Here is a 72089-nt window from a genome sequence, read left to right as displayed (position 1 = left end):
TTAATTAGACTAAGATCTCACCTCACATACATATTCAGCAAGATAAAATTTCTTTACCTATTTTCCCATAATTTCCCCCTTATTGTTACATGCTCATGTTTCACTTTTTGTCATTTTTTTTATCCCATGTGCATTGTTTTTATTTTGCATTGGGGAATTTCTTTTGTATCCCCTTTTATTTAAATGCTGAAAAAAATTTAACTTTTTTTTTTAATGCACATGATAATTGAATCATTTTGAATTTCTTATGAGCATGCTTCCCAAATTTTATTTTATTCCCTTTTTCTTCTCTACCTTTTGTTTCTATCATCCATGTTCCCAAAAGGTTTCCCACTTTTAACTCTATTTATAATTTTCTATCTTAAGCTAACTAAGGATTCACTTGGAATTTTCCTTTGTTTTTCTGCTTAAGGCTAGTAATTTGGCTAAATAGAATAAAGGGGTTTTGAAAGGCTCAAGGGGACTAACAAGGGTAATGTAAAAGGTAGGCTAATTTGGGGTGAGTGAGCTAAAATTAAATGATGGCCTCAATCATTCTCTTGGTATGTATCTATCCTATATTCTATAATTGGACATATAGATTAAAGCAAAGTAAAGAACATCAGAATAAAAAGAAATGTGACACACAGAAATGAAATTATGGTTTGAATGCAACCATACAATTTAAGCTCAAGACTCACAGGCTGTGTGTTCTCTAACTCAAGCATCATATATCATTTATATATTGTATGCAGGTTTAGTTAAAAATTCCCATTATTCTCTTGAAAAAAATTATTTAGGGTAGCTTTTAAAGTTTTAATGTTCCTCCTTGATGAAATTTTGTCAACTAACATGTAATGCTATATATACAAGGTGTGGGTTATTTTGATTCTGTTAAAGTTTCTAGTTTACTTCCTTTTTATATTTTTCTATTTAAACTATACTATCTTATGCTAAAAAGGGTAAACTATACTAATTAATCCACTAATAAATCAGAATTGTAAACTAAACTAAATAACCAAACTAAACTAAGTAACTAAAATATGAACAAAAAAATGCAAAATGCAGAAAATAGAGTAAAATACACAAGTAGCAATGTATAAGTACTCAGAAAATAACAATAAAAGAAAGAGAGAAAAAATACAGAAAAAATATCCAAACTAAAAGAAAAAGTATGTAGTAGTTCACCAAAATAAACGCCAGAGATGGCGACCTCCCCACACTTAAAACGAAGCATTGTCCTCGATGCTCAATCAAGCCTGGTGTGAAGGAGTGTCATCAATGGTAGGGATGGTAGCTGGGGTCTCCGTGGCGGTGGTGGGCTAAGTGTCTGGCTGCTGTGGAGGTGGGACGGACTGGAGCGGGATCTCCGGATCAGCAGCCTCTATCTGGGGCATAACCTCCTGATGCGAGGCAGCCTGCTCTGTGGTTGCCTGCTGATGAGGCTCCGCTTGGGAATGAGGCTTCTCCTCGTGCTCATCCTCCTCCTCGTGCTCATCCTCTGATGGCTCTGAAGGGGTGTCGGGCTCGGAGGGGACGTCGGCGCCCTGTCTGATCATCAGCTTCAGATGGGAATAGCGTCGCCTGCTGCGGCGCTCTAATTTCTCATATCGGCGCCTGTTACGGCGCTCCATCTGATCAAGCTGGCGGAATAGACGGTACACAAGGCGATAGACTGGCTCAGAGGCGGGTGGAGGTGCAGTGGTGGCAGCAGGGGCAGCTGGGACAGCTGTGGATAAAGAGGGTCCAGCAGACGGAGGGGCTGTCTCATCAGTAGTAGTGACAGGTGGTGGTCTGTAGCCCAAAGCAAGGAAGTTCCTGCTGTGTGGGATGATCTTCCTGCAGTCCGCTGCTGGGGGTCTCTCATCGGCATCCTCCCAAGGCACATCAGCCTGACGGCCTAGCCGTGTAACCAGGTAAGGAAAGGGGAGAGTGCCTCGTACGTGGGCCCTGGCCATATAATGCCGGATAAAATGAGGTAAGTATATGTCCTTACCCTCCAGCACACACCAAAGGAGGGTGATCATGGTAGCCGGGATCTCCATCTCGTGAGTACTCAGCATCACAAAATTACTCAAGATCTGATGCCATAGCCGAGCCTCATCGTTCAAGTACACTCTCTTGATACCTCTAGGCATAGTGGTGTTTTGACCCATCTCCCAAGGAACAGCAGGGTCGAGAGCTATCCGTGCCTTTACGGCATCCCAGTCAAACTGCATCTGGCCCATGTCCTCCTCAGCCTGTGCAAAATCATCTGGCTGATCGGACTTGGCTGGGAGTTGGAGAATGGTCTCTATGGCCTCCTCAGTGACCAGAATTTGCTTTCCCCTCAGGTTCACTGCATTAAGGGTAGTAAGGTAGTAGATGCAATAGAATTCCCGGAACCAAGATGCATTGACCTTTGTCAGTGGTCACTCCAGAAAGAACCAGCCCCTTTGCTTGATTTGCTTAATAGTGTACTGCTGGAGGGCCTCTGGAATCTTCAAGGTACGTTCCAGGTATAGGTTTCTGGAGTTCGCAAAAGCCGGGTACTTCAGTTCACAGTACCGGTTTGCAAATTTTATAGGATCATCCGCAGGAAGCAGCTGGTTGGCTTTCTCCTGTGGTGTGAAGTTCTTCTCCCGCCATTAGGTATTGTGCATTAGAGAAATGATGGACTGGGAGGAATCTCCTCTCTTGCACTTGCCAGTAGCCTTACCTTTGCCTTTCCTTTGTGAGGCAAACATCCTGAAAAATAGAAAATCAGGAATGGATAAAAAAAATAGGAAAGCAAATAGGCAATTAAACAAAGGAAACTCAAAGCGGTAAGGGAGAAATAGAATAAGGAAAATGAGTAATTGAATTGTGATTCAATGAATGTTAAATGGAAAGAAAATAAGCAATATGCCATGGTTAGAAAGTTAGAGGAAAGTGAAAATAATTAGAAAAAAGACCAAAAGGGAGTAGTATGGTTAGGATTTGAAAAAGAAATTAGTAAATTAAAAACAGTGAGTTAGTAAAGTGCGGGTTAAAGTAAGTGGCATAGAGAAAAAACCATATAACAAGGATTCATAGGTAAGAATAGAAGTACTCATAATTGAACAAGCAGTTTATGAACCAGGAAATAAAAAAGGGTGAGAAGGTCTGCCATAGCATTCATGTAATAGTTTGGGTAAAGCAGAGTAAAACAGATTTCAGAAATGCCAAACCAAAACATGAATGAAAACAAATTTAAAAAAAATTGGGCAGCATTCCGGCTAAAATTGGATTGTCCCGGAAAATAAACAGCAATTTAATCAGTTCATATGAATTAAAAAAAATCAAGCTGCATGTACATAAATATAAAATAAACATAAAAAACTCAATGTAAACAGCAGCAACATACAAGAAAGCAGCATATGAATAATGATTATAGTAGCAACAGAATTGCACATAGGATAAAACAGAAGTAAGAACAGTGCAAGTAAACAGACCTAGATCCACTAACCACAGCCTAAGCTACCTAACAACCTAAAAATCCACTACAACATGCAAGTCTAACTATCCTAATTATGAACATAAACGGAATAAAAAAATACAAAAAAGTTACGAACAGATAAAAAAATGGTTGCATGTTGCGGAACCTGGTAAGCAGAAGGGGTGGAACAGGGAAGAAGGTGGCTGCGGCGGCGTCCGGCGCGGTGGTGGTGCACGGCGACGCGGTGGTGGCAGCGGAGGGGGTTGGTGTCGGAGAAAGGGTTTAGGTGGTGGGTGGTGGTTGGAGGGAGAGGATAGAGGTGGGAGGTTGTGGTTGGGGTTGCTGGCTGAAGGGGTGGGCGTGGTGGATGGCCGACGGTGGTAGGCGGTTGTGGCAGCGAGCAGCGGTGGAAAGGGGAGGAGAGAGGAAGAAGGAAGCAGAGAGAAGGGGAGGGGGTGGTACGGCGGCGGCGGCGGGTCGGCGGCGGCGTCTGGGTGATGGTGTGGTGGCGGCTAGAAGGTGGTGGGTGGTGGTTGGAGGGAGAGGAGGCAGAGAAGGGGAAGAGGGTTGGGGGTGAGGGTTGCGCGACTGATAGGGTTCGCGGGCTGGGGGGTTAAATGACGAGTGAATTAAATGGCAAGTAAAAATAAATAATAACTGTAAAACAACTTTTGGCAAGATAAGGGAAGTTAGAAGTCCAACTTAGTTATCCTTCTCAACAATAATGAAAATTGTATCTTAATTCCACTTGGTCAACCTTTACTAAAGCAAAGGAAAGTTAAGGGACTAATTAAATTGAGCTTTGAATCCTAATTATTTCCTAAGAAAAGGTTGGGATTAATTAAGTTCAACTCAATTAGCAAAGTAACGATTATCAATTATGTTGAGTTTAATAACTGTTGAGTTACTGAATTCTTAACCAAAACTAAAAGGAGAAAAAGTAAATTGCTAAAACAATAAAAGTGTCGTTAGATGGGAAGCAATGGCAACTTAAATCAAAGAGCATAATCATAAACTGAAAATACCTCAATTTGTCATTAATTCAATTAGAAATCTGTAACATGGAATAATTCGTAAATTATAATAATCAATTCAAATGTTGGAATAAATAAATAAAAGTAAAACTAAAAGAACATTAAACCTGGGATCCAGAGTTACTCTAAAACCAAGAAGTAGTCCTAAATCCTAAAAAAGAGAGAGAGAAGATCTCCCTCTCAACTAAATCTAAATCATTGATAGGTGAATATATGCGAGCTCTCTTGAACGGAAGTATTCCCACACTTTATAACCTCTGGTCTATGCTGTCTGTGCTTGGATCTGGGCCAAAAAGGGCTTCAGAATTCGCTGGGGGCGTATTTTGTAATTTCTGGTGCGTGGTCTCTATCACGCGTCCGCGTGGGTCACGCAGTCGCGTCATTCGGAGCTTTTCCTTGCCACGCTGTCGCGTCAGTCATGCGACCGCATCATGTGTATTCTGCTTGAGGCGCGCGGTCGCGTCAGTCATGCGGCCGCGTCGCTGCTGATTCGTGCTTGGCACGCGATCGCGTCATCCATGCGATCGCATGGATACTAGTTTCCTTAAAGCTCCGTTTTGCTTCTTCCTTCCATTCTAGTATGTTTCCTTTTTCATCCTTTAAGTCATTCTGCCTTAGAAAATCTGAAACTACTCAACACACTAATCACGGCATTGAATGGAAATAAAGGTAATTAAAATAATTAATTTTTAAAGCTTAGAAAACATGTTTTTCATTATATGACATAATAAGGAAGGGAAAGTAAAACTATGCAATTAATGTGAATAAGTAGGTGAAGAGTTGAATAAATCACTCTAATTAAGCACAAAAGAACTCATGAAATATGGGTTTATCAGCTATCATCTTGATCAGTGGACAGGTGGCAAGTACGGAAGCACAAGTTAATGGGGAGCCAGTTGAAAAGGAAGCTCCAGACGAGAAGAAGGGAGAAGTAGAGCACGTCCCTCCAAAGCGTGCGGACAACCCATTGCCGGAGTCTCTTGACACTTATCCTACATTGCCAAAGGCTCCTAAGTACAAGCCTAAAATGCCATATCCTTAGAGACTTCAAAAGGAGACCAAGGACAAGCAGTTTTCAAAGTTCTTAGAAGTCTTTAGAAAGTTGCAAATCAATATTCCTTTTGTTGAAGTTTTGGAGCAAATGCCTCTCTATGTCAAATTCATGAAGGAGTTGTTGTCAAAGAAGAAACCTTTAAAGGGAGATGAGACAGTGGTCCTAACTAAGGAATGTAGTGCCATCATTTAGAATAACTTGCCAAGGAAGATGCCAGATCTAGGGAGCTTTCAAATTCCATGCACCATTGGAAGCACAACCTTTGAGAAAGCATTATGTGATCTGGGAGCAAGCATCAATTTAATGCCCTTGTATGTGATGAAGAAGCTGCAAATCCAAGAGGCATAACCCACAAAGATAGCATTACAGATGGCAGACAAATCTCTAAAGCTTGCATATGGACTAGTGGAGAATATCTTGGGCAAAGTGGGTAAGTTCTTCCTCCCAGCAGATTTTGTGATTCTTGACACAGGGGAGGATGAGAATGCCTCTATAATTCTAGGAAGACCCTTCCTAGCCACTGGGAGAGCTCTAATTGATATAGAAGTGAGTGAATTAGTGCTTAGAGTGTATAATGAGCAACTAGTCTTTCACATCTTCAAAGATATACATTCAGCAGGTGAAGAAGAGAGGTGCATGCAGACTGAGCTTATTGATCCAAACTTTCAAGAACCCCCTGATAATGCACATCAGAAATTGCAGCTCAAACCTCCTTTAGGGACAACCAATAAAATTCCTCCTGACATCAAACCTAAGTTTGGTGTTGGGAATGCATCATCCGACAGGGCGGAGATTCCTAAAAAGAAGAAAGTATATAGGGAATGGAGAAACAAAAAGATTCCCACTGAAGACTTCTCCCCAGGAATGAATGTGGTGTTGACTAGCAATCCAGTGTTCACTTATATAGTAAACAGAATCCTCTCTCTGGAGCATATTGAACTACTTTACGAGGACACAGGGAGAAGATTCACAGTGAGGGGAGAAGAGCTAAGCCCCTATGATCCTCCTCCTTAGAGGAGCTGACCGTCAAGCTAGTGATGGTAAAGAAGCGCTTGTCAGGAGACAACCCAATAATTTTGTATCCTTAGCTATTTTTCCGTTGCGTTAATTATCTTATTTGTTTGATTTTTATTGAGTTTTTATTGTTTTCCTTTGTTTTACGTATGCTTAATCATGCAAATTTTTTAGAACAGGTACAAGAGCAATTAAGAAGAATTTTTGACACCCTGTTTTCAGCTTTTCTTTGCTTGAGGACAAGCAAGCTTTTAATAGCACCAAAGGCTTTGAGCACCACTGTCTAGGAGTAACTAAAAGAAAAATCAGAACTTAAAGCGAGTTCCCCAGTCAAGTGCTTGTGGTGTTTTTGTGTCAAGTGAAGCTTGAGACAAAATATTTAAAGTCACGGCTAGACTCAAGGTGCAAAGCACCAATTCGTTAAGAAGTAAAGGATGCATGCTGTGTTCAAGGATTAAACTGGAGTACAAAGAGCAGAGAATTGATAATATGATCTGGATTCTAATTACGAATGATAATGACATTCCTCTGATTCAAAGGAGAGTGAGATGGCAAAACTTGTTCAAAGGAGAATTAAATTATCTTATTCAAAGGAGTCAAGAAAAGAAACAAATGAGCTTGATGAAGTCCTCTAATTAAATGCTTGTGGTGCTTATGTATCAAGTGGTAATACTTGAAAATAAAGCATTTAGAGTTGTAGCTTTGTTATCAACTCACGGGGAAAAGCACCCAAAAGGAGAAGCTAATAAGAAAATAAAAAGCTTGTTTCAAGGAAGAAATATATGGAAAAGATTTCATAAAATGAGCTAGATAGAAGCATCAATCATTTACATTTCTTTTGTGATTGTAGCATGCTTAGAAAACTAGCCTACCATGAACATTGAGTTGCTATTTTTCTTACCTTGGATTGTCAATCTTTATTGCATGATTCTTTTCTTGCTTGGGGACAAGCAAGGTTTAAGTTTGGTGTTGTGATGATATGTCATCATCTCATGTTTTTCTATGCTTTTTCGTACAAGAAATTAATAATTAGTGCTTATATTGCATTCTTTTGTGCTTAAATGGTATATTTCCTTGATCTTTTGATTTTATAAATTTTGTAGGAAATAAGAAGAAAAAGAAGCAAAAGAGCACAAAATAAGCTAAAAAGAAGAAAAGAGGAATTTTGGGCACGCTTTGAAGATTGAGCACGTTTTGGAATTTTAGGCCACGCTTTTAAAGCGTGGCCCATGACCATAAAGCCGTGGCATTTAGTTAATGCCTTATGAATGCATTACCATTGATAAATTAAAGCATGCATGCATTTAATCATTAATGGCATCATGAACCATGCATTGTTAAAGCATTTGCATTACTAATAAAATGAATGAATCCAATGCTACGTACTTGGGATTATCATGAATTAATAAAGCCAATGAAATGTATGCATGAAGCATTTAATTATTAATGCCAATGAAATGAGTGAATGAACGCTAATGTTAGCTAAATGGAATTAATAATTAAATAAAATGAAAGCTTGCAATTGGCTTCAGCGTTCATCAAAGCTCTATGCATTATTAAAATAAATCAAATCATGCATACATTAAAGCTAAGCCAATGAAAGCAAAGGCAGCAAGCATTCATGAAGGCATGTAAAGTTATTTGAGTTAACGGAGCGCTCATACAAGGAACTAAAGAAACAAAGCAAAGAAACATAGCGCTCGGTTAAATTAGTTAACCTTTTCGGGCTTCCACCAAAAGAAATTCAAGGTGCAACATTTGGTAGAGGCTTCACCAAGTTTCGAACCAAGCACTTGAGGGACAAGGGAAGCACTACTACAAGGCTTGGGCAAAGAAAAATAAGCCAAAATGGCTAAGCAAGGAGTCGAACAAGGGAGTTCCATGAAGAGCAAGGAGGAGGCGCTACAAGGAACGAAGGAAATTGGCACCGAATTGATACCCACCAAGATTCGAACTTGGAGCCTCACCTTGCAAGCAAAGAGATGCTACGCTCCTTCACTTAACTGAGCGCTACCTTTATGTGTTGCCAAGGAAATGAGCACCAATTTGGCAAGGCCAAGGCTCGAAAGGGAGCCTCATTCCTGCACAAGGGAACGCTGCGCTCTCTCTTTCAACCGAGCGCTATGAAAGCACCAAAGGGAGCTTGTCACGAACCACAATTGAGCCAAGGAAACAAGCATTGATGCTCGATTGCCTTAGTTAACCGAGCATGGCCCTGGGAGGTGGCCTTGGTTCAATTTCAACTAAAAACCAATTGGTAGCCAATTCTTCACCAATTTGAAAAGGCCAAATCCAAATCAATCCACTCTTTTTCAAATCCAAAGTAAGCAAAGACCAATTGACATCACTCAAAGGCACAAGGATCAGTTTGACTAGGATTTTCATTTTGAATTTTAATTTGTTTTCAATTTCATTTTTATTTTCACTTTGTAAAGCCTATTGGTGCACGAAATTGTGATGTCCAGGTTCGAACAATCCCTGGTAATAGCTCCAAAGCTTGGTGCTCTGATCTTAATTCATAATTGTCACAACTTCGATACAACTAACCAGCAAGTGCACTGGGTCGTCCAAGTAATACCTTACGTGAGTAAGGGTCGAATCCCACGGAGATTGTTGGTATGAAGCAAGCTATGGTCACCTTGCAAATCTCAGTCAGGCGGATTTAAACATGATATTTTATTAGATTCAAATAAACAATAAAAGGGATAGAGATACTTATGTAAATCATTGGTAGGAATTTCAGATAAGCGAATGGAGATTCTTTTCGTTCCTCTGAACCTCTGCTTTCCTGCTATCTTCATCCAATCAGTCTTACTCCTTTCCATGGCTGGCTTTATGTGATACATCACCACTGTCAACGGCTACTTTCGGTCATCTCACGGGAAAATGATCCAATGCCCTGTCACGGCACGGCTAATCGTCTGGAGGCATCACCCTTGTCAATGGCTTCATCTTATCCTCTCAGTGAATAATATGCTCACGCACCCTGTCACGGCACGGCTATTCATCTGTCGGTTCTCGATCATGCTGGAATAGGATTTACTATCCTTTTGCGTCTGTCACTAACGCCCTGCAATCGTGAGTTAGGAGCTCGTCACAGTCATTCAATCATTGAATCCTACTCGGAATACCACAGACAAGGTTTAGACCTTCCGGATTCTCTTGAATGCCGCCATCATTCTAGCTTACGCCACGAAGATTCTGGTTAGGAGATCTAAGAGATACTCATTCTAGCTTAATTCATGTAGAACGGAAGTGTTTGTCAGGCACGCGTTCATAGGGGAGATGATGATGAGCGTCACACATAATCATCACCTTCTTCACGTTCTTGGGTGCGAATGGATATCTTAGAAGCGAAATAAGATGAATTGAATAGAAAATAGTAGTACTTTGCATTAATCTTTGAGGAACAGCAGAGCTCCACACCTTAATCTATGGAGTGTAGAAACTCTATCGTTAAAAATACATAAGTGAAGGTCCAGGCATGGCCGAGATGGCCAGCCCCCTAAAACGTGATCAATAGTCTCCTAAGATGAATAATGGAATAAAACTGAGACCAAAGATGTCTAATACAATAGTAAAAGGTCCTATTTATAATAAACTAGCTACTAGGGTTTACATGAGTAAGTAATTGATGCATAAATCCACTTCCGGGGCCCACTTGGTGTGTGTTTGGGCTGAGCCTGAGTGTTGCACGTGCAGAGGCCATTTGTGGAGTTGAACGCCAGTTTCAGTGCCAGTTTGGGCGTTCAACTCTGGTTTTGGATTCTTTTCTGGCGCTGGACGCCAGATTTGGGCAGAAGGCTGGCGTTGAACGCCAGTTTACGTCGTCAATTCTTGGCCAAAGTATGGACTATTATATATTGCTGGAAAGCCCTGGATGTCTACTTTTCAACGCAATTGGAAGCGCGCCATTTCGAGTTCTGTAGCTCTAGAAAATCCACTTTGAGTGCAGGGAGGTCAGAATCCAACAGCATCAGCAGTCCTTTTTCACTCTCTGAATCTGATTTCTGCTCAAGTCCCTCAATTTCAGCCAGAAAATACCTGAAATCACAGAAAAACACACAAACTCATAGTAAAGTCCAGAAATGTGAATTTAACATAAAAACTAATGAAAACATCCCTAAAAGTAACTAGATCCTACTAAAAACATACTAAAAACAATGCCAAAAAGCGTATAAATTATCCGCTCATCACCTATATAAGGCATCATCTTCATTTTTGTAAGGGGGCTAGCTCTACTAGAGAGCACTAGGGGTAGTGTAGAGAGCTCTCTTTTAATTTTTCTATTTGCATTTTAGAATTGAGATTGGATCTGAGTCTTGCTCTCTAGTTTTCATTTTATTTTTTGCTGCAACTTGTTCTTGGAATTTGAATTGAGATTGAAGAGCTTCATTGATTCTAAGTTTGAGAATCATCTTTTACCTCTCTTCTTGATTGTTCTAAGAATTGGATTCGAGTTTAGTTTTCTGTTCTCATTTTCTTGCTTCAAGCAACTTCTACTCTTTGTTTTGAATCTTGGATTGAGAAATGAAGGAATTTTGTTTCATTCTTGATCTGAGATCTCTCTTTGTTTACTTTCTGTATAATTTCAAGGAATTGTGATTTGGATCTAAGTTTTCTTTACTGTTTTCATTTACATTTTCTTCTGCAATTTCTCTTCTGTTTGATCAAGGGTGTAATTGAGATCTAGATCTGTGTTTTATTCTCATTGCTCCTCTTAGATCTTCATTTTTCTTTTAGATTTCATAATTGAGCTAAGTTTTCTTTCTGTTTATTTCTTCAAGTAATTTTTCATTTCTGTTTAGATCTTCTGCAACTTCACTTTACCTCTACTTCTCTAATTGATTGCACTTTACATTTTCTTGTTGAATTTTAATTCCCAACACCCAATTCCTTTTACTTTTCATGCAATTTAATTCTTCTGCAATTGTTCTAAGTTCTGCTTACTGCTTCCTTTAAATTCCCTGCACCCAATCCCCTTTACATTTGTTGCAATTTACATTTCTTGTCATTTAAGATTCTATCAATTTACATTTCTTGCTCTTTAAGTTTTCTGCCTATTTACATTCTGTCATTTACAATTCTTGTCAATTTACTTTTTGTTGGATACATTTCATCCAATTTCACTTCAATGTTAGCTTGACTAAACTAATAACCCACTAAAGTTGCTTGATCCATCAATCCCTGTGAGATCGACCTCACTCTAAGTGAGTTATTACTAGTTGATCCATCAATGTTAGCCCGGCATTTGTCTGGATTTGCCTCAATTCCTCTTTGTGTGAGCATGAAACCTAAGAATTTGCCAGCTTCTACTCCGAAGGTGGATTTTGCAGGGTTAAGTCGCATGCCATGCCTTCTTATAGTATCGAATACTTGGGTAAGGTCGAACAGTAATGACTCCTCGCTTTGTGTCTTTACTAACATGTCATCCACGTATTCTTCCATGACATTGCCAATATGGTCTATGAAGACTTTATTCATTAATCTTTGGTGAGTGGCTCCTGCGTTTTTGAGTCCGAATGGCATGACGACGTAACAGTAGTTTACTTTTGGGGTTAAGAATGAGGTTTTTTCTTGATCAGGTGGGTACATTAGGATTTGATTGTATCTCGAATAGGCGTCTATAAATGAGAGGTATTTGTATTCGGAGGAAGCAACCACCAGAGCGTCGATACTTGGGAGTGGATAAGGATCTTTTGGGCAAGCTTTATTGAGATCGGTGTAGTCAGTGCACATCCGCCACTTCCCATTTGATTTTTCACTAAGACGACGTTAGCTAGCCATAGTGGGTACTTGACTTCTCTTATGAATCCTACCTCTAGTAGAGCTTGTATCTGCTTTTCCACAGCTTGGGATTATTCTGGCCCGAGCTTTTTACGTCTCTACTGTACTGGCCGAGCTCCTGGATATACTGCCAGCTTATGGCACATTAGCTTGGGGTCTATGCCCGGCATGTCTGCGGCCTTCCATACGAAGAGGTCGACATTATCTATTAAAAACTGTACGAGGGACTCCTTTACGTCTCCTTTTAAGATTGTGCCGATATTGGTTGTTTTATTGGGGACATCTCCGATCTGGACTTTTTCTGTCTCACCTTCAGGTTGTGGACGGAGTTCTTCCCACCCTAGAACTCTCCCATGTTCAATGGTGTGGATTTCTTCTCCTTTGCCTCTGAGGTTCAGACTTTCGTTATAACAGCGGCGCGCTGTCTTTTGATATGCTTTTATTGTAGCGATCCCTTCTGTGGTTGGGAATTTCATGCACAGATGTGGAGTCGAGTCTACTGCGCTGAGCTGATTTAGCGTTGTCCGACCTATTAGGGCGTTGTAAGTTGTACTCACGTCAACCACGATGTAGTCTATGTTGAGTGTCCTTGACCGGTTTCCTTTTCTAAAGGTTGTGTGTAGTGAGATGTATCCAAGTGGTTGGATTGGAGTGTCCCCTAGCCCGAATAGGCTGTTCGGATATGCCCTGAGTTCTTTTTCCTCTAGGCTGAGCTGAGTTTGTCGAAGACCGTTTTGAATATGTCAGCCGAGCTTCTCTGGTCTACCAGTGTGCGGTGGAGATTAGCGTTGGCCAATATGATAGTGATGACCATGGGATCATCATGTCCCAAGATGACGCCAACTGCATCCTCTTTAGTGAAAGTGATAGTAGGGAGGTCGGGTGCTCCTTCTCCTCACTCGACATGATATACTTCTTTAAGATGTCTTTTGCAAGATGATTTGGAGATTTCTCCTCCCGCAAATCCTCCGTGTATCATGTGGACATGTCTTTTTGGGGTACGAAGTGGTCGTTCAGTTCGTCCGACCTCTTCGTCCCTTCTTCTTTTTCTTGGCTCATCTGTTTTGTTGGCTAAGTAACGATCTAGTCTCCCCTCTCTTACCAATTTTTCTATGACATTCTTCAAATAGAAGCACTCGTTGGTGGGATGTCCATAGATTCGATGGTAGTCACAGTATTCCATCTGATTTCCTCCTCCCTTCTTGCTTTTGAGTGGGCGAGGCGGAGGTATTTTTTCAGTATGTGATGCACGGAAACTGGTCTCTCAACAAATCTCCCTCGGCAAGTATACCGAATTGTCGTCAAGTAAAAACTCACAATAGAGTGAGGTCGTATCCCACAGGGATTGATTGGTCAAGCAACTTTAATTAGAGGAATGTTCTAGTTGAGCTAAGCAAAAATTGAGTTGAGGAATTGCAGAAAATTAAATGGCAGAAAAGTAAATAACAGAAAATGTAAATGCCAGAAATAATGGCAGAAAGTAAATTGCAGAATCTTAAATGGGGATGGGGAGATGAGCATAAAAGTAAATGGCAGAAATTAAAGAGAATGGGTAAGATTAGAAATGGGGAATTCATTTGGCTTAGGAGATGCTGCATTCTCCGGATCAAATTCATTCTCATCTCTTCCTCAATCAATGCATTCATTGATCTCCTTGGCAATCTTAAGTGATTGGATCCCAATTCCTTGGCAACCCAATCTCTCTAAGCTTGAACAATTGTCCAATTCCTTGATTTAATTGCTCATGGAAAGAGATGAAGTATGGTCACTGATTATACCACATGTATTTCCAAATCAAAGTATTGGTAGGATTATATGTCACAATATCCATCCAAACCCCAATTTGGTCCAACATGAGAAAGCATTTCTAGCATGATCTCCTCATTCCTCTTCCAAGGTTCCGAGGAGATCCAAGTATGAATAGCCTCTTTTCCAAGACAACTACCTAATTGGATGAAGATTGAAAGCTTTCTAGTAAAATCAAGAGAAAAGAAAGAAGAAGAATAATGAAAACTATTATTGATCCATCAAATTACAACAGAGCTCCCTAACCCAATGAAAAGGGGTTTAGTTGTTCATAGCTCTAGAAATGGAAATCAAAAATGAAAAGTGGATTCTAACTATCAAACTAGAAGTTGCAGAAAAATTAAATTATACAGAGTGTAATTCTCAAGTTCCAAATCCCTTTTTAATTCAAAACTATCCCTATATATACTACTCTTCAGATCTTCTAGTTAGCTCTTCAAGTCTTGGATATGGATCCTTGATCTTTAGTTGAAGCAGTTACAGTCTTTAGTGGGCTCAGCTTTGCTTGCAAAGAAAGTATGAATTAGGCATGATGGGAGGTTAGTTAGGACGTTAGTGGTGTTAACGTTAAGTGTAAAATTGGGGTCGAAAGCGTTAGTGACGATAACTTTGTTACTAACGTTCCCAACCAATTGATCCACGTTAACTTCAACGTTAGTGATACTAACGTAACGACCAATGTAGCCTCTTAGCCCTTCGCAAACGTTATTGGCATTCACCTTTACCAATAACATTGCTCTTTGTCCCTTTGTTCCACGTTAATGGTCCACGTTAGTGTAACTAACGTGGCCTTTAACGTGGGCATGCCCAAGCTTCGAGAGCGTTAGTGACACTTATCTTTGTCACTAACGCTTCAAAACGCCCCTTCCTTCCACGTTAGTGCTTCACGTTAATGGCATTAAGGTGACCACTAATGTGGGTGTATTAGCCATCTCCAACGTTAGTGACAAAGGTGATTGTCACTAACATTGGCTTATCATTCATTGCTCCAAGTTACCTTTCATGTTGGTGGTCTTAACGTGACCACTAACGTAGGCAATTTAGGCTTGGTCTAGCGTTAGTGACAAAAGTGAGTGTCACTAACGCTTGCGACTTCCTCTTTACTCCACGTTAGAGTCCACGTTAATATGATTAACGTGGCTCTTAACGTGGCTTAGTGTGGCATTTCGGAACGTTAGTGGTGATCACTTTTACAACTAACGTTGGAGCTCCCCCTTTCTTCCACGTTAGTGTAACTAACGTGGCAACTAACGTGGGTTAAGATGGCATTCGAAGGCGTTATTGGTGGTAACTTTACCACTAATGTTGCAAGCTCGCTCCCATTCCACGTTAGTGGTCACGTTAGTGAAGCTAACATGGCTGCTAACGTGGTTCTTCTTTGCTTCCTTTGTCCTGAAATCAAACAAACAAGGTGCATCAAAGCTTTGTTTCAAGTCATGAGATCATGCATCATCCATATTATCATTCAATTCATGCAAAATTCTCATGAAATCATGTAAAGTTCAGAATGTTTGCTTAAATCAAGATGTAAGTGTATATTCACCCAAAACTTGCTTATTTACTAAGAAAATGCATGAAACTAACCTAAAAAAGTAAAGAAAAAGGTCAGTGAAACTGGCCAAAATGCCCTGGCATCAGTATGGCATACTTCTCGATAGACATCTACAAGAGATACCCGAAGAAGGGTGTAATTGTGGTATTTCTTGATCTTTTCTCCATGCTGATCTTCTTTTTTCTTGGACTCTTTATCCTTATCTTGGGAGGAGTAGGAGATTCCAGACTTTGAGGTTTCTCCTAGTCGAGAGTTTTCCTCCATGTTGATGTATTTTTTTGCTCGTTCTTGCACTTCATTCAAAGATGTGGGATGTTTTTTCGATATGGAGTGACTAAAAGGTCCCTCTCGTAGGCCATTGATGATACCCATAATGGCTGCTTCTGTTGGTAGACTTTGTATGTCCAGACATGCTTTGTTGAATCTTTCCATGTAGCTGCGAAGACTTTTCCGATCTCCTTGCTTGATCCCTAATAGGCTTGGGGCGTGTTTAGTTTTGTCCTTCTGGATGGAGAATCTAGCTAGAAACTTCATGGCTAAGTCGCCAAAGCTTGAGATGGACGTAGGGGGCAGATTGTCGAACCATTTAATTGCTGTCTTCATCAAGGTAGTCGGGAAGACCTTGCATCGAATTACATCTGATGCATCGGTGAGATACATTCTACTTCTGAAATTACTGAGATGATGGCTGGGATCTGATGTGCCATCGTACGGAGTCATATCAGGTAGTTTGAAGTCTTTCGGGATTTTTGCCTTCATGATCTCTTTGGTGAATAGGTCTTGGTCCTTACGGGGACTATCTTTGTGGCTGGATTGAGTATTTTTAGCTTTGAGATCGGCTTCAAGCTTTAGGAGCTTGTCTTCTAATTCTCGGCGTCACCTAGCTTCCCTTCGTAGGTCTCTCTCGGCTTCCCGTTGATATTCGACCTCTTTTTCGAGTTGTTTTAAGCGATCTTGAAGTGCCTCCATGACTCATGTGCTTGGTGGATTCTTATCTTTGTTAGGTTGAGAAGTATCATCTAGTGTGACATCCGCATTTTTATGTGGCGTTCTGTTCTCTAGATCAGAATTGTGGTCGTTGTCAAGGTTGTCCGCCATGGTGATGGGATGACTTCCAGGTTCCCCGACAACGGCGCCAATGTTCCGAGGGTTACCTGAAACTATAGGTCGATCTCGGACAAGATCTTCTGTGCTGGTCGGAGATGACGTGTCCGGCTTGTGGGTGGTGGCTGGAGCTGTTGTGTCTGACTTGTTGGACTGGCAATGTTGTTGATCCTTTGTCACTGGAGGGTGGTAGTACCTGAAAGGGACTCCGATGCTTAAGTTAGCAAGGGTATTAAGCAGTTATTTTGTAGAATCAGAGTATGAGTTATACCTGGGTGCTCCAGTGTATTTATAATATTGTAGAGTGACCCTTCTGGAGATAAGATAGTTATCTTATCTTATCTTTGAGTGAAGTCATCTTATCTTCAAGGGAACCGCCCTTATCTCTCTAGGCTTGGGCTGCCTTTGGATTTGGGTCGTGTTCCTCTGTTTGGGCCCTTTTTTGGGATTTCGTGGTGGTTTGGCCGAGCTCTTTGAGAAGAGGTCGGGTAATCCTGACCCAAAAAAGTCGGTTGATTCAGCCCGAGTCGGATAACTCGACCCAGGGTATGAACAAGATCAGATCTACATTTTTCCTTTCTGTTTTGCTTTCTATTTTCTGCAATTCTTACTTCCTGCTTTGAGTCTTTGTATTTCGGATTGGAGAATTCTACTGAATTCCTTCATCTCCTTTATTTTTCCTTTTTAGAATTGAAGATTTGATCATAGTTAACCTCTTGTTTTACTTTTTTTACAAATTCCTTTTTTTGTTTTGTTAAGAGAGCATTTGATATCTAAATTTTCTTTCTGTTTTGTTGTTCTACTGAAATTGTCAATTTCTCTCTCACGATTCTCAAGTTGATTTGAGTTCTCGTTTTGCTCTAATTCCTCTGCAAATATCACTTTCCTATTTTGATCCTAAATTTCTTATTTAAATTCTGTTATCTGAGAATCCTTTAGTTTACTGCAATTTACATTTTTAAGTTCCATTCTGAATCCCAGTTCCCAGATCCCTTTACTATTCATGCAATTTAAGTTCCCTTGCACTTTAGATTTAGCAATTTAAATTTCTTGTACTTTAAGTTTCAGTTATTTACCTTTCTTGCAATTTAAGTTTCAGCTCTTTTAATTTCTGGCACTTTAAATTTCTGCAATTTACTTCTTCTGCACTTTAAGATTCGGCTAATTTCAATTCTGCACTTTAGTTTTCTTGCAATTTGACTTCTGTCAATCAAATTTCACCGAATTCATCAAATATTCGCTTGACTAAATTCATCACCAAACTAAAGTTGCTCAATCTATCAATTTCTGTGGGATCGACCTCAGTTTTGTGAGTTATTACTACTTGATGCGACCCGGTACACTTGCCAGTGAGTTTGTGTGGAATCGTCTTTCCCTCATCAAGTTTTTGGCGCCGTTGCCAGGGATTGATCTAGATTGACAATGATTAAGTAGGTGATAATCTAGATTAGGCACTTTTTTCCCTTTGTTTTTGTTAAGCATTTTAACTGTTTGAGATTTTGTTTCAATTAACCTTAACCACACTCTATCAGTAGAGTGTTTTATTTTAGTTTTCTGGTTTTGTTTGTGTTGCATGCCAGGAGGAAGAAGAGGTGCATCCACCTCTTTTGATTTTGAGCCGGAGAGGATATTTCTAAGATTGAGAAGAGAAGCGAGAGGGAAGGGAGTTATTGGAGAGAGAGAATCAGAAGAAGAGGATCAAGAAATGGAGGATAACCCACCAAATCCATTTGAGGATGTGGCTAAGAACAATGGCCAACCTCAGAAACGAGTTCTAGCCTCTTATACTATCCCCAACCCAAGGAATTGTGGGAGTAGTATCCTAACCCCCAATGTCCATGCTAATAACTTCGAACTCAAACCTCAATTGATTACCCTGGTTCAGAATAATTGTCAATATGGAGGAAGTGCTGCTGAAGATCCAAACCAACACCTCTCTATATTTTTGAGAATTGTGACACTGTCAAAACCAATGGAGTCCACCCTGACATCTATAAACTCTTGTTATTCCCATTTTCACTGAGAGACAAAGCCACACATTGGTTAGAAACCATCCCTAAAGAAAGCATCACCAACTGGGATGATTTGGTTAGCAAATTTCTGGCTGAATTCTATCCACCTCAAAGAGTCATTAAGCTAAAAACTGATGTGCAAACCTTCAGACAACTGGAAGGAGAATCATTGTATGAAGCCTAGGAGAGGTATAAAGCTCTGATCAGAAGGTGTCCAGAAGGAATGTTCAGTGAATGCATGAAGTTGCAGTATTTCTATGAAGGCTTGCCTTACCTTCAAGGAAAGCTTTGGATTATTCATCAGGAGGATCTTTGCAAATGATGAAAACTGCTCCAGAGGCACATGATCTCATAGACATGGTGGGCAACAATGAGTACTTCTACTCCTCTGAAAGGCAAGTAGCTCCAAAGAAAGGTGTATTTGAGCTTGAAGGGGTTGATACAATATTAGCCCAGAATAAACTCATGCACCATTGACGTGGTGGAAATTGGCGAGTATGAATCCCAGGTCGTCTCCCAACGAGTTGCAGAAAGGTGTGCTATTTTATTAATCAGATGTTTTCTAAAATGGTTTGAGTTGATAAACAGAAAATTAAATCAGAGAAATTATGTAATTTTAATAAAAATATTGACTGGGAGTAAATTAGTTGGAAGCCCTATTCTTGTTGGAGTACTCTCAAGATTAATTGATAATTGAAGATTATTCTGCTTAGTTATCCCTTACTAGGTAGAGGAAAGTCAAGCAAGTTGGAAAGCTATTTCTATTCACAAGTTCCAATCCTCCCCCTTGGAAGGGATTAGTGTCAGTGACTAGAGGACAATCCAACAATAAACCCAATTACAATTTTTCTCTTGAGCATTCCAACTCAAGCTCCTCCTTTCAATCAACCCCCAATCAAGTTATGGAACTACTCGCTCATTATGAATGTAAACTTCACAACATAAGAAAGGGAATTAAAGAAAGATATGATAAATAATAATCAAAAAGATCAATTAAAAATAAAAGTAGTTCTTGTATTAATAAATTCTAAAAATAATCCAATAGTAATTCTGAATAAATTGAAGACATGGAAGAGTAAGAGACAAGTAAGGAAACAAACTAGAATGATGAAGTTCTGACGGAGGTAATAACTCTTCTCAATATCCCAATCCAAAAAGCAATAAAATCAAAATCCTAAGAACTATGAATGTGTAGAAAAAAAAACCTAGAGGAGGAGTAAAATCAGATCTAAAAACTAAAATTATGCAATGAATGTTGTGTTTTGTCTCTGCATGTTCCCTGGCTTTAATCTGCTTTCGTCGGCCGAGAACTGGGTCAAAACACGGCTCAATTTCGCCCCCAGCGAATTCTGCAGAATCTGCAAATCGCGCACGTCACGCGATCGCGTCATCCACGCGTTCACGTCATCCAGCGTCCTGCCTTGCCACGCGTGCGCGTCGTCCATGCCTTCGCGTCAGTTGTGCAGTTTCCAATCCGCGCGGTCGCGTGAGCCATGCGTCCGCATCACTGCAATTTCCTCTATGTCGTGCGGTCGTGTGAGCCATGCGTCCGCGTCACTTCTCGCTGGTCATCTCCTTAATTTCTTGTGTTCCTTCCATTTTTGCAAGCTTCCTTTCTAATCTCCAAGTCATTCATGCCCTATAAAGCCTGAAATACTCAACACACAAATCACGGTATTGAATGGAATAAAGGAGAATTAAAATACAAAGTTAAAAGTCTGTAGGAAGCAAGTTTTGAACCATAAAGTATTTTTAGGAATGGATTATAAATGCATGCTTATTTAATGAATAAGTGGGTAAAGATTTGATAAAACCACACAATTAAACACTATGTAAACCATAAAATAATGGTTTATCAACCATCAACTTCAACAGCAAATTGAAACAATGTCAAAGAGGATGGATGGACTACAACTTGCAGCAGAGAGCACAACTAATCAACCACCAGTGGTGTGGGGACAGCAAGAGGGAAGCTATGAAGAGCAAAAGCCTGAACAAGTACAGTACATGCACAATCAAGGCTCTGGAAAAAATGATTTCCACGGAGACACTTACAACTCATGTTGGAGAAACCACCCCAATCTAAAATGGGGAGAAAACCAGAACCAGCAACCTTGGCAAAGAAACTCAATCCAAAATAACTTCCGCAACACAAACCACCAAAACCACCAAAACACTAACCAAAATCCATACGAAAACAACAAAACAATCAACCTCAATCCAACTTCTATCCACCCAATAACCCATCAACTAACAAAAACAACTTTCACTCCCCATCCACATCCCACACTCAACCAACAGCACCCCAAGAGTCCTAAAGGATCTCCAATTTGGAGATGATGATGGAGAAAATGATCAAACATCAAGAATTAGCAAACAAGAACCATGAAGCTTCATTAAGGAATTTCGAGAGACAAATTGGACAATTGTCCAAGCAAACAGCAATTAAAAGGCCAACCAATGCACTGCCAAGTGACACTATTCCCAACCTCAAGGAAGAATGCAAGGCCATTCAAATTAGGAGTGGAAGGACATTGGAGAATAACAAAGAAGTGATGCGGGTGGACACTGTCTCTCAACAAATTTCCTTCGGCAGGTGTACCGAATTTGTCGTCAAGTAAAAGCTCACAATAGAGTGAGGTCGAATCCCACAGGGATTGATTGATCAAGCAACTTTAATTAGAAGAATGTTCTAGTTGAGCAAATCCAGAATTTGGGTTAAGAGTTGCAGAAAATAAAATAGCGAGAATGTAAATAACAAAGAAATAAATGCTAGAATTAAAAGATTGTAAGTAAATGACTGAAAGTAAACTGCAGAATTGTAAATGGGAATGGGGAATTTGCTCATAAAAGTAAATGGCAGAAATTAAAGAGAATAGGTAAGATCAGAGATGGGAAGTTCATTGGGCTCAGGAGATGTTGCAATTCTCCGGATCAAGTTCATTTTCATCTCTTCCTCAATCAATGCACTTATTGATCTCCTTGGCAATCTTAATTGATTGAATTACAATTTCTTGCAATTCAATCTCTCAAATCTTGATCAATAGCCAATTCCTTGGTCAATTGCTCATGAGAAGAGATGAAGCATGGTCACTGATTATACCACATGCATTTCCCAAATCAAGTATTGAGAGGGTTATAGTCACATACCCATCCAAACCCAATTTGGTCCAGCATGAGAAAGCATTTCTAGCTTGATCTCTTCATTCCTCTTTCAAGGTTCAGAAGAGATCCAAGTTTGAATAGCTTCTTTTCCAAGATAACTACCCAATTGGATGAAGATCGAAAGCTTTCAAGTAAAATCAAGAGAAAAGATAGAAGAAGAATAATGAAAATTAGTATTGATCCATCAAATTACAACAGAGCTCCCTAACCCAATGAAAGGGGTTTAGTTGTTCATAGCTCTAGAAAATGAAAACAAAGATAGAGAATACATCATAAAACTAGAAAATGCAGTAAAATACAGAGAGTAGTTCTCTTTTCCAACCCCCCGTAGTACTCCTAAACAATTCAAAGCTACTCCTATATATACTACTTTTCTCAGCTTCTAGTTGGCTCTTCAAGTCTTGGGCCTATGGATCTTGAGTTTGAAGCAGTTCTCTTCTTCATTTGGGCTTGGCTTTACTTGCAGAAAGAAAATGTGAAGTGGGCAGAGACTTTAGCTCAGGACGTTAGGGGTGTTAACGTTTAGTGAAAATATGAGTTCGAGAACGTTGGTGACAATCAACTTTCTCACTAACGTCCCTAAGTAAAAGCCACGTTAACATCAACGTTAGTGGCACAAACGTTGCCACTAACGTTGCCTCTAAGTCCTTCGCACACGTTATTGAGACTTAACATTCCCAATAACTTTGAAAAGCCCCCTTTGTTCCCACGTTAGAGGCCACGTTAACTTAGTTAACGTGGCTCTTTAACGTGGGCTTGCCATCCTTCGAGAACGTTAGTGACACTCAACATTGTCGCTAACCTTCCAAGGTGCCCCTATGTCTCACGTTAGAGTCCACGTTAACTAGGTTAACGTGGCTTCTAACGTGGCCATGCTTAGCCATCCCCAACGTTAGTGACAATGTTGAGTGTCACTAACGTTGGCCATTCTTTCACTCATCAACGTTAGCTTCCACGTTAACTAAGTTAACGTGAAAATTAACGTGGCTCCTTGGGGGGTTGTGTGGTTGCTTCCAACGTTAGTGACAATGTTGGGTGTCACTAACATTGTCGACCACTCTTTCTTCTTACGTTAGCTCCCACGTTAACCAAGTTAACGTGGTATGTTTCTCCTTAGGCCAACGTTAGTGACAATGTTGAATGTCACTAACGTCGGCGTTTCTCCCCCTTTCTAACGTTAGAGGCCACGTTAACTAAGTTAACATGGACTCTAACGTGGCCACTTATGAGCATTTGCCAACGTTAGTGACAAAGTTAAGTGTCACTAACGTTGGCTCAACTTCCCCTCTCCATGTTAGAGTTCACGTTAACTTAGTTAACGTGACTCTTAACATGGTCAATGATGGCTTTGAGAGCGTTATTGGCAATCACTTTTCTCATTAACTTTGCAAGTTACCTCCCATTCCTTGCTTCCTTTGGTCCTGAAATCAAGCAATAGAAAGCATCAAAGTTCTAGTCTAAGTCATGGGCAATGCAGCATACAATTTGTCACTAAACTCATGCAAAATCCTCATGAAATAATGTAAAATGCACAATGTATGCTTGAATCAAGGTGTAAGTGAATATCTACCTAAAACTAGCTTATTTCCTAAGAGAATGCATGAAACTAACCTAAAAATAGTAAAGAAAAGGTCAGTGAAACTGGCCAAGATGCCCTGGCATCAAGAAGCTAACAAGAAGCCAGCTGAGGATGATAAGGCTGACAGTGAGAAGAAAGTGGCAATTGATGAAAAGAACCAGGAAGAGCTCAAAGAGAAGGATGAGGAACCATAAGCTTCAAAGAAGGGGAAGCAAACTATTGAGGAACACTCACAAGAACAGAGGAAAGAAGTGAAACCTTACATTCACTACAAGAAAAATACCCATTCAGCCACACTTTTTTTAAGCTACATTTGAAAAGCGTAGCCTATTCATAGAATAGGCTACGTTTTTCTCCGTGTTGCCTTTTTATAAGAGAAAATGATACACAAATGCGGCATCATTTAAAAAGCGTAGCCTTAGGTATTATAGAAATCACTTACAAAACGTAGCCGTAGGTTGATATCTATAGGTTCACTTTTCGTATCAAAGGAGACGCTTTTAAAGAATAGCCTATTTGTTAAGTTTTGGGTGCGTTTTAAAAGTGATGCCTAATGTATTTAGAGGCAAAAACTTGACAATTGATAACCCTCTTTTTTCCCGAAAGAAAACTTACACTTAGTGAATTTTTTTTAATTCCCTCCAAAGTTCATCACTCACCTCGTGAAGAAACCCTCTCACCACTCACCATCGCCACTGACCACTCACCATCGCGCCGAAACCCTCTCACCATCACGAAGAAACCCACTTATCACCACCCACTACTGACCGTCGTCACTCCTGTTCGCCCTCATCTATGCGCTTCTCACCTTCGCCAACCTTGTCGCACACAACCCTCACCTTCGCCATTCTCACCGTCGTTGATGACCATTGCTGTTGTTGCGCTGACCATCACTCTTCTTCTCGGTTCTACCCTAATCGTCTTCTCCGTGTCCTAATCGCTGATGACGGTCGCTGTTCTGATCATTGCTGTTGCTGCGCCACCGTCACCATCATCATCTCCGTGCTTCTCATCATCGTCTTCACTGTGCTCACATCGTTGAATATGTATGTATTGATTTCTATTTGGTTTTAAAATTTCAGAGGTTTAAGGTTCCGATTTTAGGGGTTTTAATTTGGGAGTTTTAATCTGTGAAACTATAGGATTATGATTTAATTGGAGGTCAATTTTTTCTTCTTCAAGCTCTTAATGATTTACAATAGTAGTTATTATTTGTTTATTTATTTATTGTTTGATGATGATTGTACCTTGCAGATTGAAGCAGCAATAACCAAGGATGAGCTTCAGCACCTCGCTTTGCTGTTCAAATCTGAATTTGATTCAATTGGTCAAATCACTGCTGGAGTTTTGCGGCTGCTTAAGCTGGAAGGTTCTGTTGGTCAGGCTGTAATAGATCAACTTGGTAACCTAGGTATGCTTTCCAATTTCTAATGTTTCTGAATTAATTTTCATCGGACATATCTTTTTCTTTTAATTTCTATTTATTGTTGTTATGTTATAGTCTTCATTAAACTCAATATATAGGTAATGGATAGTGATGTGAAGCAAGGTTTCATGAATCCAAGGGATTGGTTCATTGATGACAACTAGTGATCATGTCATGTATGATACTTAGAATTTTACAGATAGAGAAAGAACAGAATATTTCCTGGCCTCACTTTTAGGAGTACAAGAAAATACAAGAATTTTCTATCTTGGAGGAAAATACAAGAATTTCCTGGCCTCACTTTTAGGAGTACAAAAAAAATACAAGAATTTCCTGGCCTCAATATTTTTGTTAATGATATACTAGCTGTGTGGGGTTCAGCAACAAAATCTTGAGGCAAGTTCTAGCTGTGTGATCCCCCAAGAAGTCAGTGCTTACTCCCTCACCCCCAAGAAAGATGTTTAACATAATTATTATATTCTTGTTTTTGAATTGAAGCTTAGTCTAATTATTGCTGAATAATGAAAAATAATGCTATACAGTTACCGAGAACCTTGTGTTTATTTATTTATTTTTTGCTTGACCAACTTGAGCATTGATTGATTAATTTAAATTATTTAATTATTTCTTTTCTTGTGTTTTAAATTAAATCTGAATAATTATTGTTTTGTTCAGGCTACCTTCAACGAGTAATGTGAAGTCATTGCTTTGTGAAATAGCCTACATGAACAACTCTGGAACATTAGTTTAATTTGCAACCTCTCTTTCTCCAGAGAAATTGAGCAAATTGAGATCTTAAGGTACATACTTTTCTCATTTTCTGTGCAGAAAATTCTTAAATTTTAGCTTCTTTCTTTCTTAGAATTTGAAGAAAAAAGAAGGTTTCTTGAATCCAGTTTTCGTTAGCTTGAATTTTTAAGACCTCTGGTTAGGATGTTTGTTTGGGGGGGGGAGAAAAAGTACAAAAATTAGACAAGAAATCACGTGGTGTATTGAGAGTAAAGCAAAGCTGAATAAGGTAGGGTGTAACTTTAACCATGATTCTATTTTATTTTACTTATTAATTTATTTTGGCTTTACTCAATGCCAGCTAGGAAGTTAAGTGAAAGTTTGGTACACTTAAGATGTTCTGTTTTAGGATTTGAACTAGTATTCTATGCTGAAACTAGAAGTTGATATCGACACAGCAGAGTTGTGGTGGTTTCTTTGGCTTCTCTGATTTCTTTCGTGCTTCATTTTGTTGCCTTCCATTTTATTCTTGATTTGGCCAGGGACAATGGATTTCCTTGGGTTTGCTGTAGGTTTATTTTAGAGTAAAGTTCTTTTATATAATATATATCAAGTTGCTTATACTCCATTAACAATGGATAATGGCTTATATCAAGTTGCTTATATTCCATTATTAACAATGGATAATGGCTTATCCTCTGCTAGCTATTAGGCTAAACTGAATGGCTTAAAATTATTAAAGGATAATATTTAGTTCTCTAATAGTTTTACTTCAATACACTGCTCTAGGATGTATAATACTGATGATTATATGATGATTTCAGAGATTTGTTGTTGTTAATTGAATTTGTCATACAATGCTGTTTAGCTATTTGATTAGATGCTTAAGGATTATCGGACTTCTTTTCATTCTAGTATGCCTCGTGAATCCCAAGCTTGTGAAAATTTCACATATGGTATATATGATGAGTACTACTGACATAAAACAAATATACTTGGTTTATGAATGATAGAAATAGTATATAGACATTGCGTTGAGTGATGTTTGAAGTTGTTCTTCTCTTGCATTCATGAACTATTTAAAGCAATCCATTCATGCTTATCATTGTGAATGTTTTAAACTTATAATCAAGTACCATGGCTCCATTATCGTCAATTCCTTGTTTTCCTTCTCTAGTTAAAGTGCTTCAAACGTAGCTCTTGAACTAGATGCATACTTTTAGTGTTAGTCTTTTGAGTGCTTCTTTCATTTTTTAAAAATAAAATATCCTATACATCGGGAGTGGTATAGACCCATGCATTTATTAAAGCAGAAAAGATAATACTACCCGAAGATAAAAGCAAAAGGAAAAGAATTCACGAAGGAAAAAAATCAGGTAACATCCTCCATTTGACACACTATTATATATTTTCATAACTCTACTTTATTTTCCTTTTCTGATATGAAAAAAAGGTTGCTAAGGACAGGGCTAGCTGTGTGCAGTTGTGTCATTATATGGAAAAAGTTTGTTGACTATGACAGGAAATTTAGATGCAGAATTCAATGATAAATTAATCACAGTAGAACATAGCAGCTGTGCACTAAAATATTGGAGATTTTTTTGGTCTGGACTAATATATAGATTTCTGACCTGTTTTTATCACTACTATTACCAAATGATAAACTATCAAAATGATTGAATCTTCTCAAATGCAGATTATAGTTTACAGAATAATAAAGAGTAGTAACATTAAAAGTCTAACTTGTCTAAATTTTGATTAACTACAAATCTTCATTCTTATTTCTTCTTCTTATTGTTCCGGCTATTGTTGTTAACAGTTAAGTGGTGTATTATCCAATCTGTGAGCAGGTAAATTTTGATGTGCAAGTGGATCAATCATATCATCAAGAAAAAAAGAGCTATATAGACAAAAGGCTTTCACTAAAAAACAAAAAAGGAACAGGGGGTCTAACTCCAGCATCAGCACTAAAGCTGGACAAGCTTCTCCATGATTAGGTGCTAGTCCTAATCATGTTCTATATGTTGCTGCTGCATGTAGTAGTAGTAGTTGGAGGAGTAATAATTCAAGATTGGCTTGTGTAGGAGAGTTCAACTTTTCAAATGTGAATAGAATAGAGAAACTTTGTGGCAACAGTTCTGATTTTGGCATTGTGGTGGGAGGTAGGGAATTTTTATCTAGCGGCTAGGGTGATGATTTTTTAAATTATAGCTCTTTATCTTATGGTTTATAGCTTATGCTTTTTTATCTTTGAATTCTAATTTTGGATTTGTGAAACACTACTATGCATTGGTGAAACTTGTACACGGTACAGAAAGGATTAATGATATCAGTCATTGATAGTTTTGAGTCTGGTTTTTTAATTTTTATAATCGCGAATGTCATTATAAATATTTTTCTAATTACTTTTCTATATAATTATGCAGGATAATATTGAGGATGATGATAATGAAGATTAAGTTGATTATTATTGTGATTTATTGGCTAAGATAGAGTAGTGTTGGGAATGGATACATGTATAGTTGACTAATGACTTTTATTAGAAGATACATATGTAGGATATAATATTTTAGTTTTTTATAGAGTATGAGTAGTAAATTCTAAGTGATATCATAGTTATTTTGATATGGCTATGTTTATTTTAATATGAGATGTATGAATATTTAAAATTAACATTATTCTAGTACTTTTGGATCATTATTATAAATATATTTTGGTTACAGATAATTTTTATTATTTAAAAAAATTATTTAGTATAATTATGTATTTATTTTTATTTTATAATATTTAACTCATTTATTTAAAAATGCAGAATTATTATTATTATTATTATTATATATATATATATATATATATATATATATATATATATAAAATAAAAAAAATAATAAGGGACCTAAGGCTACACTTATATACAGTAGCTATAGTATACAAAAAAAATAAGGGACCTAAGGCTACACTTATAAAAAGTAGCCATGGAATATAATGTGGCTACGCTTGATAGGTGATGCAATAGTGTTGAAAAGCGTAGCCTATTCTAGTAAAAATGGAAGCTGAAAAGCGTAGCCTTTGGTCATGCAAAGCATCACTTGAAAAGCGTAGCCTATTTCCAAATGCCAAAAGCGTAGCCCTTGGTGCAGAAAAGCGTAGCCTTTGAGAATAGGCAACGGCCGAATAGGAATCACCCCAAAAAGCATAGCCGTAGCCCAAAAAGCGTAGCCGTAGCCTAAGGCATCATTTTTTTTCACTTTTGGCTACACTTTTCAAGTGTACCTGAATGGGTGTTTTTCTTGTAGTGATTCCTCCTCTGCCATACCCACAAAGACTGCAAAACGAGCTAAAGGATCAACAATTCCCCAAGTTCTTATAAGTGTTTAAGAAGATGGAGATCAACATTCCACTTGCTGAAGCATTGGAGCAGATGCCTCTATATGCTAAATTCCTCAAAGAGCTCATCAACAAAAAGAGAAGCTGGAACGAAAAGGAAACAGTGTTCCTGATAAACCCCATTTTTAGGGTTTATCTTGTGTTGAATTTAGAGGGTTTTGTCAACTTTTCTCCCATGTATCCAATGAAATAGCATGGTTTTGTAAATTCTCCTTTAATTGTGCTTAAGAGTGAAAAGATGCTTTTTAGGACTTGAAATAGTTAAATTTAATTCACCTTGATTCCATTAGATGCCTTGATATGTTTGTTAAGTGATTTCAGGTTTAGGAGGCAAAGATTGGATTGAGGGAATGAAGAAAAAGCATGTAGAAATGGAGAAGTCATGAAGAAATGAAGGAATCGCAAAGCTGTCAAGTCCGACCTCTTTGCACTTAATTGACTATAACTTGAGCTACAGAAGTTCAAATGATAAGGTTCTAGTTGCGTTAGAAAGCTAACATTCGGGGCTTCAAAATGATATAAAATTTGCCATAGTTACATTGCGTTTAGGGACACGCACGCGCACTGTACGTGTACACGCTGATGCTGCACGTGATTTATTTAATGCAACTCGTGGCCAGCAATTTTAGGAGCATTTTGGGCCCAATCCAACTCATTTTTTATGCTATTTAACCCCAAGGATTAAAGAGGGATGATACAATTAGACAGTTAGAGTCTTAGTTAGTTTTAGTTTAAGTTTGGGGAGAGAAAGTTAGTTTTCTAGAGAGAGAAGCTCTCACTTCTCTCTAGAATTAGGATTAGCTTAGTTCTAGATTAGGATTTCTTAGATCTAGGTTAATTTCATGCTTTGATTTACTTTTTCTTTTGTAATTCTTCTTCTTCTACATCTCTTCTCTCTAGTTTAGCATTTAATTCTTGTAATCCTCTACTTTTATGTTGATGCATTTTTTGTTCTTCCATTTTCCTTTTAATGCAATTCATGTTTTGATTTCCTTTATTGTTGATTTGCTTTATTGTTGTTGATGCACTTTTGTTTCTTCTATTTCTCTCTTAATGCAATTTATGATTCATTTGTTATTATTTAATTCCTTGCAATTGAGTAGTGTAGATTTATTTTTATTGCAATTTTACTATGTTTTCCTTTTATGCCTTCCAAGTGTTTGATAAAATGCTTGGAAGGATGTTAGAGTAGAATTTTATGCTCTTGGCTTGGGAAGGTAACTTAGAAACTCTTGAGTTACTAATGTCCAAGTGATTGATGATTGGGAGCCATTAACTCTAAGTCTCACTAATTGAATTGGTGGAGAGCTAGGACTTATGGATTCGGATTGATATAGCTCATTTGACTTTCCTTTACTAGTTAGAGGATGATTTAATGGGATTGATCCTTGCCAATTCTCATGTTGTGGTTAGTGATAGGGATAGAGATCCTTGACCACCAACCCTTGCCAAGACCTTTTTGTCATTTGGTTTCCTTTGCACTTTACTTTTCATATCCCTTATCCAAAACCCCAAAATATACAACTCATAACCAATAACAAGAACACTACCCTGCAATTCCTTTGAGAGACGACCCAAGGTTTCAATACTTTAGTTTATAAATTTAGGGGTTTGTACTTGTGACAAATAATCTTTTGTATTAAAGGATTATTGTTGGTTTAAAAACTATACTTTACAACAAGACTTTATTAGTGAATTCTAAACCGTCAAAAAATCCAATCATCAAAATGAAATAGCTATGGTGAATCTCCTTGTGACTTTCAAGAACCACCACCATATGCCTATGAGCCATACCCTCAACATAACCCTCAACCATACTCACAAGCCTCTTTTCACCAAACACCTCCATATGACCATGATCCTTACCCACCATACCAACCACCTTTTGAACCATATGAGCCATACATGGAACCACCATTCCAATATCAATACTCCTAAGAACCACCTCAATGTACACCACCATACCCTTACCAAGAAGAACCACCTTCCTATTATGAACCCTTTCTTCAAGACAATGAACCCTCCTATCTACTCCAATCCCCAATGGATGAAATCCTTGGCCTTATACTTCAAGGGCAAGGAGAGATGCAAATGGAGACACTAGAATTTGTGCCTACCTTGACCAAGGTAGTAAGCATTTTAGCCTCCCAATGCTTGAGCACTCAAAGCACTCCCATGGTCACATGTGGAGGATCAATTAAAGAGCAAAGCATGAGGGAGAAATTGGAAATTCTGGTAGAGAAGGAGGAATGTTATGTAGTGTTAGAACAATTGGAGAAGCCTATGATCATTGAAGAAGAGGAAGAAGTGGTTGAAGACCTAGGAGATGCGAAATCTCTTTGGGAACCTAGAGTTGAAGAAGACCTCTCCAAGAAGATTGAATTTGATGTTGAGGAGGAAAGTGCACAACCTCCAAGACAATTGTTGAATGAAGACTTGGAGAGAATAGAGCAAAGATTGAGTTCCCTTGGAGATAAAGATCATGCATCCAATCTTCTTGGTGGTGAATCCTTTGCACTTGAAGAACCTTATCCCAATGGGATGGAAGGCAATGTGGAGGTAGACTTTTCCCTTCCTCCCATTTATGATTTGAGTGATAGAGAAGAGTTAGATGAGAATGATGAACAAAGGATTAAAAGTAAAATAGTTTATAAAGAGGTAGAGATTGGCAAGGAAAAATATAAGGGAGTAGAGCGTGCAAGGACATTGGATATACCTCTCCCCAAGCCATTACCATCCACTCTTTCATTCAAGTGGGTAAATTCCTTATACTTAAGCTTTATTATTCCCCTTGAATATGGTTTGCTTAAGACAGATGGTCAACTTAGAAATATTTATGGTTTTAAGAGTAAAAGGGAGATGGTTATGGTGACATGTTCAAAGCATACTACCAAGGATTGGTATAGAGCTAGATCGCTTGGGTCTAGGGGGATGTTAGGTCGCTTACATGAGAATTCTAAAGTCATACCACCCGGATGGACTAACAATGATCAACTTCAAGACGGGTGTGAAAATAAAGTATGGGATCCCGGACCGCACAAGGAAAACTCCATCAACACTTGGTGCAACAAATAAGGGATCTTGGGGCACAATGGAGGACCAAGCATTGGTGGATGTTCAAAGATAGCTTCAAGCACAAGCCACCTTGAGAGGAGCTCCCCATAAGTCCAACTTAAGGACAATATACAAAAGTGCTAGGTGGGAGACACCCCACCATGGTAATATCTTTTCACTTTTCCCTTTTGTAAATATTGGTAGAATTAGTTTAAATTCATGTTTTAAGTAAGTTGTTGAGTTTAGTTGATAGTTTAACATGTTAAATAAGGTTTTATGGTATTTTGGTAGCTGTTTGGAGTTTTGGAATGCTTGGATTGCTGTAAAAATATAGAAAAATTTTGAAAAATAGAGCACCATCCACGCGTACGCACATCGCATGCGTACGCGTGCATCAAGCATTTTCGCCCATCCACGCGCACGCGCCATGTACGCGTACGCGTGGATACCAAATTTTCATTCCTCCATACGTTAACCCAAGAGTTATGCGAACGCTGCGCGCGCATTGTGCTTGAGGCACAAATGACCTCACGCGTACGTGTACATGACGGGTACGAGTCACTCTCGGGAAAAAAAAAAGAAAAAAAAAAGAGGCCAGGGACGCGCGTGCACGTTGTGCGCATACGTGCCCCTTCACAGATGCAGCACCATACTTCAGGCTTGAGAGTTGCGCCAACTCTGGGCCAACATTAAGCTCTTTGCATGGCCAACCACCCACGAGGACGCGCACTGTATGCGTCCACGCCCATGCTTACAACCTCATCCACGCGCGCGCAGGGTGTGCGTACGCGTGGATGCTTCTCCTTGACTACAATTCTTTTCTTCTCCTCTTTCCATTTTTTTCCTCCTCCTTTCTTCTTCCCTTCTCCTACCACTTATCCAACACTTCCAAACACCATTGATGACCATTTATTTTAGTTAGTCAATTAGTTAGTTAGTTTCATTTTCATTTCATTTTCTATTTTTCACTATAAGTGTTGGATTATTAACCTTGTTTACTATCTCTTGCTGCTGATAATTGATAGGATGTTAGTTTAACATCAATTTTTGTTGATTTCAATTGTTGGAGTCTATTGTTGAGGTTATATTTCGGTACTTGGTTTTGAGTTCTTCATGCTTACTTTTTGAGAATACCAAGTGATGAGAATTGCCTTCGAGCTTGTAACTCTTCTTGAATTGCATGATTTGGCCACCATGTAATTTGAATCCTTTTTCTCGATTAGGCAATCAATTGATGGATGTTGTGCATTTATCTTCATGCATTGTGTTTCATGGTTATATGCATCCATATGCTTTTAGCTTGAATGCTCTCATCCTTCTTTAATGCTTGTTTTCCCTTACAAGTTCACTTAAAGCATTTCAAGCACATTAGGATGAGTGAAGTGCACGCTTCTTTGTGACATAACTTTCTCTACTAATGTGTGTTCTAAAAGGTGCCTAATTTAGGACTCACACACCTACTTTCATTAATGTCGCACTAATTCACTCACTCAATTATAGTGATTACTACCTCATTCCAACAATTATGCTTCCTTGCTTTTGTCTCTTCTTATCTTATGGTGTTATTTTCTATTTTTCATGCACAATGCACCGCAAGCAAAAACGGAAGTGAAAGAAAGAACATGCAGCAACCGGTTGACCTACCAGCTGAGGGTAGCAACCCAAAAAGCCTTACCTTCTATCTTCCATCGTTAGCCAATTTGAGCCTACGATTAACCCACTTGTTCATAGTTTTAGCACATTTCAAGCCTTAAGCGAAAAATAATAAATGTTCTTAATTTGGATCTTTGATTAGCTTAGGCTAGTGTGTGTGTATCATTCAAGTGTGGGAACCTTGGGACATTGGGGTAATAAAAGGGTAGTTTTGTGTTTTTGTTGTAAATATTGGAAATTGGGTACATGCTCATGTATTGATTAAATGTATAGACCTTATGCATTGATGTCCTTGTATATAGTTTGAAAGAAACAAAAATGAGGAAAACAAAAAAAAAGAAGAAAAGTAATATGGAAAAGAAAAAAATAGAAAAAGAAAGAAAAAGAAAAAGAAAAGAAATAAAAAGGAGACAAAATGCCCCAAACCAAAATAAAGTTCAAATAAGAATCAATGCATAAGTGTTGTGATCAAGAAAGAAAATGCATGAGTATGTGAAAGAGTGAGAAGAATGGGTAGTTAGGTTAGCTTTGGAATTGTATAGGTTGTCATTGGTTAGGTGGGAAGTTTAAGTTGATCAAAGATTCAAATCTCAAGTCCACTTGACCAAATATGCATCCTACCTTGACCCTAGCCCCATTACAACCTAAAGAAAAGACCTCATGATACTTGTATGCATGCATGGAATGTATGTTGATTGTTAGAAGAAAAACAAATCTTGAAAAGCATGAAATAGGGGAGAATTGAGTGAATCAACCCTAAACACTTGAGCAAATAGAGTGTAAACACATCCGGTGAGGGTTCGATTGCTCAATTACATGTTTTCACCTATGATCATCTCTTCTTGCAAGTTTATAAAAATATTTAATAACTCAATTTAATTGTAGATTAGACTTGCCAGTCCTTAGCCCTTATGCATATATGCTTATTGGGAATTGATTTATTTTGACTAAGCAATTGCATTCATTTAGATAGTTGCATATAGGTAGATTGCATTTAGTTAGTTTGCATTGAATAAATGTTGATACCCTTTACTTCATTCTTGGTATAGCATGAGGGCATGCTATGGTTTAAGTGTGGGGAGGTTGATAAACCCCATTTTTAGGGTTTATCTTGTGTTGAATTTAGAGCATTTTATTAACCTTTCCTCACATTTACTCAAGGAAATAGCATGGTTTTGTGATTCTCCATTGATTTGTGCTTAAATGTGAAAACATGCTTTTAGACCTTAAATTAGTTAATTTTAATTCACCTTTGATTCTACTAGATGCCTTGATTTGTTTGTTAAGTGATTTCAGGATGAAAAGGCTTGGAATGCATCAAAGGAGTGAGGAGGAAAGCATGCAAAGTGGAGAACACATGGAAAAGCCAAAGATTTGAGATGCATCATCCACGCGCACGCGCACTGTACGCACACGCGTGGATCGCAAAAACCTCAAGGGACGTGCACGCGTACTGTACACGTACGCGTCAGTGGCCTCACGTGATTTTTAAATAGAAAATGTGCCCAGCAATTTCTGAGAAGCTGTGGGGCCAAGTGCAACCAACTTTGGCGCCAAAATGCATAAAAGGACCAAGGAGCGAAGGGACTTCACATCACTTCACATTAGGAATCATTAGGATTAGTTTTAGTTAGTTTTAGAGAGAGAAGCTCTCACTTCTCTCTAGAATTAGGATTAGGTTTAGGTCAATAATCTTAGATCTAGGTTTTGATTCATGCTTTCATCTTCTACTACCTCTCAATTCTTTGTTGTTACATTCATCATTCTTCTATTCTTTTGTTGTAATTTCCTTTATGTTGTTTCTATGCTTTGTTGTAGATCTACTTTTGTTCCTTCTATTTTCTTTCAATGCAATTTGAGGTAATTCATGTCAATTTTTTTTTCCTTGATTATTGTTGTTAATTCCTTGCAATTGAGTAGTGTAGATTTACTTTCCTTGCAATTTTACTCTGCTTTCCTTTTATGCCTTCCAAGTGTTTGATAAAATGCTTGGTTGGATTTTAGAGTAAAATTTATGCTCTTGGCTTGGGAAGGTAACTTAGGAACTCTTGAGTTACTAATGTCTAAGTAATTGATGATTGGGAGCCATTGACTCTAGTTCTCACTAATTGAATTAGTGGAGAGTTAGGACTTATAGATTTGGATTGATATATCTCATTTGACTTTCCTTTACTACTAGTTAGAGGATAATTTAATGGGATTGATCCTTGCCAATTCTCATGTTGTGGTTAGTGACAAGGATAGAGATCCTTGACCACCAAACCTTGCCAAGACCTTTTTGTCATTTGATTTCCTTTGCACTTTACTTTCATGTCCCTTATCCAAAACTCCAAAATATACAAACTCATAACCAATAACAAGAACACTACCCTGCAATTCCTTTGAGAGACGACCCGAGGTTTGAATACTTCGGTTATTAGGATCATTAGGGGTTTGTACTTGTGACAAACAAAATTTTTGTATGAAAGGATTATTGTTGGTTTAGAAACTATACTTTAAAATGAGACTTCATTAGTGAAATTCTCAACCGTCAAAAAATCCAATCATCAGTTCCTAACCCAAGAGTGCAGTGTAGTCATTCAAAAAGGCCTCCCACCAAAACTCAAGGATCCTGGGAGTTTCTTTCTGCCTAGCACCATCGGTAACATATTCATTGATAAGGCATTATGTGACTTAGGATAAAGTATCAACTTAATGCCCTTATCTATGATGAGAAAGTTATTCATAGAAGAAGTAAAACTGATTAGGGAAAAACGATTCCACACAAACTCACCGGCAAGTGTACAGGGTCGCATCAAGCAGTAATAACTCACAAGAGTGAGCTCGATCCCACAGGGATTAATGGATCAAGCAACTTTAGTGAGGTGATTAGTTTAGTTAAGCTAACATTGGTGAATTGAATGAAATCCGGGTAGTGGAATGTAAATTGCAAAAAATATAAAGTGCAGAATGTAAATTGCAGATGCTTAAATGACAAGAAAGGTAAATTGCAGTAACTGTAAAGGGGATTGGGTGCGGGAAATTTAAATGAAAGTAGTAAATCAAAACTCAGAAGAATTGCAGAAGAATTAAATTGCATGAAAGTAAATTGAAAGCAATAGGAACAGAAAGCAATGGGAACAGAAGATTAAAATCAAGCTTAATGTAACTGAATTGTAAAACTGCAGAAAGGGAAACTTGCAGAAGAGAATTATCAGAAACAGAAGTTGCATAAGCCAAGTTGAATTCAATTATAACAGAAATGTAAAATTGCAGAAAAGGAAAAGTGTATCAAAGAGAGTCTTCTATTCTACTCCTACTTCTACTCTTATTGCTCTCTAGCAGAGCCAGCCTAAGCCTCTACTCTAATTCTACTCCTACTGTGCGCTCCCTTTTTATCAGAACTAACTGAGCCTTTTTATAGGCATTCCTAAATTACAAATGAAATTGAAATTGAAAATAAATTACAAATCAAATGAAATTTCTGTTCTTACTATCTCTTGTGCCTTTGAGTGATGTTAATGGGCTCTGCTTGCTTTGGAGCTTCAATGGGCTTGGAATCAGATTAATTGAACCAAAATTCTACTCCCAGGAGAACGTTGCATTTTAAAATTGAGCGCAGTGTTCATTCTCTAAGCATGCTCCTCTCGTGCGCTTGTTTTCTTCCTTAGCGCTCTCTTAGTGAGCGCTACGTTCCTTAGTTGAGTGCTGCTCCATTGGTGTGCGCCTTTCCTTAGCCAGCTCTCTCCAAATGAGCGCTCTGTTGCTTGTTCAACTGCTGCTTAGTGCGTATGGACAGCACAATCCTTGCATCCCATCTTGAGAATTCACGAAAATGCTCACTAACTGAGCGTGGTGCTCACTTGGAAAACGAGCGCTCATTGTTTGGAGCGTTGCAGCGTTCCTAGCTTTGACGTAGCGCTCTCTTACTTTTTCACGCTAAGCTTTCTTAGCAAATTAAATGGCTCATTGCATGCATATTATTTAATGCCTTAGCTTGCATATTAATGTTTGATGGCATTAATAATATTGCATGTATGCTTTCATTGGCTTTATTACATTAATTAGTAATGCCAATGCATTGCTTAATTAACGTAGCATTCATTCATTGCCCATTTGGCATTAATAATGAAAGTTTCATGCATGCATGCTTCCATAAGCTTTATTCTACTAATTAGTAATGCCAATGCATTAAATTGCCGTATTATTCATCCATTGCGAATTGGCATTACTAATAAAAGTTTCATCCATGCATGCTTTAATTATTAATTCATGGTAAAGCATGCATAAGACATTAATGCATAGTATCATGTTACTAATGCCAAGGCTTCATGGTCATGGGCCACGCTTTTAAAAGCATTGCTTAAGGTTCCAAACCGTGCTCAATCTTCAAAGCGTGCCCCAAAATTTCTCTTTTCTCCTTTTGAGCTTAATTTGTGCTTTTTTTGCTTCTTTTTCTACTTATTTCCTACAAAATTTATAAAATCAAAAGATCAAAGAAATATACTCTTTAAGCATGAAAACACTCAACAATTAAGCACTAATCATCAATTTCTTGTATGAAAAAGTATAAAAAAACATGACATGATGACATATCATCACAACACAAAACTTAAACCTTGCTTGTCCCCAAGAAAGAAAAGAATCATGCAGTAAATTTTGACAAATCAAGGTGGGAAGAATAGCAAGTTAATGTTCATGGTTGGCTAGTTTTCATGCATGCTACAATCACAAAAGAAATGTAAATAATTGATGCTTTATCTAGCTCATTTTATGAAATCTTTTCCTTATATTTCTTCCTTGAAACAAGCTTTTACATTCTCTTATTAGCTTCTCCTCTTGGGTGGTTTGTCCCATGAGTTGATATCAAAGCTACGACTCTAAATGCTTTGTTTTCAAGTATTACCACTTGATACATAAGCACCACAAGCATTTAATTAGAGGACTTCTTTAGGCTCATTTGTTTCTTTTCTTTACTCTCTAATCATAGATTCTTAGAGCCTTGAGCTTTGAGGGAGTGCATTTGCACTTGAGCCTAACCTTGACTCTAAGTGTTTTGTTTTCAAGCTCTTTGCTTGATACATAAATACCACAAGTACTTAACAATGGAATTGTCAATGGTACTCAGAGCCTTCAGCTTTCTCATTCTTTCCCTTTTCTTTCTTGCCTTAATTTGCAATTGCTTCTTCAAGGTTTTCATGATTTCAAATAATTTCATAAAATGTTCTAGATGAAAACTTCAATTAAATAAAATCTAATGCAATTGAGCAACAATTAACCATACTAGCCTTCCAATACTTATATGCCCATGCTAAATTCTTCTTTAATAACCTTGTTTGTTTATGATCATGATGCTTTATTACTTTTGAACTCACACAATTCAAATTGGTAGTCATAATGTAACAGCAAGATGTTAAAAATCAGTAATCAAACTATGCTTATTCATAACACACATGTATACAGAGAAGATAAAGACAATCATGCAATTTACAATGCTGGAAGTAAGTAGGAGGAGAAAGGAGCGTTACCACGTTGTGGTTCATCTTCCTTGTTGTTGTCCTTTTCCTCATATTCTTCCTCTTCCCATACCAAACTCAGAATGCTTGCTCATCCTCAAGCAGCAATTAGAACAGTGTTGATGGGGCTAAGATGGATCATTAGTGTTTTACATAATGAAATGTTAGTAGTACATGTGTTTAAGCAAGCAATATTAAGAATAACCATCAAGGCACAGGAAACAGAGACATTGTGATTGCAAACATAAGAAGGTGTGCATGATACATTGCTTAAAAATATAAGTGGCACACCAAACTTAGTGTGACACTTTCACTTGGAATTAATGCAAGTATTAGTAAAGATTGGAAATAAATTTTTGTTGCATAGCAACACCAAACTTAGAATGCAGTCACATGTCCATTTTATTTGAACTAAGACTAAGCAAATGAAACTGTCATTTGTTAAATATAATCACCAAGCCAAGAATCTGTCATGAATAAGGATTTCTTGGTGTGGTATTAACAAAAACAGTTAAGTGGCACACCAAACTTAGAATCTTAGTGTGACACCAAACTTAGAATCTTAGTGTGACACTTTCATTTTTGTTTTAATGCAATCATCCAAAAAGATTGAAAACAAATTGTTGCAAGGCAACACCAAACTTAGAATGTAATCATATGCCAATTCATTGAAATTAAACAAAGCAGACAAAAACATTAAACAAAGCAGAGAAAGGAAGTGTTACCTACAGTTGGGTTGCCTCCCAACAAGCGCTCTTTTAGTGTCATTAGCTTGACATGTTGTTCTTCACTTTCTTCCTCTTCTTCCAGTTTGTTAAGAGGAATGATCTCAAGGGGGGAGAACATTCAGCTATTGTCCCCTGTCTTGGTCTCTCCTCAGCAAGCTTCCTTTTGTTAATCTTGATTAGCTTGCTTGTGATTTGGATTGTTTTTTTACTTCACTTTTGATATCAGTACTTAGTGGTTGTGTGATGGTTGGATCATTATCTTCATCAAAAGCCTTTTGAATTGGTGGTTTAATGAGCCCTTCATGTATGTAATTTTCTGCTTCACTTGGGTATGAGCTTCCTTGATTGTCTTCCTCACTTTCTTATTCTTCCACGTCCTCTTTTGCACTTAACATTTGACTTAATAGCACTTTTATGGAGGAGGTTTGTTGATCTTCCCAAGATTTCTTCATCTCCTCTTCATATTCTTCAATCACACATTCAAGTGCTGAGAATCTTTGGTTCTGGGAAGTTTGTGAGGGTTGTTGTTCATACCCTGGGTCGAGCTCTCCGACCCGGGATATTTGGAGACAAAGTCAACCGACCTCTTCAGGTCAGACTATCCGACCTCTTCTAAAAGAGCTCGTTCAAATCACCAGGAAAAGCGCAAATAGGGCCCAAACAAAGGAACATGACCTAAATCCAAAGGCAGCCCAAGCCTATAGAGATAAGGGCGGTTCCCTTGAAGATAAGATGACGTCACCCAAAGTTAAGATAAAATAATTATCTTATCCCCAGAAAGGTCACTCCTCACCATTATAAATATACTGAGCACCCAGGTATAACTCATACTCTGATTCTACTAAAAAACCTGCTTAATACCCTTGGTAACTTAAGCATTGGAGTCTGATAAATGAAAATTATCATGTTGGTCTAGAATTTCTCTTCTAGAAATAAGAACTTCGTTGTAAGCATAGTTCTAAACCAACAAACAATTCCCACATCAAAAATTTGAGTTGTCACATGTAACAAACCCCAAATGAAAATTAACTGAAGTATTTGAACTCCGGATTGTCTCACAAGGAATTGCAATAAAATGCTCAATTATTGGCTATGAGGATGTAAGGGGTTTTGATTTTGATATTTTGGCAAGAAAATAAATGGCAAGAAAAATTAAATGGCAAGAAAAGTAAATGAACAATGAACTAACAAAATAAATGGAAAAGAACTCTTGGCTAGACATAGGTAATTGAGATCACCATCCTTGTCTACATACCAAACATTGATAATTATGAGAGGCCAAGCTCATTAAGTCTACTTCTAAAGTCTGAAGTACGTAATATCTACTCCTAGACTTGAAGTACGTCAAATGGCTTTGATCACATCAACCCATAAGTCTCAACCTACATACTAATTAGATTAGTAGTGGGTTGGCGTCAATGAGTATCAAATTGATCACCAAGGGTTCTCAAATCACCAATTCAATGAGACCCAATGACTCAAGGTCACTCAATTCCCTTAGCCTAGGCCAAGAGCAAAGAAAACTACTCAAAAACTAGTGTAAACATTTCATCAAACATTTAGAGTGCAAGAAAAGTAAACATCACAAAATGCTAGAATTAATGAAACCCATAACTATCATAAGCAAGAAATCCATAATAACAAGCAAGATAAACATCAAGAGACATGGAAATATAAAATTGCATCAAAAGAAATTGAGATCCAACAATGTTCATAAACATAAAAGAGTGCAAATGAGAAATTAACAAGTAAAACTTGAAGATCAAGACCATAGAACACTAAAATATAAAGAGAATTGAAATCAAAGCAAGAATTGAAAGATGGATTTGAGAGAGATTAATCTAACTCTACCCTAATTTCTATCCTAAATCTAGAGAGAGGAGAGAGCCTCTCTCTCTAGAATTATACTCCTAAAACATGATGAAAAACTAAACTATGACTACTTGGTTCATTCCCCCTTCAATCCTTGGGTTCAATAGCATCAGAAATGGGTTGGATTGGGCCCAAAATGCTTCAGAAATTGCTAGGGGCGATTTCACTAAAGTGGACCCACATGCGCCATCGACGTGCGCGCGTACATGCCGCGTGCGCGCCCCTATGCGTCAGACAACATATGGCAAATTTTATATCATTTTGAAGCCCCGGATGTTAGCTTTCCAACGCAACTAGAACCGCCTCATTTGGACCTCTGTAGCTCAAGTTATGGTCGATTGAGTGCAAAAGGTCAGGCTTGACAGCTTTACGGTTCCTTCATTTCTTCATGAGTTCTCCCACTTTGCATGCTTTTCTCCTCATTTCTTCCATCTGATACTTGCCTTATGAACCTGAAATTACTCAACGAATATATCAAGGCATCGAATAGAATTAAAGTGAATAAAAAACACCAATTTTAGGGCCTAAAAAGTATGTTTTCACATTTAAGCACAAATCAAGGGAGAATTGCAAAACCATGCTATTTCATTAAATAAATGTGAGAAAAGTTGATAAAATCCCCTAAAATAAGCACAAGATAAACCACAAAATCGGAGTTTATTAGAGTCCCTTGCAGGTACCACCACCCTCTAGTTACAAAGGATCAGCAGCATAACCAGTCCAACAAGTCGGACACGGCAGCTCCGGCTGCCACCCACCAGCCGGACACGTCATCTCTAACCAGTACAGAAGATCTCGTCCGAGATCGACCTATAGTTTTAGGTAATCCACAGAACATTGGCGCCATTGCTGGGATACTGGAAGTCATTCCATCCACATGGCGGACAACCATGACAATGACCACAACTCTGGTTTGGTAGACAGAACGCCAAATAAAAATGCAGACACTACACCAAAAGATACTCCTCAACCTAACAAAGACAAGAATTCACCAAACGCGGAAGCCATGGAGGCACTTCAAAACTGCCTAAAACAACTCAAAAAAGAGGTGGAACATCAACGAGAAGCTGAGAGAGACCTGCGAAGGGAAGTTAGGCGACGCCGCGAGTTAAAGGACAAGCTCTTAAAACTCAAAACAGATCTCAAGGCCAAAACAACTCGATCCGGTCACGAAGACAGCCCCCGTAAGGACCAAGCCCATTCACCAAAGAGATCATGAGAACCAAAATCCCGAAGGACTTCAAACTTCCCGACATGACTCTATACGATGGCACCACAGATCCCAGTCATCACCTCAGTAATTTCAGGAGTCAAATGTACCTCACCGATGCCTCAGATGCAGTCCGCTGCAAAGCCTTCCCGACCACCTTAACAAAAACAACAATTAAATGGTTTGACAATCTGCCTCCTAGGTCTATCTCAAGCTTTGACGACTTAGCCAAGAAGTTTCTGGCAGATTTTCCATCCAGAAAGACAAGACTAAGCATGCTCCAAGTCTGTTAGGGATCAAACAGGGAGATCGGGAAAGTCTCTGCAGCTACATGGAAAGATTCAACAAAGCATGTCTGGAGATACAAAGTCTACCAACAGAGGCAGCCATTGTGGGTCTCATCAATGGCTTGCGAGAGGGACCTTTTAGCCACTTTATATCAAAAAAATATCCCACATCTCTGAACGAAGTGCAAGAACAAGCAGAGAAGTACATCAACATGGAGAAAAACTCTCGACTAGGAGAGACCTCGAAATCCGGATTCTCCTAGTCCTCTCGAGATAAGGATAAAGAGTCCAAGAAAAAAGAAGATCAGCATGGAGAAAAGATCAAGAAATACCACAATTACACCCCTCTTCAGGTATCTCTCGTAGATGTCTACCGAGAAGTATGCCACACTGAAAAGATACCCCAGCTCGACCACTCAAAAGCAAAAAAGGAGGAGGAAATCGGGCTGAATATTGTGAATATCATCGAATCTATGGACATTCCACCAACGAATGTTTCGACTTAAAAAATGTCATAGAGAAACTAGTGAGAGAGGGAAAATTAGATCGGTACTTAGCCAGACGAGCTGATGAACCAAGAAAAAGAAGAAGGGACGAAGATGTCGGACAAACTGAAGGACCACCTCGTACCCCGGACAGACATGTCCACATGATACACGGAGGATTTACAGGGGGAGGAATCTCCAAATCATCTCGCAAAAGACATTGATGGTGGCGGAAATCAACCAGTTAAGTAATTTAATAAATGAATTACGTTGCAAGTACAGTTCTTAACCAACTAAGATCCGCCTTCTCAATTTAAAAGGGGTTGTCACAAAAATTAAAATTAAAAATACTGGGAGTATGAGTCCGAGGTCGTCTCCCAATGAGTTGCAGGAAAGAGTGCTAGTTTATTAATTAGAAATTTTCCAGAAGGTTTGAATTGGATAATGAGTAATTAAAATAATAATAAATTAAAGCAATAAAACTAAGAATTATTATTATAAAAAGCCTTGACTGGGGAGTTAATTAATTGGAAGTTCTATCCTTGTTGGAATCTTCTCAAGTGTAATGTGAAGCGGTTGTTGTTTTCACTTAGTTAACCCTTACTGAATAAGGGAAAGTCAAGTGATTGGACTGATTCTTATCCGCAGATCCTAGTCCTTTCCCTTGGGAAGGTCTAGTGTTAGTGGATATAGAATTAACTCAAGTGTCTCCTCTTAATCAACCCCCATGTCAAGTAGAAAATCTACTCCATTGACATGGAATTAATATTCATAAAAATATAAAAAGACATAATAAATTAAATAAAACAAAATAGATAATTAAAAGCAAAATCATAAACTACAAATAATGATTCTTCAGCATCCAAAAATCCAAAGCAAAAGCATAAACTACAAATGTAAAGCTAATCTAGATTCAGATCTAAAACTAAGAGTAATCCTAATCTCGATGTATCTGAATGTGTGTGGATGCCTGTTGAGTTTCTGCATGTTCCCTAGCTTTAGTCTGTGTTTCTGGGCCAAAAACTGGGTCAAAATGTGGCTCAAAATCGCCCCCAGCGTATTCTGTTATTTTTGCAGCTCGCGCAGGTCACGCATATGCGTCATCCACGCGTTTGCGTCATTCAGCAATTTTCCTTGTCACACGTCCGCGTCATCCATGCATTCGCGTCATTCGTGCAGATTTCAATCCACGCGTTTGTGTCAGGCACGCGTTCGGGTCGCTGTGCTTTCTTCATTTCGTGCGCTCGCGTGAGCCATGCGCTCGCGTCATTGTTCGCTGGTCATCTCCTTGGTTTCTTGTGTTCCTTCTATTTTTGCAAGCTTCTTCTCCATTCTCTAAGCCATTCCTGCCCTATGAAGCCTGAAACACTTAACACACGGATCACGGCATCGAATGGGATAAAGGAGAGTTAAAATACATAATTAAAAGATCTCTAGGAAGCAAGTTTTCCACCATGGAATAATTTTGGGAAGGAATTGTAATATCATGCTAATCATATGAATAAGTGGGTAAAGAATTGATAAAACCACTCAATTAAACACAATATAAATCATAAAATAATGGTTTATCAGACATCTTAAAGAAGTATATCAGGTTGAGGGAAAAGAAGAAGCACCCAACATCCCCGCTATCACTTTTACTAAAGAGGACGCAGCTGGAATCATCTCGGGGCATGACGATCCCATGGTCATCACTATCATATTAGCTAACGCTAATCTCCACCGCACATTAGTAGACCAAGAAAGCTCGGTGATAATCCCCGATTTTGTGGTTTATCTTGTGCTTATTTTGGGGGATTTTATCAACATTTCTCACACTTATTCGCAAGAAATGCATGGTTTTGTGTTCACTTCCCAATATTGCTCTATGATGTAAAACATGCTTATTTTGCCTTAAAATTGCTATATTTTAATCCTCTTCTATTGCCATTCGATGTCGTGATGTATTTGTTGAGTAATTTTAGGAATTATAGGGTAGGAATGACTTAGAAGAGAGGGAGACAGCATGTACAAAAGGGAGGAACATGAAGAATTGAGATCCTTTGGAAAAGCAGCATCGGCGCACTCGCGCACTCCACGCGCACCCGTGGATGGGATTGGCTGGAAGCGGCGCGCGAGGATGGACGCATCTGCGCGAATCAGGAGAATTTTATCGACGCGCACGCGCACGTGGCGTGCACGCGTGGAAGGTTGCACGTGACCTCATTAAAGGAAATTGTGCCTGGCGATTTCTGAGGCTCATTAGGCCCAATTTCAAGCTGCTTCTGCATGGAAAAGACCTAAGGATGCTAGGGGGAAAGGGGAGATCACTCATTTTACACTAGGACATAATTTTTAGTTAGTTTTGGTTCTTTGGTTATTCTAGAGAGAGAAACCCTTGTTCCTCTCTAGATCTAGTTTTAATTTGATCTTCCCTTGTTGATTTGTGATTTGGATCTTGTTAATTACTAGCTTTAATTGTTCAATTTGAATTTCTTGTTACAATTTTGCTTATATCTTGTGATAGTTTATGAATTCTTGTCAATTCTCATTTTATACCCATTTCATGAATGTTGTGAATCTTGACTTGTTGATGTTACATTGATGATTTCTATGCTTAGCTTTGTTGTTTGGATGATTGCATGTTTATAATTGTTAGTGGGTATTTGTAGAACTCAATTTAATTGCTAATTTGAACATGTCTTTTGTTAGTGCTTACCAAGTGTTTAATGAATTGTTTACTTTGATTATGGAGTAGTTCTTTTTCACTCTTGGCCTAGGTCAAGGGAATTGGGTAAACTTGAGTCATTGGGTCTAATGGATTTGATGATTTAGGAGCCCTAGGTGGTCAATTTGATACTTATTGACGCCAAACCACTACTAATCTAATTAGTAGGTAGGTTGGGACTTATGAGTTGATGTGATCAGGGCCATTTGACGTACTTCAAGTCTAGGAGTAGATATCACGAACTTAAGACTTGAGAGTAGACTTAATGAGCTTGGTTCCTTATAATTGTCAAGGTATAGTTGTTAGACAAGGATGGTGATCCCAATTTCCGAGCCTAGCCAAGAGTTACCTTTATTATTCATACTTAAAAATCAATTTTCTCAACCAATTGCTTTAGTTGTAATTTCTTGTTTGGGTCACAATAGGATTAAGTGGAATGTTGTTTATTCATTTAAGGTGCTTATGTTTTGTTTAGTTGATTGAATTAACTGTTGCATTTTAAGATTACTTGTTTGTTAAGATTCCCATTCATTTTCATGCTTATAACTCACAAGATTGCCCATTCCTTGTGAGACGACTCGATGTTTGAATACTTTGGTTAATTCTATTGGGGTTGAACTTGTGACAACCAAATCCCTCTTCTAAATTTGACCCCCAAGGATTGTTGTTGGTAGAGCTATACTTACAACGCGGTTTTCTTGAAGAGAATCTTTACCAATACATCTTTAGGTGCTTCTGTGACAGCGGTCAAATTTTTGGCGCCGTTGCTGGGGAATGGTTGCAACATATGCCTAGATATTGGTTATTTGAATATGTGAATATTGTAGATAGTTTACTTCTTTAATTACTTAGCCATAGTTTAGATTTCCTTTACATTTATGCTATGACTTTCAAGTTTGATGTCTCGTTCTCAACCGAACTCTAGCTTGGCTAATTTTGATCCTAAGATCGAAAGGACTTTATTACACACTCGGCAAGTTAGGCGGCGGTTGGACTATACACCTAGTACTTCGGCCTCTCTTGAGGAAAACACCGAATCACTAGACGTTACCGAGAGTGACTTGGAGTCTGTTACTTCCTATTCTTCTGTTGGCACTACTAATACATCTTTGCATCCTACAGGTGAGCCACATATGGCGGAGCCACGCCGGATCACTTTGCATGAGCAAGGAGCTCCGGATATCATACTTCAACCGTTGCAAGCAAGGTATCCTAACCTTGATCCAAACTTTGAGTTGAAGAGTAGATTGATAAATCTACTTCTTAAGTTTCATGGGTTGCCGGGTCAAGACCCCATCCAACATTTGAAGGATTTTCAAGTTGCTTGTTCTACGGCTCGAAGGCATGGAGCCGATGAGGTAGCTATCATGGTTTTCGCCTTCCCATTCTCTCTTGAAGCGCAAGCAAAAACATGGTCCTATTCGTTACCGGATGAGATTGTGACTAAATGGGATTTCTTGAGAAGAGACTTTCTTGATAAATTCTTTCCATCAGAGAAGACCGACTACATCCGGAAGGAGATTTCGGGCATAATGCAAAGAGACCAAGAGAGTTTGTACGAGTATTGGTCTCGGTTTAAGAGGTTATTGGAGTGATGTCCACACCATGGAATGACCACTAACTTGCTCATTAGCTACTTTACCGGAGGACTTTGTACGGAGGATAGAAGATTGCTCACTGCTTCTAGTGGTGGCTCCCTTTCGAAAAACAAGATGGAGGGAGAAGCTTGGGATTTGATAAAGAATGTTGCCGAATCTACACAACACACAAGAGTGAGGAGTAACCCCCTTAAGGGTGTGGTAGAACCATCCCCTTCCGAATCAAGCTTAACCAAGGCACTTGGGGACATGACCACCATCCTTACACAAATTCAAAAGGATCAAAGGGAATACTACTCCATCAAAGCCGTCCAAGCCTCACCTCCAGTTGCGCAACTTGAAGGCCCCCCTAGAATTTGTGGTTTGTGCTCTAGCACCACACATTACACCGACCAATGCCATCAAATTCAAGAGGAACATGCTCTTGTGGTAGCCAATGTGAATTACAACAACCGTCCACCCTACCCTCCTCAAGGTCAAAACAATTACCATCAAGGTGGTAGTCAACATCAAGGGTGGAGAGATAATGCACAAGGAAGCAATCAAAACCAAAGATGGAACAACTCTCCTTCTCATCACAACAACAACCAATCTTCATCCCAATATCACCACAACAATACCAACTACCAAGCCAACCAAGGCCACTCCAACCAAAACCAAAACAACTGCACCAAGTACCAAACACCACATCATAGACAACAAAATCAAAACCCAACTCCTCCATCTTCCAACAATCAAGTTGAAGAGCTTAGAGCCGCTATGGAAAAGCGAGATGAAAGCAACAAGGCTCAATTTGATGCCTTGAGTACTCAATTGGCTAACCTCACCAACTTACTTTCAAAGATGAACATGTCAAACCACCCACCAAATTCTAATAATAACACCAACCAACCCTCAAGTTCTTCTAGCCTTCCATCCCAACCCCAACCCAACCCAAGGGGCGGTCTCAACGCCATCGCTCTAAGGTCGGGGACTACATTAGAGGAGATACCTCCAAGGGGAATGGAGGATGTTAATGAGAGAGAGGTAGTTGTTAAAGCTCCACATGAAGAAGAGGTGGTAGATAAAAGACATGAGGAAGAATGAGTAAACCTCAAGGAGCCCAAGAGGAAAGCTATAGTGGATGAGTCCGTTCCGATTCCATTCCCTTCCATGGTGAAGAAAGCAAAGAAGACACCGGAATTTGATTGGAACATGCTTCAAGTGTTCTAAAAGGTTGAGGTAATTATACCGCTCCTCGATGCTATTCAACAAATTCCAAAGTATGCAAAATTTTTTAAAGACTTGTGTACACACAAAGATAGGATAGGAGAATTGGAGACATTATCCTTGGGTAGTTCAATCTCTTCCTTGATGGAACCTATTCCAAGAAAATGTGGTGACCCGGGACCATGCTTAGTGTCTTGTTGTATTGGTGGATACACTTTTCATGATTGTATGTGTGACTTGGGAGCTTGTGTTAGCATCATGCCGCTTTCTATCTATGTGCGGTTGAATTTAGCTCCACTGAAGAAGTCGGCGACGAGGTTTGCCTTAGCCGATAAAAGTGTGATCACAATGATGGGAATAACAGAAGATGTACTTGTGGCAATTAAGGATTTGGTCTTTTCGGTCGACTTCTACATCCTTGAAATGCCTCCAACAGAAAATAGAAGCTCATCCTCCGTTCTACTTGGTAGACCCTTCCTCAAAACCTCCAAATTCAAGCTAGATGCCATCATCGGTATATATTCCTTTGGGGTTGGAGACAAGACTATCAAGTTCAATTTAGAGGAAGCCATGAAACATCCTCCTGAAGAACATTCTATGCTCCGATGCGATGTAATTGATGAAGTGGTAGCAGAAGTGCAAGAGGAAAACCATAACAAGTTATGCTACCCCACTGTTAAGGAGAAGGATGACTAAGAGGATGAACAAGAAAAAGAAATTGCCAAGAATGAGTCCCATGAGCTTGATGAAAAGGAACCTCATCTTGAGGTAAAAAGATAACTGAAGCCCCTTCCATCTCATTTGAAATATGCGTTCTTAGAGGACAACTAAGGGTTTCTGGTCATTATTGCTAGTGAGCTCTCAAGTTAAGAAGAGGAAAAGCTCCTAGGCATTCTAAGAAAGTACAAGAAAGCGATAGGATGGAGCCTAGTGGATATTGAGGGAATTGACCCCCGCACGTGCATGCATAGGATATTTCTCCAAGATGGAGCCAAGTCGGTTAGGCAACCGCAAAGGAGGCTCAACCCGACCATCCTTGATGTAGTGAAGAAAGAGTTCACTCGATTACTGGATGCGGACATCATATACCCAATTTCCGACAGTGAGTGGGTGAGCCCGGTCCAGGTTGTTCCCAAGAAGTCAGGCAGCACAACGGTCAAGAAGGACGACGGTGAAATGGTTACTAAAAGGGTACAAAATGCGTGGTGAGTATGTATTGACTACAGAAGATTGAACGCCGCCACACGAAAGAACCATTACCCCCTACCTTTCATTGATCAGATGCTAGACCGCCTGGCAGGTAATTCTCACTACTGCTTTCTTGATGGATTTACTGGATATTTTCAGATACATATTGCTCCTGAAGATCAGGAGAAGACCACGTTTACATGTCCGTTTGGCACCTTTGCCTATAAAAGGATGCCATTTGGACTATGTAACGCACCCGCTACCTTTCAGCGGTGCATGACGAGTGTCTTCTCCGATCTAATAGAGAATTGTCTAGAAGTTTTTATGGACGACTTCAGCATTTATGGTGTCTCATTCGATTTTTGTTTAGAGAGCTTGGCCAAGGTCCTAGCTAGATGTGTTGACACTAACCTTGTCTTAAATTTTGAAAAATGTCACTTTATGGTACGACAAGGCATAGTGTTAGGACATGTAGTCTCTAGTGAAGGCATTTCTGTGGACCCGGCCAAGGTCGATGTTATTACTACTTTGCCTCACCCCTCATCCGTGAGGGAGGTCCGCTCGTTTTTGGGACATGCAGGATTTTATAGGCGCTTTATCAAGGACTTCAGCAAGATTGCTTTGCCATTGTCGCGCCTACTCCAAAAAGATGTGGATTTTGAGTTTGACAGTGAGTGTGTGAAAGCATTTGAAGAGTTAAGGAAAGTTCTCACCATAGCACCGATTGTGCGAGGCCCCAATTGGACATTGCCATTCGAGATAATGTGCGATGCGTCAAACTATGCTGTAGGTGCCGCGCTTGCACAGCGCGAGGGTAAACTCCCTTATGTCATTGCTTACTCTTCTAAGACACTAGATGCAGCACAATCCAACTATACCACTACCGAAAACGAACTCTTAGCCATTGTTCATGCTTTAGATAAATTCAGATCTTATTTGCTAGGTTCAAAGATAGTGGTATACATGGATCATGCAGCTTTAAAGTACTTATTGACAAAGAATGAGTCAAAGCCTAGACTCATACGTTGGATGTTGCTTTTGCAAGGATTTGACATTGAGATTAGGGACCGGAGTGGATCTCAAAACCTGGTTGCGGATCATTTAAGCCGTATTGAGAATTTCAAAACTGATCTATTTTCGATCAATGACTCGTTCCCATTGGATAGTTTGCATGCTGTGTCGGATAGTCTTCCTTGGTTTGCCCCAATGGCAAACTACTTGGTTGCAAGAATCTTCCCTTCCAACCTTTCGAAAAACCAAAGGGACAAGTTGAGGAGTGATTCCAAATACTATATTTGGGATGACCCTCACTTGTGGAAGAGAGGCGTAGACCAAGTAATCCGAAGGTGTATCCCGGAATCCGAATTCCAACCAATTCTGGAAGCTTGTCATTCGTCCGAATGTGGTGGCCACTTTGGCCCACAAAGGACCGCTAAAAAGGTGTTGGATTGTGGATTCTGGTGGCCAACCTTATTCAAGGATGCTAACCGGTTATGTGTGTCTTGCCATCAGTGTCAGAGGTCAGGAAACGCATCCCAAAGGGATGAAATGCCTCAGCAACCTATGTTGTTCTGCGAGATATTTGATGTATGGGCATTGACTTTATGGGACCGTTTCCCAACTCTAGTGGGTATCTGTATATTCTGTTAGCGGTTGACTACGTATCAAAGTGGGTAGAGGCCGTGCCTACCCGCCTTGATGACGCCAATACCGTTGTTTCTTTCATACGGAATCATATTGTATGCCGTTATGGGTCGCCACGAGCAATCGTGAGCGACCAAGGATCCCACTTTTGTAACAGGAAAGTAGAAGCATTACTCAAGCGCTATGGAGTGACGCATAAGGTTGCTACTGCTTATCATCCGCAAACAAATGGGCAAGCGAAAGTGTCCAACCTGAAAATCAAGAGAATCTTGGAAAAAGTGGTCAATCCACAAAGAAAAGATTGGAGCCTCCGGTTAGGAGATGCACTATGGGCATATAGAACGGCCTACAAGACTCCGATAGGGATGAGCCCTTTCCGGATCGTCTATGGTAAGGCGTGCCACCTTCCGGTGGAGATTGAGCATCGAGCCTATTAGGCGGTAAAGCAGTGCAACATGGATCTAGCCAAGGCGGGTGAAGCTAGGAAGCTACAATTAGAGGAGCTTGAATGCTTGAGGAATGAGTCATATGAGAATGCCCGAATCTACAAAGAAAAGACTAAAGCATTCCATGACCATCACATTCGGAGGAAGGACTTTCAAGATGGAGATGACGTCCTTCTCTACAACTCAAGGTTCTGATTTATGCCTGGCAAGCTCCGCTCTAGATGGAAAGGACCTTTCCAGGTGAAGGAGATGAAGCCCCACGGAGTGGTGGAATTGTTTGATCCCAAAAGTGAAGCGACTTTCAAGGTGAATGGACATAGGGTGAAGAAGTATCATGGTTGCAAGCCTCCAAGAGAGCTAGAGGTGTACATATTGGAGGATGCACCAAGAAGAGAGGAAGCTTAAGAGAAGGACCGTCCAACTTAAGGACGTTAAAGAAAAGTGCTTGGTGGGAGGCACCCCACGATGGCAAGATCTTCCTTGTTTATACGGTCTTCTTAGTATTTCTAGTTTTTTGTGAATTTTAGGATCTTTTGTTGATTGATTGAGTGCATAGGGATGTTAGTTTTGCTGATTTTATTGGGTAGAAAAAAAATGTTCTTGTAGATAGGGTGTGCAAAAGTGAAGAAAACAACAATTTGTTTTTGAAAAAGAGCACCGACGCGCCAACGCACAGTGCACGCGTGCGCCGGTAGCAATTCCCAACTCTTGGGCCAATCACCCGAGAGTTATGCCCACTTCATGTCCAACTCGCGCCAGGCACTCACGCGTCCGCGTACATGCCGCCCTTGCGCACTCTGGCAATTTACCCATCGAAGCGCTAGCGCACGGTGCGCGCGCGCGCCAATGGCGAATATGACTTCTCTGGTACAAAAACCAGAGAGTTGTGCCACAATTGGCCCAACCTTGTGCCAGAACATACGCGTCCTTGCGTAGTGCGCGTCCGCGCCAGTAGCGAAACACCTCAAGAACGCGTCCGCGCAGGGTGCGCGATCGCGCGCCTTCCTCACAGACTCACTCTGGTACAAAAAACAGAGACTTGTGCTAACTTTGTGCCACTTTTGTGCCTGAGGCACAACCTCTCTTGCGCGCGCGCGCCACTAACGCACCCGCGCCATCTGCTATCACTCTCACCGACGCGCCAGCGCACCTTGCGCGCGCGCGCCGGTTGCGCGAGTCAATTTAAGACCTTCGCGCCTTGCCCTGTTCTCCTTTCTTTCAACCCCTTCTCTTCTTTAGTTTCTTTCTCCTCTCAATCCATCACTTCCCTTCTCTTCTTCTTCTTCCACAACCCACCACCACTGTCTCCGGCCACTCACTGGTGACAACCACCCTTTCCCAGTGGTGCTACATTTCTCCTATTTTCTCTCTCATCTTCACAAAAGAAGATTCAACCTTGCTTTTTCATACTCATCAAGGTTTAGCTTCTTTCATTCCTTTACTTCCGTTTTTTTTCCTTACATTATTTCTTCTAATTAGATACTTCTTATTGCCTTACTTAGTTTCTCTTTTACTCGATGATGATGTTTCTTGTTTTTGTTTGCTTATTTTTCCTTTATTTCTCCATGGATGTTGCACTTGAGCTTAATTTGCATTACTAGATCTTTTGTCACTCTTTTACCATTGTGTGATGTTTATGTGATGATTGATGTTCCATTTTGGGCTTTGAATTGGTTTAGTATCTCATAATTGCTCATTGCTTGATTATCGCACGCCAAGTATTCGAGGAAATGCACACATCCCATTTTGGCTTAATTCAGCCATGTACTTTTCAATTGTTGCTCCTTCCTCATGCACTTGCTTTCTTTTAAATGCATTGAGCCTAACTTGTGTGCTTGTAGTTGATACTTACAAGTTAGATATTCATTGAATATGACTTGCTCTTTATTATGGATGCTTGAGACCACTCTTCTCATGCCATTGCATGCATTACTCCCTCTTGCATCCCATGCCAAGTGTTATGAACCTTGCTTTTACATCTACCACGGGCATTACAATTCACTTGCATGTCTTTTGTCAAATCGATTCTTGGGTTTAATGTTTTCCTTCTTTCTCTCCCTTTTTAGGATGGCCGCCAAGAAAGGCAAGGAGATAGCTCCAATAAAACCAGCTGCAAAAAGGGCACCCCAAAAATCAAATTCTAAGGCACGTTCTTCAATAAGAGCCAAACCCCTATCAAAGAAAGGAAAGACACCCGCTCCTATTGATGAGAATGACAAGGGAAAACTGGCAAGAGACTCTTCAAAGTTCCCCAACCGCTTCTGTGAACTTAAGTTCCCTTCCATAGCCGTAAGGAACTATCACCCTTAGCATCTACTAGCTCCGCTAGACAAGGTTACTCCTTATATTCTGCCTCGCATTGAACGGCGAGGATGGGAGTTTCTCTTAAGGAAACCAAAGGAAATCAACCTCTCTTGGGTGGAAGAATTTTATACTAACTACCACCTTTCCTCTCTTTAATCGGTATACATGTGCCGGAAGCAAGTCTCAGTTTCAGAAGAGGCTATTCAGCAAGTGCTTAATGTTCTACTTGTGCCAAGTGACATAGATGGCTACCAAGAAGTCCTACGTCAGCGAGAGGAGTATGGATTCAATTGGGACTCGATCCTCCAAGTCATTGCTGAGTCAGAATCTTCTTGGATCCAAGGTCGACTGCGGATGAGGCCCAAAAGTATTGACGCTCGCTTCCTCACTGTGGAAGCTAGAGCTTGGGCCCAAATCCTATCCCACTATGTGTTGCCTAGCACCCACAAGTCGTCCATCACGGCGGAACTTGCCTTGCTTGTGTGGTGTATTCTCACGGAGAAGCCGATGAACATTCCACCTCTTGTCAAGCAAGCAATGAGTCAAGTTCACGAACGGGGTAATTTGCCATTTCCAGCATTGGTGTCTGACTTAATTGCTGCTGCGGGTGTTTCTTGGGAAGCTAAGGATAAGAGAATTATGATTCCGGCTAAGGGCGATGTAGTCCCAAGCGGAAAATACCTACACCTTCCCATGAACAAACCAAGCATCGACATGGCCCCGCCACTTCTTTTTCCTTCTAGCTCCTCATCACCAGCACTGAGATCCACACATCAAAGAATAGAAGATCTTCATCGGAAGCTTGATAGATATGAGCGGCGCAACCACCGCTGCTATACTTACATCAAGACACTTTTGGGTTTTGTTGCCCCTAGCATGGAGGAACCCGAAATATTCACATCCACCTCGAACCCAACTGATGAGAGCTCTGATGAAGGGGATAGTGAAGGCTCCGGTCCCGACCGCCCCTTGCATATCATTCGTAGCACGGAGGACCGTACTAAATTCTAAAAGTGTGGGGAGGTCATCCGACCGATCTCCATGGGTAACGCTCTCTTCTCCTCAATACCCACGATTTATTTTTCTCTTTTTATATATTACATGTGTAGTTAGTCTTGCTTGTAAATACTCTTTGCATGATGGTTAGTTTCTATAGAGTTACTTGGTCAAAACAACAACTTTCTTTCCAAGAAATTGTGTTCTGGGTGACCTACCAAAAATTTTGAAAATTTTTGCAGTAAACAAGCTTTAAGAATGTATTTTGGAACATAGTAATTGAGTTAAGAACACAAGCATGAAAGTTTTGAGCCTATTGCATGGTTACATCTTTTAACCATTATTTCCATTCTTGTGTGCATTTCTCTCTCTCTATGAGTGTGATCCTTGCTTTGTCTGATTCTATATGTCCATTGCTTTATGTATGAATGCATTTGCATGATTGAGGCCATCATTTCAAAAGTCACTTTTCCCAAATAGCCTTAACCCTTATATCTACCATTGCTAACCAATTTTGAGCCTTTGATAAACCCTCTTGTTCTTAAATAGAGCTCATCAACAACCCTAAGTGAAAAACCATGAATGTCCCTGAATTCGGAGGGTATACTTGGGAAATTCGGGTAGATATATAGGCATGTAATTGTAGTGTAATTGAAGATTCTAGGATTTTGGGAACATACTCATGTGTTAAATAATTACACCGTATGCATTGATACTTTGGTTCACAAAGAAATCCCAAGAAAAGGGGATATATATATATGCTTAAAAAAATAAAAAAAAGAGAGAGAAAGCAATGAAAGGGGACAAAGACGCCCCAAGATAAAGTAATAAAAACAACGCATACAGGTGTGAATTAAAAAGAATGCATGAGTATGCAAAAAGGGTAAAACTCAAGGGTAGCTAGGAATGTATTGTAGTTGTATAGGTTATTCTATGTGTCTAGTGAATCCTAGGTTGATCAAGGACTCAAATTTTGAACCCACTTGGCCATATACATCCTTACCTTCACCCTAGCCCCGTTACAACCAATGAATAAGACCTCATGATACTTGTAAGCATGCATTAAGTAATTGTTGATTGATTAGATGAAAGACAAATCTTGGAAAGCATGATTAGGAGGAGATTGAGTGACGAACCCTAGACACTTGAGCGAGTAGAGCGGATACACTTCCGGTGAGGGTTCGATGCTCAATGCTTGTTCCCGGCTTTCACAAGCGTTCGTTCAGCAAGTCGTATGCACTCTTTAGTGATATTCAATTTGGTAGGATTCATGAATTGCATACTATTTTCACCCTATATGCTCACATGTATTCTTGAAGGATAGATTTACTCTTGACCAAGTATATAGATGATTTTACATTAGTTGCACGTTCCACTTAGGCATATTGCATTTCATAAACCCTTTCTCACCATGATCCTTGGTCTTTTCTTTTTATTTTAAGCATGAGGACATGCTTGGTTTAAGTATGGGGAGATTTGATCAACCCCGATTTTGTGGTTTATCTTGTGCTTATTTTAGGGGATTTTATCAACATTTCTCACACTTATTCGCAAGAAATGCACGGTTTTGTGTTCACTTTCCAACATTGCACTATGATGTAAAACATGCTTATTTTGCCTTAAAATTGCCATATTTTAGTCCTCTTCTATTGCCATTCAATGCCGTCATGTATTTGTTGAGTAATTTCAGGAATTATAGGGTAGGAAAGACTTAGAAGAGAGGGAGACAGTATGTACAAAAGGGAGGAACATGAAGAATTGAGATCCTTTGAAAAAGCAGCATCGGCGCGCTCGCACACTCCACGTGCACGCGTGGATGGGATTGGCTGGAAGCGGCGCGCGAGGATGGACACATCCACGCGAATCAGGAGAAATTTATCGACGCGCACGCGCGCGTGGCGCGCACGCGTAGATCGCAAGAGCAACCGGCACGCACGCACGCATGGCGCGCACACGTGGAAGGCTGCACGTGACCTCATTAAAGGAAATCGTGCCTGGCGATTTCTGAGGCTCATTAGGCCAAATTTCAAGCTGCTTCTGCATGGAAAAGACCCAAGGATGCTAGGGGGAAAGGGGAGATCACTCATTTTACACTAGGACATAATTTTTAGATAGTTTTTGGTTCTTTGGTTATTCTAGAGAGAGAAACCCTTGTTCCTCTCTAGATCTAGTTTTAATTTGATCTTCCCTTGTTGATTTGTGATTTGGATCTTGTTAATTACTAGCTTTAATTATTCAATTTGAATTTCTTGTTACAATTTTGCTTATATCTTGTGATAGTTTATGAATTCTTGTCAATTCTCATTTTATACCCATTTCATGAATGTTGTGAATCTTGACTTGTTGATGTTACATTGATGATTTCTATGCTTAGCTTTGTTGTTTGGATGATTGCATGTTGATAATTGTTAGTGGGTATTTGTAGAACTCAATTTAATTGCTAATTTGAACATGTCTTTTGTTAGTGCTTACCAAGTGTTTGATGAATTGTTTACTTTGATTATGGAGTAGTTCTTTTTCACTCTTAGCCTAGGTCAAGGGAATTGGGTAAACTTGTGTCATTGGGTCTAATAAATTTGATGATTTGGGAGCCCTAGGTGGTCAATTTGATACTCATTGACGCCAACCCACTACTAATCTAATTAGTACGTAGGTTGGGACTTATGAGTTGATGTGATCAGGGCCATTTGACGTACTTCAAGTCTAGGAGTAGATATCATGTACTTAAGACTTGAGAGTAGACTTAATGAGCTTGGTTCCTTATAATTGTCAAGGTATAGTTGTTAGACAAGGATGGTGATCCCAATTCCCGAGCCTAGCCAAGAGTTACCTTTATTATTCATACTTGAAAATCAATTTTCTCAACCAATTGCTTTAGTTGTAGTTTCTTGTTTGGGTCACAATAGGATTAAGTGGAATGTTGTATATTCATTTAAGGTGCTTATGTTTTGTTTAGTTGATTGAATTAATTGTTGCATTTTAAGATTACTTGTTTGTTAAGATTCCCATTTATTTTCATGCTTATAACTCACAACCCCAGATTTCTATCCAATGTCGAAGCACATGATTGCCCATTCCTTGTGAGACGACCCGAGGTTTGAATACTTCGGTTAATTCTATTGGGGTTGAACTTGTGACAACCAAATCCCTCTTCTAAATTTGACCCCCGAGGATTGTTGTTGGTAGAGCTATACTTACAACGCGGTTTTCTTGAAGAGAATCTTTACCAATACATCTTTGGGTGCTTCTGTGACAGCGGTCACTCGGCCGACATCTTTTTGAAAACCGCCTTCGACAAACTCGGCCTGGAAGAAAAAGAACTCAGAGCATATCCGAACAGTTTGTTCGGACTGGAAGACACTCCAATCCAACCACATGGGTATATATCACTACACACGACCTTTGGAAAAGGAAACCGATCAAAGACACTCAATATAGACTACATCGTGGTCGACGTGAGTTAAGCCTACAATGCCCTAATAGGTCGGACAACGTTAAATCAGCTCGGCGCAGTAGTCTCAACTCCAGACCTATGCATGAAGTTCCCAACCACAGAAGGAATAGCTACAATAAAAGGAGACCAGAAGACGGTGCGCCGCTGTTATAACGAAAGTCTAAACCTCGGAGGCAGAGGAGAAGAATCCCACACCATCGAACTTGGTGGAATTTGAGGGCGGGAAGAACTCCGTCCACAACCCGAAGGTGAAATAGAAAAAGTCCAGATCGGAGATGCCCCAGACAAAACAACCAATATTGGCACAATACTAAAAGGAGACATAAAAGAGTCACTCATACAGTTCTTAAGAGACAATGTCGACCACTTTGCATGGAAAGCCGCAGACATGCCGGGCATAGACCCTAAGTTGATGTGCTACAAGCTGGCAGTTTACCCAGGATCTCGGCCAGTACAGGAGAGACGTAGAAAGCTCGGACCGGAAAGATCCCAAGCTATGGAAGAGCAAGTACAGGCTCTACTGGAGGTAGGATTCATAAGAGAAGTCAAGTACCCGCTATGGCTAGCTAATGTCGTCCTGGTGAAAAAATCAAACGGGAAATGGCGGATATGCACCGATTACACTGATCTCAACAAAGCCTGCCCAAAGGATCCCTATCCACTCCCAAGTATCGACGCTCTGGTGGATGCCTCCTCCGAATATAAATACCTCTCGTTTATGGACGCCTATTCGGGATACAATCAAATCCCGATGTACCCACCCGATCAAGAGAAAACTTCATTCTTAACCCCAAAAGCAAACTACTACTACATTGTCATGCCATTCGGACTCAAAAACGCAGGAGCCACCTACCAAAGACTAATAAATAAGGTCTTCACGGACCACATCGGAAAAGTCATGGAAGTTTACGTAGACGACATGTTAATAAAGACACAAAGTGAAGATTCGTTGTTGTCCAACCTCACCCAAGTATTCGACACTATAAGAAAGCATGGCATGCGACTTAACCCGACAAAATGCACCTTCGTAGTAGAAGCCGGTAAATTCTTGGGTTTTATGATCACACAAAGAGGAATCGAGGAAAATCCGGATAAATGCTGGGCTATACTCGACATGAAGAGTCAAAGAGGTACAACAACTCAATGGAAGGCTGGTAGCCTTATCCAGATTCCTAGCCGGATCGGCAATGAGATCTCTACCCTTCTACGCCACTCTACGGAAGGGTAAGAGATTCGAATGGACAACGGAGTGCGAGCAGGCCTTCCAGGACTTCAAAAAGTTCTTGGGATAACCACTTGTATTGTACCTCGTGGTAGGAAATCGGGCAGTAGCCTCAGCACTGGTCCAAGAAGACGACAGTGGACAACAACATATATACTTCATCAGCAAAGCACTACAAGGGTCCGAACTGAACTACCGAAAAATAGAAAAATTCGCCTATGCTCTCATACTAACATCTCGACGACTCCGTCCATATTTCCAAGCCCACATTATCAGGGTTCGGATCAACCAGCCCATAAAAGGCATTCTACAGAAAACAGATTTAGCAGAAAGAATCTTGCAATAGGCCGTCGAGTTGTTTGAATTTGACCTACAATACGAAGCTCGGACAGCCATCAAATCATAGTATTTGGCCGACTTCATTCCAGAATTTACGGATACTCCGGACATCCCTACAGAATGGAATCTCTATGTAGACGGTTCCTCAAACAAAATGGGAAGTGGCGCGGGTGTGATAATTAAAAGTGACCAGGGAACTCAAATCGAACTTTTTCTCGAATTTGGGTTCCCTGCCTCAAACAACCAAGCCGAGTATTAGGCATTATTAGCTGGTTTGAAGTTGGCTAAGGAGTTTGGAGCTCAAAAACTTGTCATCTTCAGTGACTCGCAGGTGGTCACTTCACAAATAACAGGGATTTACCAAGCCAAGGATCCCACCATGAAAAATTACTTAGACAAAACCATGGAACAACTTGGACAACCCGGGGAATATGAGGTCTTCCACATACCGCGAGAATAGAATGCTCGAGCTGATGCACTCTCAAAATTAGCCAGCACCAAACCAGGGGGCAACAATAGAAGCCTCATCCAAGAGATGCTGCAGAGCCCGTCAATCTCGGTAGAAGAAAAAATCCTAGCCATAACAGGTCTGGATCAAGGATGGATGACTCCAATAATTAATTACCTCAAAACAGAAACACTCCCCACAGATAAGAAGGAGGCAAAAAGGTTAAAATGGGAGACACAATACAACACTATCATAAATTATACTCTATACAAGAGAGGGATCTCAATACCATTGTTAAAATGTGTGCCGACTTTCAACACAAAGGAAGTTTTAGAAGAGGTACACAGCGGCATCTGTGACAACCATCTCGGAGCACAAGCCCTCACCAAAAAAGTACTCCGGGCTGGATTCTATTGGCCAACTTTGCAAAAAGAAGCAACAGAATTCGTAAAGACATATCTGCCATGTCAGAAACATGCCAACTTTTACATCGCCCTACCAGAGGAACTCATCAGTGTAACCTCACCCTGGCCATTCACAAAGTGAGGACTCGACCTTCTCGGTCCCTTTCCTCAAGGATCCGGACAAGTCAAATTCCTCATCGTGGGGGTAGACTATTTCACAAAATGGATTGAGGCGGAACCCCTAGCTAACGCCACGACTGAAAGAAGTCGAAAATTCCTATATAGGAACATTGTCACAAGATTTGGGGTCCCATACTCCATCACCACAGATAATGGCACTCAATTTACAGATACAGGCTTCAAAAAATTGGTTGCCAATCTAAACATAAAACACCAATTCACATCCGTAGAACACTCCCAGGCCAATGGACAAGCAGAAGCTGCTAACAAAGTCATATTAGCCGAGTTAAAACGGAGATTACAGGATGCAAAGGGAGCCTGGGCTGAAGAGCTCCCACAAGTTCTATGGGCATATCGAACAACTCCACACTCCACCACAAAGGAATCACCTTTCCGATTAGCTTATGGAATAGAGGCAATGATCCCAGTGGAGATCGAAGAAGGGTTACCCAGAGTGATCCACTACAATGAAAAGGCCAACTCCCAACTTCAAAAGGAAGAACTCGAACTACTTCCAAAAATTCGAGAAAGAGCTCGGATCAGGGAAGAGGCATTAAAATGACGAATGGTTTCAAGATATAATCAAAAGGTAGTACCGAGAGGTTTTGCCGAGAACGACCTCATTCTAATCTGAAATGATATCGGAATAACTCGACCTGGAGAAGAAAAGTTGGCAGCAAACTGGAAAGGACCCTACCGAGTCATAGAAGTACTTAGAAAGGGCTACTACATGTTGTCTGAACTCAAAGGGCGAGAGCTTCCCAGGTCATGGCACGCTTGCAACCTAAGAAGGTATTATAGTTAGAGGTAATAAAGGATCTTAGGAAAGTGCCTAAAGGAGTAAAACTCCAACATGTAATATTTGCATATTTTCTATTTTGAATAAAGTTTTTTAGATTTCCCACAAATCCTTTATCAAGACGCATTAACCTGAAACGCAAAAAATTCATCGCCCGATGATAAAGCTACAGATCGGCAGAAAGTGAAAATCAAATTCACTTCACGATCACGGTAAAAGACCAACAAAGATGAAAACCAATTTCATCAAAAGGTCGACCAACAGGGATCAAACCCAATTTCTACGAAATCGGCAAAGATTAAAAAGTGACAAAAACAGAATAATGCAAGAAGTTATCGAAAGTGATCCATAGAAAGGACCTGATGAGGTCTTAATAAAAATGGGTTGCTAAAAATAACTTAAAGACCGGTCGACGTAAAAGAAGTCAGACCAGTCGATCACAATAACCAAAGTTATAGAAAGTAAATCCCTGGAAAGTGGTCTGGCCAACCCTAAAAAAGAGGATTACTAGAAATAACTTAGAAGGGACCGACATGAAGAAGTCGGCCCAAAACCAAAAAGTTATAAAAAGTAATCCCTGAAAGAGACCTGACAGAGGTCAAAAAAAGAGGATTACTAGAAATAACTTAGAAGGGACCGACATGAAGAAGTCGGCCCAAAACCAAAAAGTTATAAAAAGTAATCCCTGAAAGAGTCCTGACAGAGGTCCAACAAAGAGGATTACTAGAAATAACTTAGAAGGGACCGACATGAAGAAGTCAGCCCAAAACCAAAAAGTTATAAAAAGTAATCCCTGAAAGAGACCTGACAGAGGTCCAAAAAAGAGGATTACTAGAAATAACTTAGAAGGGACCGACATGAAGAAGTCGGCCCAAAAACAAAAAGTTGTAAAAGTAATCCATAAAGAAGAGACTGAACAAAAGTCCAAATAAATGGATTACTAGAAATAACTTAGAAAGGACTGACATGATGAAGTCGGCTTCCAAACAATTACCAGAAAATAATCCATCAAAAAGAGACCTAACAAAAGGTCCAAACAAAATGGATTACTAGAAATAACTTCAGGCCGAAAGGAAGAAGCCGGCCAACAGAAGGCACGCAAGTGGAACCTAGAAATCCACGACCTCCAAAGAATCAAGCTACAAGTATGAAAGTACGAAGGCAATCAAAAGAGGTCGGGCCCCAAGGTTCCAACACTCCCAAAAACCTAGAACGTGTCAGACAGGCGTAGACAAACATATTATAAAAGAAGCAAGTTATAATAATAAGACTCAAGAGGCAACCTAAAAGTCAACCCCAAGAGCCTAAAAAGCTACTTTGTTTTTCTAAAAACAGAGTTGCTAACAGGAAAGCAACTAAAAAGTATCCATAGTCAGAAACCACAAAAAGTACAAACTAAAAGAGTTCAAAGCCCACAAGCCAGGCTATATACAAAATATCTAGAATAATCATAGAGGATCCAAAGAGTTCCCAGTAGAAGCATCCCGGGGAGATGGAGGACAAGCCTGAAGAGGCACTGCATCTACGATCCCATCATCCCGGTTTAGGACCTCACAATCAGGATCTGACTCGGGACGACCAACTGCAGAAGTTGAAGAAGTAGGCATAACAGAAACTTTGGCGGCAGGCACAGATGGAGGCCCAACATCGTCGTCATCATCAGGGTCACCAGGGACTATTTTACCATCCTTCACAGTGTTGTCCAAGCTGAACAGAGTAAGGTCGAGCTCGGGCGCAAGAACTCGAACCTGCTCCTTCAAATTCTCATAAGCAGCATTAACACTGCCTACAAGATTACCTTGGAGCTCAGCATAATCAGCACGGACAGACTACAAACTCTCCTTGAGATCTATCATTTCTTTATAAGTGGTGATATAGCTCTCCTTAAGCTTCAACGCCATATCCTCAGCCAACTTTAAAGAGGCCGCTAAAGCAATAGCTCTCGACTTTTCACCCTCCAACTCCTTCTCCAACCTGGTCACTTTCACCTCGAGCTCCTCTTTCAAACCTTAATCCGGTCAAACTCTGATTTGGCCTCCTCCATAAAGGCCTTCGTCACATGGATAGGAAGATCTTGGGCGGTTCGATACAGATCTGCCCCCATTTGTGCCATCTTGATGCTACTCCGAGTTATGAAATCCAAATGCGAAGAAGAGAAACATCATCCATAGGAAGGGCACCATAGGGACCAATCTGCTGGTCGATGATGAGAAGACTTTTGTGTGGTTTAGAAATCACAATTGAAAGCTCGTTGTAATATAGTTCCTAAACCAAGCAATAGTCCTTTCATACAAAAATTTGTTTGTCACAAGTACAAACCCCTAAATTTATAAACCGAAGTATTGAACCTCGGGTCGTTCTCCCTAGGAATTACAATAGAGTGTTCTTGTTATTGGTTATGGGTCGTATATTGGGGTTTTTGAGATATGAGACAAGAAATGTAAAATACAATGAAAATAAACTAGCAACTAAAAAAGCTCTTGGCAAGGTATAAGAACTAGAAGTCCTATCCTAGTTATCCTCCTCAATTGTGACCACAAATTGTCCATTGCTACCACTTAGTTAACCTCTAACCATGGAGGAAAGTCAAGTGGATGAATTAACTTGATTCCACAAGTCCTAGCCAACTCCCAAGGGAAAGACTAGCTTTAGCGGTATCCAAATCAATTAGCAACTTCTAATTATCAATCAACAAAGGAATTAGATAACTCAAGCGTCACTAATTACTCTACCAAAGCCAAGAGGAACAAAATCTACACTAAAGCTAAAAGAAGCATTTTATCAAACACATAAGAGGCATAAAAGGAATCATATGAAATCTACAACAAGAATGAAATCTAACAACAATTATTGCAAGAAATTAACAACAACAATCAAATGAACAATAAAGGAACATGAAAACATAAATTGCATTAAAGAGAAATAAAAGAACAAAAGTGCATCAACATAAAAGTAAAGGATTACAAGAATTAAATGCAAAACTAGAGAGAGAAGAAGTAGAAGAAGAAGAATTGATAAAGGAAAAGTAAATCAAAGCATGAAATTAAACTAGATCTAAGAATTTCAAATCTAGATCTAAAACCTAATCCTAGAGAGAAGTGAGAGCATCTCTCTCTAAAACTAACCAAAACTAAACTAATGTGTGAAAGTATCTAAAGTATGTTGATTCCACTTCAATCCTTGGCTTAAATAGCATCAGAAATGAGCTGGATTGGGCCCACAAGGCTTCTAAAATCGCTGGCCACGGGTTGCATTAACTGAAGCATGTGCCACCATCGGCGCGTCCGCGCACCGTGCGCGTGCGCGCCCCTATGCGCGAATGCAACTATGGCAAATCTTATATCATTGCGAAGTCCCGGATGTTAGCTTTCCAACGCAACTGAAATCGCATCATTTGGACCTCTGTAGCTCAAGTTATGGTCGTTTAAGTTCGAAGAGGCTGGCTTGACGGCTTTTGCGATTCCGTCATTTCTTCATGAGTTCTCCATTTTTACATGCTTTTCCTTCATTCCCTTGATCCAATCTTTGCCTCCTAAATCTGAAATCACTTAACACACATATCAAGGTATCTAATGGAATCAAGGTGAATTAAATTTAGCTATTCTAAGTCCTAAAAAACATGTGTTCACTCTTAAGCACAATTAAAGGAGAAGTTATAAAACTATGCTATTTCATTGGATAAATGTGGGTAAAAGGTTATAAAATCCCCTAAATCAAGAACAAGATAAACCCTACAAATGGGGTTTATCAGTCGACAAACCTAATAGCATCAAAATCAGGAGCGTCCAGATTGAAGGGCTCAACAGTCCGAGGTCTCTTTGAAGTAGGAACAGCCGTAGGATAAGAAATGGCGACAGAAGACTAGGGAAGGTTGATGCACGGAAAATTATTTCTTAACAATTCTCCCTTCGGCAAGGATACCAAATTGTCGTCAAGTAATAACTCACAATAGAGTGAGGTCGATTCCCACAGAGATTAACGGATTAAGCAATCAATGGTTAATTGATTATCCTAGTTAGATGGTTCAGATTTGGATGATGAGCAGCATGAATTGTAAATTAACAGAAACGAAAGGAAAAGCAATAAAGTGCAGAAAAATAAAATGGCAAGAAAAGCAAATGTAAGAACTAAAAATAAAATGAACATTGGGATCAAGAGATATTGCAATCCTCCGGATCAAGTTCATTCTCATCTCTTCCTCAATCAATGCATTCATTGATCTCCTTGGCAATCTTAAGTGATTGGATCCCAATTCCTTGGCAATCCAATCTCTCTAAGCTTGAACAATTTCCCAATTCCTTGATTTAATTGCTCATGGAAAGAGATGAAGTTTGGTCACTGATTATACTACACACATTCATAGATCAAAGTATTGGTAAGATTAAATGTCACAATATCCATCCAACCCCAATCTAATCCAATGTGAGAGAGCATTTCTAGCATGATTTCCTCATTCCTCTTCCAAGGTTCAGAGAAAATCCAAGTATGAGCAATTTCTCTTCCAAGACAATTACCCAATTGGATGAAGATCGAAAGCTCTCTAGTAAAATCAAGAGAAAAGAAAGAAGAAGAAGAATAAGAACTACAATTGATCCATTGAATCACAATAGAGCTCTTTAACCCAATGAAAAAAGTTAGTTGATCATTGCTCTACCAAAATAGAAAAGAAAGAAAGTGCAGAAAAGTAAAGATGAAGATTAAAACTGAAATTGAAACTTCAAAATTCATAAAGGAAAATTACAAAGAAAAGAAAGAGAAGGAAAAGTGTGTGAGGGAAGGGAGTCCGAAGACCCCTCTTCAATCCCCCAATTCAAGAATGTTCATCCCCTTTTTGAATATAAAAACTAATGCCCTTATATAGGCTCTCCTAAATTACAAAATGAAATTAAAAGCAAATTACAATTAAATGAAGATTCTTATTCTAGATGCTTCTTGTGGCCTTGATTGGTTGACACTTGTGGGCTTGCTTCCTTGAGGTTGGGTGGTCCTTGAAAGTGAATTAAGTTGAGGTCCAGGTGCTAATGTCAGTGCTAATGTTAGCCACACTAACGCTACAAGTGTGGCGTTAGTGCTGAAGTTAGTGTGGCTAACGTCACACCTGCTACCCAGTTGGTGTTTTTGGGGCTTAAAAGATGCCTCTGGTTCGTGCTCTAATTTCATGCCCACTATAAAGTATTATATATCTTTGGAAAGCTCTGAATGTCAGCTTTCTAACGCAACTAGAATCACCTCAATTGGACCTCTGTAACTCAAGTTATGCTCCTTTGAAGGGGACAGGGTTGCTGGCATAGTGGCTGGCGTTATTGGCAAAAGTGAGTGCCAATAACGTCCGCGTCCAGGGGGTTAATATTGCCAGGTTCTGGAGCTCAAACTTAATGTCCACCCCATACTATTATATATTGCTGGAAATCCCTGGATGTCTACTTTCCAACCCTTTTAAAAGCGCATCATTTGGAGCTTTACAGCTCGAGTTACACTTCTTGGAAGGTGAAGAGGTCAGCTGGCCTTACTACAGGTTGATACCATGTTCATCTTTGCGCTTTCGGGGCAGGTTTTCTCCCTTAAATTCGGTGTCCACCAAGTAGTGCCATATATGCTTGGAAAGATCTGGAATCCTACTTTCCAATGCCATTGGAATCACCTCATTTGGAGCTTTGTGGCTCAAGTTATTTTTGTTTGAAGAAGGCATGGTCAGGCTACCAGGTGAGAATTTTGCCCACGTTAATGTCCACGTTAGTGTAACTAACGTGGCCATTAACGTGGGTCTTCCTTTGCTTTGCAAACATTAGTGACACTCACTTTTTCCACTAATGTTGGCGCTTCCCTTTCCTTCCACGTTAGTTCCCACATTAATGTAACTAACGTGGAAGCTAACGTGGGTCTTCTTTTGCTTCGCCAGCGTTATTGGCACTCACTTTTGCCAATAACGCTGCTTCTTCTTCAAAGTTAATGCCATTAACTTTCTCACTAACGTTGGGGCTTCTTTTTTCTTCCACGTTAGTGCCCACGTTAGTGGAGCTAACGGGGTCGCTAACGTGGGTCTTCTTGCCCTTCGCTAACGTTAGTGGCATTAACGTTCTCACTAACTTTCCAAACTTTCCTTCCTTCCACTTTAATGGCCACGTTAGTGGCACTAACGTAGCCACTAACGTGGCTCTTCTCTGCTTCTTGTTACCTGAAATCAATCAAACAAAGTACATCAAAGTCTTGCTCTTAATCATGAGATCATGCATCATCCATTTTATCATTCAATTCATGCATAATTCTCATGAAATCATTCAAAATTTACAATGTTTGCTTGAATCATGGTATGAATGTATTTTCAACCAAATACTTGCTTATTTTCTAAGAAAATGCATGAAACCAACCTAAAACATACAAAAAATGGCTAGTAAAACTAGCCAAGATGCCCTGGCATCAAGGGTCGAGCACATGTACCCGAGGGGTAGGAATCATTCTCCTCGGTCCAGGAGAGCTCGGCACTGGCAGTTTAGGAAGAACATGAGAAGACCCTTCCCCAGCCACCCTAGCCAAAATATTCTGAGCAGCTGTAGCCTTCCTTGCCTTCTTAAAGGCCCTTATGGAGTCATTATTTTTAACCATCTCTGAAAAATAAAATCAACCATAGAAGCAGATTACAAACTAGAAAAAGAAGAAAGCAAAGTAAAGTAGAGCAAAATATAATGAATACCCAGCACAGTTCGGACAAGGGATGGATTCCCCAAAAACTTCTTGGTATCAAGATGGGGAGGTTCCCCCCAAATATCCTCCAAGACATTTACAAAATCCTGCTCGACCTCGTCCAACATTTCCTAAGTATACCTAGACACCACTACGTTCTTCTGCCATTCTAAGGGAAAGCAAGGCTCGCCATTCGCATCCAAAAAGAAAGGACGAGCTCCTTCAACAGCTCAGATCATAAAAAAGTAATTCTTAAAATCCTTGAAAGACTCATCATACATGGAAAAAACTTTATGTCTCTGGGCAGACCTAAAAGAAATCCAAGAAGCCTTTTTTTTGGTAGTCCCAGGCCTGGTCAACACAAAAAGATACAGAAAAAGAGTTTGAGAAGGTTTAACATCAAATTCTTGACAAACCAACTGAAAAATCTTGATGAAACCCCAGGAATTCGGATGAAGCTGAGATGGGGCCACATTACACGACCATAATAGGTCGGTCTCAAAAGGAGTGAAAGGAAGGGTGATGTTCATCTGGCTAAAAAAGAAGTCGTATGCGTAGAAAAAGGGACGCTCCCCCTGGGTCAGAACAGGGAAGCAAACCCTTTCATCAGAATCAGGTGCTACCAATTCATAGTTGTTTTCTTGATCTCTACTACTATAGATCCGATGATGTTTTTTAAGCTCCATACAGAATTTAGAGTTAGCTAGAGAAACACACAGCAACACAAGGGAGTCCAACCAGTCAGACATCCCTTCAGGAACCTTAGAAGAGTCTCAACAACATTTTTGCGAGAAGACATGGCCAACTAGTCCTACAACAGGAAAAAGAAAATGGATTACAAACCAAACAGCTCGGGTGAAATGAAAGCAACTCGGACAAAGGTGACTCAGAGCAATGCAAACAGTAAAAGGAAAGCCCCAACACACACACCAAGGTCCAGGGGCATCCTTTGGAGGCAGTGACACAGAGTAAAAGACTCAGAAAAGCCTACAAAGTCTAAAACATCCCAGCAAAAGACTTTAAGCAACACTTCAAGAAGAAAGACATAAATTAAAGCAAGATTATTAAAAGACCATCGTCCTCTACAAAACTACCCCAACAAAGAAAAACCCTCTCTCAACCAACACTCCGAGAAGAAAAAACCAAATAAAGCCACCTCTCAAATACAGTTTCAGTCTATCAGCAAAAGGAACTGCCAAGTAACAGAACATGCCAAGGGGGAACCACAAAAGACGCAACCTTTGTCAGAATCAAACAAGCCATTATCCCAAAAACCACAAAATCAAATACTACAAAAACAGGTAAAAAACATGCAAAAAGCTTAAATCATCAGGAGAAATGCCAAAGAAAATACATAAGGTCAAAAAAGAAGCCAAAAAAATACGTCACAGAGATAAACAAAAATACAAAAAGGTGCAAGCTTTGCAACATACACTCAAACAAAAACAAAACTTTACAAAAGGAAAAAGGAAGAATGACGGAAGGAAGCACCAACCTGAAAAAAGGAGAAAGCTCCGAAGAAATTGAAGACGGAATCTGGAAATCACTCTTTCGAGTGAAAGAAAGTACCAACGATAAATAAATGGCGTCGCAGAGAGAAACGCAAGTCTCAGGCAAAACAGAAAGGTAGAAAGAAAAGGGGGAAGTTATAGCAAGCAAAGAAACAGAGAAAAGAAAAACGGTTCTTTTGCGTAAAGTTCAAAATGAAAGTGGCAAAAGAAACGGAGCATTAAAGGGATTAATGAGGTTATTAAAACCTCGCACATTCCCAAGACAAAGAGTGCGAATGGGAAGCACGCGCTTTAAAAAAGAGAAGGAGAAAGACTTCACATTCAAAAGCTTTAGCGAAGTCGACAAAATGCTCGAGTTTGGACAATTTTGCATGAATGAATTGAAGGTTTGCTCAAGTGATGATGGCCCTTGATTAGTGGAATATGACACATTGAGTGCTCTCTGATTTTGATCCTCCCAATCACAACTTGAAGAATTGTGGAATTCATCACAGTATGGATCATCTTGTTGCATTGGGGGACAATCTTGCATGAATTTATTGAAAGTACACTCTAGTGAAGATGTCTCTTGATGAACACAGTATGGATCACTAAGATCTCTTTGATTTTGACTTTCCCAGCCACAATATGAGTAGTTGTTAGACTCATCACAATCTGGATCATATTGTGTTTCTGGGAAGTGTCCCATTTTAACTGATTGTTCACACTCTTGTTGACATGTCCAAACACCATGAGGGTAATGACATAAATCATCTTGTGATTCTGGAATATATCTCATATGAATTGCTTCATCATCTATCATTTCTTGGTGATATTCCCAGCCATCATTACGATAATAACTTGAATCATATTGTGATGGTGGGTAATATCCCATATGATTTTCTTGCTCTTCTTGTGGTTCTAAAGCATATCTCCATTGATTGGAGTGCTCAGAATTTGTGATTTCTTGGTGATATTTCCAACCACCATTAGAATAGTCAATTGGTGATGGTGGGTGATATTTGATAAACCACTATTTTATGGTTTATCTTGTGCTCATTTGAGTGGTTTTTATCAATCCTTTGCTCACTTATTCAAATAATTTGCATGGTTTTACAAATCCTTCCTAATT

This window comes from Arachis hypogaea, chromosome 20 (genome assembly GCF_003086295.3).
Source record: "Arachis hypogaea cultivar Tifrunner chromosome 20, arahy.Tifrunner.gnm2.J5K5, whole genome shotgun sequence".
NCBI classification, from domain to species: Eukaryota; Viridiplantae; Streptophyta; class Magnoliopsida; order Fabales; family Fabaceae; genus Arachis; species Arachis hypogaea.
The sequence above is the reverse complement of the archived record's forward strand: the minus strand, read 5'-3'. Positions refer to the sequence as shown.